Source organism: Onthophagus taurus, chromosome 11, assembly GCF_036711975.1.
Source record: "Onthophagus taurus isolate NC chromosome 11, IU_Otau_3.0, whole genome shotgun sequence".
NCBI classification, from domain to species: Eukaryota; Metazoa; Arthropoda; class Insecta; order Coleoptera; family Scarabaeidae; genus Onthophagus; species Onthophagus taurus.
Window position 1 is genome coordinate 29,269,679 of NC_091976.1, and position 72,089 is coordinate 29,341,767.

At 31.1% G+C, this 72,089-nt stretch overlaps 3 protein-coding genes and 1 long non-coding RNA gene across 4 annotated transcripts; 3 read left to right on the top strand and 1 right to left on the bottom strand.

Moving 5' to 3' along the window:
- Positions 1-11,679: 11,679 nt before the first annotated feature.
- On the top strand, positions 11,680-12,604 carry LOC139432185 (uncharacterized). The gene is made up of 4 exons (XR_011642054.1): positions 11,680-11,903; positions 11,975-12,099; positions 12,217-12,388; positions 12,516-12,604. It is a non-coding gene; the product is annotated as an uncharacterized lncRNA (long non-coding RNA).
- A 10,567-nt stretch (positions 12,605-23,171) lies between these two features.
- LOC111421015 (anionic trypsin-2-like) lies at positions 23,172-24,652 on the top strand. Its single transcript, XM_023054467.2, has one exon. It carries the CDS (start codon positions 23,557-23,559, stop codon positions 24,604-24,606), a length of 1,050 nt encoding a protein of 349 aa, XP_022910235.2. The 5' UTR covers positions 23,172-23,556; the 3' UTR covers positions 24,607-24,652.
- Positions 24,653-29,634: 4,982 nt separating this feature from the next.
- LOC111417271 (uncharacterized) lies at positions 29,635-38,372 on the top strand. The gene is made up of 5 exons (XM_023049870.2): positions 29,635-30,493; positions 30,545-30,774; positions 36,958-37,096; positions 37,150-37,553; positions 37,602-38,372. Exons 1-5 carry the CDS (start codon positions 30,323-30,325, stop codon positions 37,753-37,755), a joined length of 1,098 nt encoding a protein of 365 aa, XP_022905638.1. The 5' UTR covers positions 29,635-30,322; the 3' UTR covers positions 37,756-38,372.
- Positions 38,373-44,091: 5,719 nt separating this feature from the next.
- Positions 44,092-50,444, bottom strand: LOC111421941 (odorant receptor 45b-like). Its single transcript, XM_071200509.1, has 5 exons — positions 49,729-50,444; positions 44,966-45,070; positions 44,808-44,913; positions 44,586-44,747; positions 44,092-44,528 (listed from the first exon to the last, which is right to left on the bottom strand). Exons 1-5 carry the CDS (start codon positions 50,442-50,444, stop codon positions 44,454-44,456), a joined length of 1,164 nt encoding a protein of 387 aa, XP_071056610.1. The 3' UTR covers positions 44,092-44,453.
- Positions 50,445-72,089: the final 21,645 nt, after the last annotated feature.

Sequence of the window (72,089 nt, forward strand, 5' to 3'; positions counted from 1 at the left end):
AATGATTACGCGAATCAGTCTTCCTGAAATGGTGACTGCACATGCAGGTACTGATCATACAATGTACGGCAATTATTTACATATACCGAGAGATAAATGGACCACTCTCTTTAACGGAAAATTAATTAAAGCTTGCCCCATCGGACAAAGCAGGGGATTTTGTCCTATTGAGCATAGTATATTTCGATCGATGAGATTTCCGGGGCAATTCGATCCTTTGACAAACTGCCGTCGAATTTTGTTAAATAAACCGTTCTATAGAGACGCATTCAAATGTGTCCTCGACCATATTTCAAAGCGTTTTACATCTCCATCTGCAAAAACGATGTCTGATGCGAAGAGAAGTAGAGGAAACTCTCGCACACTGACTTATGTTTTATTCAGTACTCACCGTCAGTCTTGCCATATACGAAAACAACGGCGGTAATAGCTAGAAGCGCCGTCGTCTCTTCTTTTCGAGACGGTGTGTCGGCAAAGCTTCTCCACTTAAAACTTTTTCTTGACTTTCCGCCACACGTCAGTATCTGGCGAGATGTAAAACAACTACCTGCTAATGGCAGGTTAGTTTTACAGAACTTGCTGAAAATCAATTCTTATTCGAAAATAAAAGTAAAAACAAAGTTGAAAGCACTTTCCAACTATCTATCTTTACGAACTAAAATACCTTCTTGCGGAACAAAGTAGACTTTTAGAAATTTTTCAATAAAAGTTAAAAGATGAATAAGAAAAAGCAGAAAACGAGTATTAGCAATGAAGTTAATATGTTGAATAAACCAGACCAGATCTGGTAAGGGTTCAGATTTTTATAGAATGTTAGAAATTATTCTGACCAATTCGAAAATACAAGAAAATATCTGGAAAAATATAAACAACTCCCAGTTTTCATAAAAAAACTGTGGAATCATAAACAAGAAAAGTTTAGGATTATTCTGATCAAGCTCAAAACTACAAGAAAATATCAAAAATTATACTGGCCATGTTCCAAATGGTTCTAGTGTTAATGCAACATAACACTTTTCTATTGCACTAAAACTAGAAGTAACACTAGCACTATCACTAGAACTAACACAAGACCGACAATCAAGCTCAAAACTTCAAGAAAATATCAAAAATTATACTGGCCATGTTCCGAATTTCAAAAAAATGTCTATAATTGCATTGACAAAATTCTGGCTGCAAGCAGCGTTACCAACCTCAGAAGTTATAAATATGGTACAGTTGTCAAAAAATTATGGTACTTTAACAAAAATTGTGGTACTTATAAATTACATTTATTTCAACCCCCCCCTTTAATACCAAAAATCTAGATCGTATCTTAAGACCGAATAGAGATATAACGATGAAATAACAAACATTTTAAAGCAAATTTAATTCAGTGTGCCGAAAATAATTTCTTATTTTCCATAAACTTGGTCGTTATGATTTCTTCAACTTAACTCTGCATGTTTCATTGTGATGTTGTGTTTATTATTAAAAAATCGTATCTCAAGAACGAATTGAAATACATCGATGCTTACTTTCCATAAGTCACGTTCATACAATTTCTTAGTTTTCAACTATTCATTTTTATTTACATTGTAACAGAACAAATTTAATGCATGATACCTCAAGAACTAATTGAGATATAAAGATGTAATAAAAAGCAGTTTAAAGCAAATTTAATGAAGATTTAGTGTGCCAAAAAGAATTTCGTTAAAATATTTTAAACCTATCTCTAAATGTTTGTCGGTTACAAAGAACGAATTTAAATACAGTGTATTTCATTTAAGATGCAATACACAACAATATATGGCCATAGAAGTCAGGGTGCACCTACTTACTTACTTACTTACTTTACAACATGTTTGAATGTTTCTAGTTCTAGGTTTAATGTTAGTTGTAGTGACAGTGGTAGGTAGCGCTAGTTAACATAAGATCACTATGTTGCATATTTTTATTGAACTAAAACTAGAACTAACACTAGACCTAGAACTAGAAAGTATTGGGTTTAACCGCACGTCTCTCAAGACGGCTAAACCCGAATGTTTCTAGTTCTAGGTCTAGTGTTAGTTCTAGTTTTACACTATCACTATTACTAGAACTAACACAAGACCTACAACTAGAATCATTCGGGCTTAGCCGTCTTGAGAGACGTGCGGTTAAATCCGAATGTTTCTAGTTCTAAGTCTAGTATTAGTTTCAGTTTTACACTAGCACTATTACTAGAACTAGCACAAGACCGAGACTGATCAGATACCTTATACAGGCTGTCCGCCAGGAAGGTATACCACTTTGTTTGTTTATAATTTTTGATTAACTGAAAGAGAATGGATCTTATATTGATAAATGTTTTATTTAATGTCAGCAATTATGTATGGAATACAATATCAGATAAATGTCCGCCTCTGTTAGCCTCACAAATGCGAGCCCTTTTGAGCACTTTTTTTCATTACATTCTCATACATTTCACGCGGTATTTCATTAATTTCATCACGAATATTTTGTTTGAGTTGCTCCAACGTTTCTGGTTTGTTTGCATAAACGCTGCTTTTCAGATATCCCCACAAAAAGAAGTCCGGAGCAGTCAAATCAGGCGACCGTGGAGGCCAATCAACATCACCATTTCTTGAAATATCTTGTTGTGGAAAGAGGTCTCGCAGTAATTCCATTGTAATCCTGGCTGTATGCGATGTGGCACCGTCTTGTTGATACCACATGTTAATCAAGCCCAAAGCATGCAGTTGTGGCGTTTAAAAGTTTTCAATCATATCACGATATTCATTGCTCCCCATTGACAGTTACCGTTACGCCGTTTTCAGTTTTAAAGAAGTAAGATACAATGATTCCTCCTAACCAAATTGCACACCAGACTGTCACTTTTAATGGATGCAAAGGTGACTGATGAATAATTTGAGGGTTTTCCATTGCCCAGAACCGACTATTCTGTTTATTCACATATCCATTCAAATGAAAATGTGCCTCGTCACTCATTATGATTTTTTCATGAAAATCGGGGTTGTCATGGCCGAGCTGTAACATCCTATTGGCATATGTACGGCGGCGTAAATGGTCTTCTGGAAGAAGCTCTTGTGTCAACTAAATCTTAAATGGAAACAAATGCAAATCCTTGTGCAAAATTGTGGCCAAAGTTGTTCTTTGAAGACCAAGCTCCTGAGCACGGCATCGAATTGAGGTTGATTGATTGTTTTGAACACTTTCTTGAGCAGCAGTAATGTTTTCAGCCGATCTTGCAGTACGTTGTGGTCCATGCTTGGGCCTATCAGCTACAGTTCCTCTTTCTTCGAAATCATTCACTACACGATAAATAGTGCGTCTTGTTGGCACGTTGTTTCCCCCAAAAATTTCACGTAACTTTCTCATCGTCACAGTAATCGATGATTGATTTTGATAAAATGTTTTAACGATTAAAACACGTTGGTTTACCGAATATTTTTCCATAATAAGTTTGCCACGTCTCTACTTCACGACTGCCAAATATGAACTGTCAAGACTAATGTTTACCAAAATGGCGGCAAAACAAAGTAGTATACCTTCCCGGCGGACACCCGGTACAAGAAATCTTTAGAATTATTCTGATCAAGCCCAAAACTTCAAGAAAATATCAAAAATTGTACTGGCCATGTGCCGAATTTCAAGATAAGGTGTAGAATTACATTGGCAAAATTCTGAACTGCAAGAAAAAGTCTGTAATGATACTCCAAACTTTAGAAAAAGTCAGAAATTGTCTAAACGAAATCCAAATTAGCACAGAATGTTGCAGTTGCATTGGTTAATATCAAGAATACAAAAGCAAGTCTAAAATGACCATGAACCCTTAAACGGTGGAATCTTCATGGGATAGATGAGGTAGGAAAGATACTACAAATCCATATAAATAAGAAGTAACAAATACTTTCTTCTAGAACAAAGTAGTTTTAGAAATTTATCAATAAAAGTTAAAAATTGAATAAAAACAAAAACCAGAAAACGAGTACTAACAATGAAGTTAATATGTTGAATAAACCAGATGCGTTCGATGTAAATGCCTTTTCGGGTGTCCGCGCGGACGTAGTAAATCGTGGTTGCGACGCCAGCATTGGCCCCCCTATTGGGCGGCGGGTTAATTATATTCGGCGCTATTTTCGACATAAAATCCATTTACAAGTTTATTACACTCCACGGTGCGATAGAGGTTTAATTTACGTTATCCCGATTTTGCGCCGGTATTAATAGCGGGGTCGACCGGGACGAACTCGCAGATATCGTCTCCGGAACGCAAATACAGCCGGGTTTATCCTCCTGTCATATTCTCTGTTTGTTTTTCACTTGAGGACACTTCCATGACAATAAGTGGGGCACCGCATTATACGAATGCGGGCTCCCCATCATGATTCGAGGATTTAGAGGAAGCTTTCTGTGTTGTTAAGATTTTTCTTTTGAAAAAAAAAAGAAAATGATTCTTGGATAAATTTGATTTTACAGTTATGTAGTTTGTTTGGTATTAAGTTAATATATGCAAGTGAGGTTAGACCGAGTGCATAACTTTAACGAAACTTTCGAAAGGGTACAATACGTTGGAATTGTAGTAGTTGCTGAGTTTGTAACCATATTGGACTTGATTGTATGTTAACTAACAACACATAGGAGATAGTTTTATTATTAACGTGGCGAGTTTGAGTTGGATGCCACAAAGTTTATGATAAAGCAAAAATTTATTTCAATAGGTAACAATAATAATAGTAATTTGTAATTGTGGCAGAACTATCCGAATTTAGTCTTAGTTTGCAATCGTTATTAAACTTAGGTCGACGCGTCGCAGACTTAAACCGTACGAATCCATCCAGCTGCAGAGCTGTCTCGCAGGAAATTGCCTTTTGAAGTAATCGGATTAAACGAGCCTTCATCGTGACTTTGGTATGAGTTGCTATACCCAGATGGATTTGGAATTCATGGCTCCACGATTCTATAACACCCCACAAAGTTCATATTCCTCCAAGAACTACGCTTCAGTAACAATACCTTTTTTTGTTATAAACCTATTTATTCATACAGGTTAACTAAACTTCAATCTTCTCTTGATCTTTATTTGGATAAATTTAAAGTGTTAATAGAACTATATAAGTATGCTTCACTTTTAAGTAGGCTTAATTGCACTTATAGGATTCTTTACGCTAAGAACAAGTCTGTAAATACACTGGCAAAACTCCAGGATTTATCGAAATGTCTACAATTATGCTGTATAGATGACATAATGCAAGCAAAACTTTGGAATTACTCTGATTGGAGTCGAAAGGGATTTTGGACATATTTTCGACAAAATCCAAAATTCACCAAACGTCATGAATTAATCTGGCAGTATTTCAAACTACAAGAAAATGACTCAAATTAACAAGATTCTACATTGCGATGAAAATTGTAAAATTAAGTAAGCAGGACTCAGAATTGTTCTGGCCAAGCTCGAAATTTTGCAGAAATATTGGAAACTATTCTGTAAAGGTTAGAAAAAATAGCAAGAAAAGGTTTGGAATTACTTTCTTTACCTAAAGTCCAAACTTTAGCTAAATCTTCAAAAACAAATTCATGAAAATATAAGAAACTACGCAATCAAGACTACAGACATTATAAAAAAGTCTCTACAGTCATCGGTCAGAAATTATTCTGACCGATGCTAAAATACAAGAAAATATTTGGAAAGAATATAGAAAACTCGCCGTTTTGATAAAAATCTGTGGAATCAAAATGATCATAAATAAGAAAAGTTTAGTATTATTCTGAGCAAGCCCAAAACTTCAAGAAAATATCAAAAATTATACTGGCCATGTTCCAAATGATTCTAGTGACTAGTTTAGACGTGCGTCTGAAAAAGCACAGCTAAACCCGATACTTTCTAGTTCTCAGTCTAGTGTTAGTTCTAATTTTACACTATCACTAGAAGTAGCACAAGACCTAGAACTAGAATCATTCGGGTTTAGCCGTCTTGAGAGACGTGCGGCTAAACCCGAATGTTTCTAGTTCTAGGTCTAGTGTTAGTTCTATTTTTACAGTAGCACTATCACTAGAACTAACACAAGACCTAGAACTAGAATCATTCGGGTTTAGCCGTCTTGAGAGACGTGCGGTTAAATCCGAATGTTTCTAGTTCTAGGTCTAGTGTTAGTTCTAGTTTTACACTATCACTAAAACTAACACAAGACCTAGAACTAGAATTATTCGTGTTTAGCCGTCTTGAGAGACGTGCGGCTAAACCCGAATGTTTCTAGTTCTAGGTCTAGTGTTAGTTCTATTTTTACAGTAGCACTATCACTAGAACTAACACAAGACCTAGAACTAGAATCATTCGGGTTTAGCCGTCTTGAGAGACGTGCGGCTAAATCCGAATGTTTCTAGTTCTAGGTCTAGTGTTAGTTCTAATTTTGCACTATCACTAGAACTAACACAAGACCTACAACTGGAATCATTCGGGTTTAGCCGTCTTGAGAGACGTGCTGCTAAATCCGAATGTTTCTAGTTCTAAGTCTAGTGTTAGTTCTAGTTTTACACTATCACTAGAACTAGTACAAGACCTACAACTAGAATCATTCGGGTTTAGCCGTCTTGAGAGACGTGCGGCTAAACCCGAATGTTTCTAGTTCTAAGTCTAGTGTTAGTTCTAGTTTTACACTATCACTAGAACTAGTACAAGACCTACAACTGGAATCATTCGGGTTTAGCCGTCTTGAGAGACGTGCGGCTAAATCCGAATGTTTCTAGTTCTAAGTCTAGTGTTAGTTCTAGTTTTACACTATCACTAGAACTAGTACAAGACCTACAACTAGAATCATTCGGGTTTAGCCGTCTTGAGAGACGTGCGGCTAAACCCGAATGTTTCTAGTTCTAAGTCTAGTGTTAGTTCTAGTTTTACACTATCACTAGAACTAGTACAAGACCTACAACTGGAATCATTCGGGTTTAGCCGTCTTGAGAGACGTGCGGCTAAATCCGAATGTTTCTAGTTCTAAGTCTAGTGTTAGTTCTAGTTTTACACTATCACTAAAACTAACACAAGACCTAGAACTAGAATCATTCGGGTTTAGCCGTCTTGAGTGACGTGAGGCTAAATCCGAATGTTTGTAGTTCTAGGTCTAGTGTTAGTTCTATTTTTACAGTAGCACTATCACTAGAACTAACACAAGACCTAGAACTAGAATCATTCGGGTTTAGCCGTCTTGAGAGACGTGTGGTTAAATCCGAATGTTTCTAGTTCTAGATCTAGTGTTAGTTCTAGTTTTACACTATCACTAGAACTAACACAAGACCTAGAAGTAGAATCATTCGGGTTTAGTCGTCTTGAGAGACGTGCGGCTAAATCCGAATGTTTCTAGTTCTAGGTTTAGTGTTAGTTCTAGTTTTACACTATCACTAGAATTAACACAAGATTTAGAAGTAGAATCATTCGGGTTTAGCCGTCTTGCAGTAGAATTTATCCGATAGATAAATTTTATTTAGCCAATGAGAGCGCTTTAAGACGCTGTAACCATGGTAATTATCCCTTAAATAGTTTATCAGGAGGATGGTAAAAGTGGACCTAAATCTGGTTAAAATGTTTTGACCGTTATATCCGATGTCTTAGTGTAGTTAGAATAATTTGAGGGTTTATGAATTTCGCATGTCGAGTTTATGAATAATACACAAGGTTTAATTCAAAGTTATTTATTTTTGATGTTACCTCCTATTAAAATGATTTTAATAATTAAATAAAACGGTTTTTTTATTGAAATTTCTTTTCACGAGATTCTAATAATCTGTTGACCAAGGAAAACGTTATGGTTAAAGTAACCCTTGAGGAATAGGTAAAAGCGATTTTCAAGAACGCGATCCTTTAGCGAGATACCTCCAATTCTCATTACGAATGCGGCTTAGGTACCTCCGGAGGATTTTTCGGATTTAAAAAAGCTTTCGCAGACCATTTGCATATTAAACGACAGATTGTCCTTACGGCTTGCGCAGCAGCCCCCATTGATTCACCAAATAGGGAGGAAGGAGTCGTTTTGCTTTCTAAACACGCCGTCTCCATGTACCCACATCCCATTTTAATTTCTTAATCTCTCGGTTTCTCGCTTTGTATTCTTAGAAAATTACCCATTTTGTTTCGTACAACCACCACACAGCCCTTTCTTTATTTCCTTTTTTGTGTTATTCTTCTTTTATTTTCTTTTTTAAGATTTAAGCTTTCACGATGTAATATTTTTTGTTAAGATCGCAGCGATTCCGAGAGATATCCTGAAACTCCATTTCATCGATGTCCAGTTGCCAATGAATGGCTTTAAAATTGGAAACGCGGCTCGAATGTCGCTCCGGGCAATTTTACAACTTCCTTTTTCTCATTTCCGTTATGATGACCTCCGCCCTTTACTAAATGCCATTTTTAATTTCAAAACTGCAATTTCGTATTGAATCGAATCGAAGCTTAAGAATTTAATCCAATTAATGATATGAAATAATTTTGGTTAAATGTGTTACAGGTAAAAAGCAATTTTAAAATGAGGTGAGAACGAAGGAACTGCCAAAGTTGTGAAAGGCCAATTTCTTGTGCCCGAGGGCTCGAGTTCCACGACGCTTTAATGAGGTGCGGCTCCGACGCGAAGAATCGAAAAGCTATATTGTAATGGGGTCCCCGAGCGCGGAGAAAATGGAAAGTAAATTAGTTCGGGATCGCGCCAAGTCGCGGATAAATCAAATCAAGGCAGTGAATTTTCTTTGGGTATCCCTCGAAAAGCGGGAAAAAGGGTGATTGTATGCGTTAGGCAAACAGGAAAGTCGCCAATTTACGGCTTTTCCACCCATCCCATTCGATCGCGAGTTTAATATTCGCCGGAAGTGCACCGATCGACCACTTAACCGTGAAAGTCTTTTAACCGAGAGACGAGTTTTTAATGGAACCCAAAAGTTTACTACCGCATCACCTGCACACCACGAAGACACTAAATTTAGGAGTACGTTTGTTGTTTTAATTGCCGAACGGCTGCTCTGCGTTTTCTCTGCTTGGCTGCTCTTCGTTACCGGCGATTTACCGAGAGAGATCTAATCTGGGTACGAGTTTGGATTTCCTCGGAGCAAATCGCGCACTTTAATTCACTCAGGTGCGCGTGAAGCTTATCTGGAATTGTCCTCGCTTATCCTTTAAATCGTCGTCGCGTCAAAGCTTCCGCCGTTTCCTCTCTTCTCATTACATCATTTCAAATTAAATGGAGAGCGATTAAAACACAAGAAAATAGACTTTACTTAAATTATTTCATTGGATTGCGTTGTATACAAACAGATGATACGTTTTGTTGTAATTTAATTGTTAAAGTGGGTTAAGTATATTTTACTTAAATTGTTTACGTCGCCGCCTTAATTATAATCCTAAACCCCACCAGTCCTGACATAATTTTAATTCGTTAAGTAAATTTAGTACTTTAAACAATTCGGGTTATACGTCAGATAGAGCAAAATCGTGGTAACGCATGTTTACATATTGAAAACGTGCGTTGTGAGTATTTATTGCGAGAAGGTGATAACAGTACACAGCAAAATTGCATAACGTTTTTTTTTGTGTAAACTATAAATCGGATAAATATTATTTATGAATTTTTCATTTAAATCGGGCAAATATGATTTCACATAAAATTCTCTCTTTATCTGTGAACATATTCTAAATCCTAACATTGACTCTTCGAAAGTCATTTTCAACATAAACATTGATTAAATTTCTGCCACATTGAAAAAGGAATATGGTACTCCTTTTTCAATGTGGCAGAAAGATTGATAAACTTTTCATTCAAAAGTTTGTAGTAGTGTTTAGCTTCCCTGTACCTTTATCTATCTACACACCTCATTTACCCCATCAAGATTCCAGTGTTCATGTTCATTTTGGACTTGCTTTTGCATTCTGGATATTGACCAATGCAACTGCAACATGCTCTGCTAATTTGGATTTCGTTTAGAGTAGTTTCTGACTCGTTCTAAAGTTTGGAGTATCATTAAAAACTTTTTCTTGCAGTCCAGAATTTTATCAATGCAATTCCAGACTTTTTCTTAAAGTTTCGTGCGTCTAAACCCGAAACTTTCTAATTCTAGCTTTAGTTGTTATTTAGCGTTATATTGTTGTATAGTTTTCATTGAACTAAAACTAGACGAGACTAGCCAAGCAAATCATTAATGTATAACAGAAACAATATTGGCCCCAATACAGATCCCTGGGGTACACCATCCTTGACACAATTCCATTTTGATATTTTTCCCTTCCAATGAACTTGTTGGTATCTCTGATCAAGGTAGGAACTGAGTAATCTTTTTTTACCTCCTCTCATTCCATACGCACTTATTTTTTCTATCAAAATTTTATGATCCACCAGATCAAACGCCTTGGTCAAGTCGCAGAAAGCAATTTGTGTAAACCTTTGTTCATCAAAACCGTCAAGAATCAATTGTAGAACACTTAGAACAGCTGTAGTTGTCGATTTTTGAGGTTGGTACCCATATTGATATTTTGTTAGAATATTTTTCTCGGTTAAATGCGTCATAATCTTCCGCTTTATAATCGATTCAATAATTTTTGACATAGTTGGCAAGATAGAAATTGGCCGATATTTACTACAGTCAGTAAATAGTTCTTCTGGAAAAATTCCTTCAACCAGGCATTTATTTATAACCACCGTTAGTTGATTTATTATTAATTCGTTTATTTCTTTGAGTAGCCTTACTGACATTCCATATATATCTTTTGTATTTGTTGTTTTCAAACATCTTATTATTTTTATAATGTCTTGATCTTTGACTTGTATGATATGATCGATATTATTATTTATTTTCTTTTTTATTAAAGAGGCTGGATCGATACTTGGATTTCCAATGCTGTTTGTAATCACGGTTGATATGCTAGATAAAAAGTTGTTGATATCATCAGCATCTATTTGGCAGTCTTCCTCATTCTTACATTGTATTTTTCTCGTTTCCTTCTTTGTTATTTCCCAGGCCGCCGTTCTTTTATTATCTGAGTTATAAACATATTTACTTATAGCACTTCTCTTTGCTTGATCAACATGCTTTCTATATTCTTCTTTCAGGTGTTTGTATAACTTTTTGTGTCTTTCATCGTTCGTCACATCAATTACTGTGTACAAGGCATCCAAATAATTTTTGTACTGATCTAACTTATCAGTTTCCCATTTTATCTTTATGGTATTAGTAGATTTTCTCACACTCACCTTTGGAAAAGCTTCATTGTAGCAATTCTTAAATGTGGTGTGAAAAAATGTGTAGCTTGCCTGAGCATCTAAGTTTTTATTATTTAAAGCACCGCAGTCCCATTGTTTTAATAAATGTTTAAAGTTGCAAATGGTTTTTTCGTTTATTTTTCTGAACTGGATTATTTTTGTGAAAATACCAACAATTGCTCCAAATGTATATATGTATATATATAAATGTAATATATTTCCACGAATTTATGTGCAAAGATGTTATCAACGCATCTTTTTCCTCCTACTCTGGATGGTTTGTCGAATACGGGTCGTAACCCATATTCAGCCATTACTGCCATTAATCTATCACTCACGTTAGATTTTTCATTTATACAAACATTATAGTCCCCCATAATAAATATGGGGACTATAATGTGGGACCCATTTAAATCAAAAAGAACATGAATCTCAGGGAATAAAAATAAGTTGCAAGTTCATGGAGACATCTATTAACAAAATTTTTAAATTTTCGAACTAAACATAAAAACTAACCTAAATAAATACGTCTGTGCAAGAAAGAGGTAACTCGTTTAGAAGAGTGTTGTCGTAGACAAAGCTTATACGCGTTAATTTTATGAGTGTCTTTTAAGTTTTATTTTTAATCGCGATGGTTATAAAAATTAAAGAGTTCTGAAGAAACGGAATGGTTTAAACGAGGAACAGGTATACGATTAAGTTCAAGTTTGATTACCGATAAAAGGAAATATGTTTACTTATCTTGTTTCTTTCCGAAGGTGTGACATGTCAGTTAAAAATGGCTGGCTGACCTTGATCTTGAAGGATGGGTATTCTTCGGTATTAGAAGTTTAGGAATCTCGGATCCTTCGGGAACAGGATGGAAAATTGGACTCGAACTCAGGTATGATTTAGATTTCTTCGAAGATAATTGAGAAACACTTCTTTACTTTTACTTGTCAAACAAAATTGAGTTGTCAAAAAAAATTAGGTTAGAAAATTTAAGGTTAATTTTACGTAGATTCAACAACGCTTGGCTCTAGCCAAAATTGAACTCTCCTCGCTGTCAATTTGCGCGGCCTTATATACCCTTTTTGGACAAAGCCATCTTGGATATCCAAATTTGATCATCTCAGTTAGAATCTGGGCTCTCTGATTGGTTGATTAGGTGGCGGGAATTATAAATTACACAGGTTAGCCAAAATAATTGATTTTTTTAAACAAAATAACTATCAATTTTGAAAAAATTCGAAATTATTAATAAACTTTAAATTTGATTAAGATTTTGTAATTTTGTTGCTAATTTTCCGCTTTTTTTAGATAAACGCGCTTTCGGGTGTCAATTTCCTTCGAGAAAGTCGTAATTTGATGTTGAAATTTGGAAATGAAAAGTTGGAATTTAAACATAAAAAATGATACCGAAATGGATGAAATTGCGGCCTATGGGTTAAATCGATACAATCTATCGATCTCGCATGTTTTTAGAATCTAAAATCGTCTGAAAAGCCGCCAAAATCAATACCTGTCAAATATGTAAATGACAAGGTCAAATTTGAAGGTCATGGACTTCAATGAATTACCTTTTTCTTCCACATCGCCCTAATTTTTCTTAAATCTAAACGAAAATCATATCAAAACGTAACTACTTAGCCTAATCCATAATACTAAATTTCTTAAATTTAATTAGTCTTTTTTTGGTTTCTTCGAAAACGGATTTTATTACAATATCTAGAAAAATACGAAAATATCAAATTTAGGTGAATTTACTAGTTGCTAATGGTAGAACTTGGGATTCAGACATATTACAGTTTCACATATGCTCTCAGATTCATAGATATCGAGAAAAATACGAAAATATTAAAATTAGATAAATTTACTAGTTGCTAATGGTAGAACTAGGGATTCCGACATATTACAGAAAAACTTTTAGAACAAAAGTTGTAACAAATTTTATTCTAAACAATATTCTTCTCTTTCACTTATGCTCTCAGATGCATAGATATCTAGAAAAACACGAAAATATTAAATTTAGGTGAATTTGCTAGTTGCTAATGGTAGAACTTGGGATTCAGACATATTAGAGCAAAATTTTTCGAACAAAAAATGTAGCAAATTTTACTCTAAACAATATTCTTCTCTTTCACTTATGCTCTCAGATGCATAGAAATCGAGAAAAATACGGAAATATTAAAATTAGATGAATTTACTAGTTGCTAATGGTACAATCAGGGATTCAGACATATTACAGAAAAACTTTTAGAACAAAAGTTGTAGCAAATATTATTCTAAACAACATTCTTCTCTTTCTTTTATGCTCTCAGATTCATAGATATCGAGAAAAAGACGTAAATATTAAAATTATATAAATTTACTAGTTGCTAATGGTAGAATTAGGAATTCGGGCATATTACAGTAAAACTTTTAGAACAAAAAATGTAGCAAATTTGATTCTAAACAACATTCTTCTCTTTCACTTATGCTCTCAGATTTATAGATATCGAGAAAAAGACAAAAATATTAGAATTGGATAAATTTACTAGTTGCTAATGGTAGAATTAGGAATTCGGACATATTACAGAAAATCTTTTAGAACAAAAAATGTAGCAAATTTTATTCTAAATAACATTCTTCTCTTTCACTTATGCTGTCAGATACATAGATATCGAGTAAAATACGAAAATATTAAATTTAGATGAATTTACTAGTTACTAATGGTAGATTTATGGATTCGGACATATTACAGAAAAACTTTTAGAACGAAAGTTGTAGTAAATTTTATTCTAAACAATATTCTTCTCTTTCACTTATGATCTCAGATTTATAGATATCGAGTAAAATACGAAAATATTAAATTTAGATGAATTTACTAATTGCTAATGGTAGAATCAGAGATTCAGACATATTACAGAAAAACTTTTAGAACAAAAGTTCAGTCAGATGCATAGATGTCGAGTAAAATACGAAAATATTAAATTTAGATGAACTTACTAGTTGCTAGTGGTAGATTTAGGGATTCGGCCATATTATAGAAAAGCTTTTAGAACGAAAGTTGTAGTAAATTTTATTCTAAACAACACTCTTCTCTTTCTCTTATACTCTCAGATTCATAGATATCGAGAAAAAGACGAAAATATTAAAATTGGATAAATTTACTAGTTGCTAATGGTAGAATTAGGAATTCGGACATATTACAGAAAAACTTTTAGAACAAAAAATTTAGCAAATTTTATTCTAAACAATATTCTTCTCTTTCTCTTATGCTCTCAGATTTATAGATATCGAGTAAAATACGAAAATATTAAATTTAGATGACTTTACTAGCTGCTAATGGTAGATTTAGGGATTCGGACATATTACAGAAAAACTTTTAGAACAAAAGTTGTAGTAAATTTTATTCTAAACAATATCCTTCTCTTTCACTTATGCTCTCAGATTTATAGATATCGAGTAAAATACGAAAATATTAAATTTAGATGAATTTACTAGTTGCTAATGGTAGAATCAGGGATTCGGACACATTACAGAAAAACTTTTAGAATAAAAGTTGTAGCAAATTTTATTCTAAACAATATTCTTCTCTTTCTCTTATGCTCTCAGATTTATAGATATCGAGTAAAATACGAAAATATTAAATTTAGATGAATTTACTAGTTACTAATGGTAGATTTATGGATTCGGACATATTACAGAAAAACTTTTAGAACGAAAGTTGTAGTAAATTTTATTCTAAACAATATCCTTCTCTTTCACTTATGCTCTCAGATTTATGGATATTGAGAAAAAGACGAAAATATTGGAATTGGATAAATTTACTAGTTGCTAATGGTAAAATTAGGAATTTGGACATATTACAGAAAATCTTTTACAACAAAAAATGTAGCAAATTTTATTCTAAACAACATTCTTCTCTTTCACTTATGCTGTCAGATGCATAGATATCGAGTAAAATACGAAAATATTAAATTTAGATGAATTTACTAATTGCTAATGGTAGAATCAGGGATTCAGACATATTGCAGAAAAACTTTTAGAACAAAAGATGTAGCAAATTTTATTCTAAACAACATTCTCCTCTTTCTTTTATACTCTCAGATTCATAGATATCGAGAAAAAGACGTAAATATTAAAATTATATAAATTTACTAGTTGCTAATGGTAGAATTAGGAATTCGGACATATTACAGAAAAACTTTTACAACAAAAAATGTAGCAAATTTGATTCTAAACAACATTCTTCTCTTTCACTTATGCTCTCAGATTTATAGATATCGAGAAAAAGACGAAAATATTAGAATTGGATAAATTTACTAGTTGCTAATGGTAAAATTAGGAATTCGGACATATTACAGAAAAACTTCTACAACAAAAAATGTAGCAAATTTGATTCTAAACAACATTCTTCTCTTTCACTTATGCTCTCAGATTCATAGATATCGAGTAAAATACGAAAATATTAAATTTAGATGAATTTACTAGTTACTAATGGTAGATTTATGGATTTGGACATATTACAGAAAAACATTTAGAACGAAAGTTGTAGTAAATTTTATTCTAAACAATATCCTTCTCTTTCACTTTTGCTCTCAGATTTATGGATATCGAGAAAAAGACGAAAATATTGGAATTGGATAAATTTACTAGTTGCTAATGGTAAAATTAGGAATTTGGACATATTACAGAAAATCTTTTACAACAAAAAATGTAGCAAATTTTATTCTAAACAACATTCTTCTCTTTCACTTATGCTGTCAGATGCATAGATATCGAGTAAAATACGAAAATATTAAATTTAGATGAATTTACTAGTTACTAATGGTAGATTTATGGATTTGGACATATTACAGAAAAACTTTTAGAATGAAAGTTGTAGTAAATTTTATTCTAAACAATATCCTTCTCTTTCACTTGTGCTCTCAGATTTATAGATATCGAGAAAAAGACGAAAATATTGGAATTGGATAAATTTACTAGTTGCTTATGGTAGAATTAGGAATTCGGACATATTACAGAAAAACTTTTAGAACAAAAAATGTAGCAAATTTTATTCTAAACAACATTCTTCACTTTCACTTATGCTGTCAGATGCATAGATATCGAGTAAAATACGAAAATATTAAATTTAGATGACTTTACTAGCTGCTAATGGTAGATTTAGGGATTCGGACATATTACAGAAAAACTTTTAGAACAAAAGTTGTAGCAAATTTTATTCTAAACAATATTCTTCTCTTTCTCTTATGCTCTCAGATTTATAGATATCGAGTAAAACACGAAAATATTAAATTTAGATGAATTTGCTAGTTGCTAATGGTAGAATCAGGGATTCGGACACATTACAGAAAAACTTTTAGAATAAAAGTTGAAGCAAATTTTATTCTAAACAATATTCTTCTCTTTCTCTTATGCTCTCAGATTTATAGATATCGAGTAAAATACGAAAATATTAAATTTAGATGAATTTACTAGTTACTAATGGTAGATTTATGGATTCGGACATATTACAGAAAAACTTTTAGAACGAAAGTTGTAGTAAATTTTATTCTAAACAATATCCTTCTCTTTCACTTATGCTCTCAGATTTATGGATATTGAGAAAAAGACGAAAATATTGGAATTGGATAAATTTACTAGTTGCTAATGGTAAAATTAGGAATTTGGACATATTACAGAAAATCTTTTACAACAAAAAATGTAGCAAATTTTATTCTAAACAACATTCTTCTCTTTCACTTATGCTGTCAGATGCATAGATATCGAGTAAAATACGAAAATATTAAATTTAGATGAATTTACTAGTTACTAATGGTAGATTTATGGATTCGGACATATTACAGAAAAACTTTTAGAACAAAAGTTGTGGCAAATTTTAATCTAAACAATATTCTTCTCTTTCTCTTATGCTCTCAGATTTATAAATATCGAGTAAAATACGAAAATATTAAATTTAGATGAATTTACTAGTTGTTGCTAATGGTAGAATTAGGAATTCGGACATATTACAGAAAAACTTTTAGAACAAAAGATATAGCAAATTTTATTCTAAACAATATTCTTTTCTTTCACGTATGCTGTCAGATGCATAGATATCGAGTAAAATACGAAAATATTAAATTTAGATGAATTTACTAGTTGCTAATGGTAGAATCAGGAATTCGGACACATTACAGAAAATCTTTTAGAACAAAAGATGTACCAAATTTTATTCTAAAAAATATTTTCCACAAGAAACTTTCGAATAACATTTTATTTTATAAATAATAATCTTTTTAACACGATGTAAAGTAATACGTTCCAACTCACGAAACAAACACAATCCCTTTGTGTCTTTGTGTTTTCGTTGTAATTTAAGTAACGATATCACGAGGAACCTGATACACCCTAGAACTAATTCAGATTGTTTTGAAGTAAAGTGACGGACTGAGAGGAAATACCACTTTACTGGAAACCAGGATGTCACTCTAGCGTTTTTGCTAAGAAGAAGGAGCTCAAAGGCAACGAGCGGCTTAAATTATAAGCCGGACAAATCCGATTATATCGTTACATAAACCCATCCCGCGATATACAGGGCGTGTATCTAGCACCGCGGGATTTGCAAGCTGAAGCGGGAGATTAGAGGCGTTTTGTTTGAACGGGCTAATTACTGGACTCGCTTAATGCCCCTCCGTACATATTGCCCGTCCCTTTGAATAAATCGAGACACAAAACCCGACCCGCAATACAAATTCTCGACGGCAATAAGATGCAACATCAGCCGTGGGACGTGCACATTGTCGACTTGAAATTTAATAACAACGCGAATCCCAAGCGCAATAACGCGCCAAGCGAAGAAATAGAATACTTTGCGCTCGGCGTAGGAATCTTAAGCATCTAAAATTGTATACGAAAACGTTTCCTCCAATAATCTTGTTACTAGACAAGCAACAATTGGAACTATGAAAATTAATCACCAATAAATTTTCATTGTGGAGCGCACCGTGGGGTTTTCTTACAAGAAGGAATAAGAACAGTTGTAACGAGCGCAAACACGTACAAACATCGACCGAGTTTATTAAGTTTTAATTCGGAGAGGCGGTGGCTTTGCGGTTGGGGTGGCAGATTATACCTTTGAATCATTAAAAAGCCGGTGGGTTCTGCCCCCGGATTTGTGGGGGCGGAAAAACTCAGTTATTGATTAGTACCGAAGTACCAGAACTAACGGCTTATTGAACCGGAAAGATAAAGACCCCTGACAATGATTAACTCTAAATTGACACGACAAAAAATGGTTCAACTAAACTTGAGTCATCCGAGATGTATCTTTACTTATTTATAAATATACTTAATTCCAATTTAAATTAAAATTAAGTAATGACTAATTAACCTTCTGAATCCTTAAAAGTTCCTTTCTGTTCGGGAACCTAACGAGTACTAATTTATTAAAACACTTATTAAACGATAAATCTTTGTGGTGCCAAGAATAAGGTAGAGAGCAAAAGAAACGCCTGGTAGGAGTCAGACGAATCCTGGTTTAATATAAATTTCACCCTCGCTCCGGTCCTCAAAAATAATTGTCCCTCTCGACTTATTAAATTCATTTACTCACGTAAACGTAAAGTCGTTGACGGAATCATAAACCTGGGAAAGGCGTACGTTCTCGCTCTCTTTTGGCTAATTTGCAATTAGAATTCTCCTACAATTCCCCCCGTTAAGATTAATCTAACACATTCACTACTCATTTTTTTATTCCGCTTTTCTAATCCATCTGTAACTGGTTCGATAAAACATTAAACCTTCAATAGCAGCACATATCTATGGTGTTACATTTACATCTGTTGTTTTGTATTTAAGTATGATAATTTGCTTTACTCTATGCTCTTTTGCTTCTGTACATTCAATTTTGTTTCTACTAGTGGTGATATTAAAAATCTATTACTTAGTACTCCCCAACTCAGGAATTAGTATCTCTTTTAGGTGTTGGACACTGCAGATCATAAGATAATTAGATAATTTTCAAAATTCGCTATAAAATTAATTTTTTGAAGGATCCTTGTGGAAATATCACCAATTATTAATTTAAGTATCCTCTTTTTAATGCAACAAGCCGTTTTAAAAAATCGCTTTTAGTTTTTGAGAAATACATTTTTGAAATCGACTATTTTTTCGAATTTTACAATTTTCGCCGATTAAGTTTAAAAATTTGTAAAAAATCCACTTCTTGGAATATGAATATGAAAAATTCCCAAAGTGTTAATAAAAGTGTCCTCTTTTCAACGAACCAACACGTTTTAAAAAATAACCTTTAATTTTTGAGAAATCAATATTTGAAGTTTTGATAAAATTTTCGATGTTGCAATTTTCATCGATAATTTTTAAAATTCGCTATAAAATTAATTTCTTGAAAGATTTTTGTGGAAATATCACCAATTATTAATTAAAGTATCCTCTTTTTAATGCAACAAGCCGTTTTAAAAAATCGCTTTTAGTTTTTGAGAAATACATTTTTGAAATGATCGACTATTTTTTCGAATTTTGCAATTATCGCCGATTAAGTTTTAAAAATTTGTAAAAAATCCACTTCTTGGAATATGAATATGAAAAATTCCCAAAGTGTTAATAAAAGTGTCCTCTTTCCAATGAACCAACCCATTTTGAAAAATAGCCTTTAATTTTTGAGAAATCAATATTTGAAGTTTTGATAAAATTTTCGATGTTGCAATTTTCATCGATAATTTTCAAAATTCGCTATAAAATTAATTTTTTGAAGGATCCTTGTGGAAATATCACCAATTATTAATTAAAGTATCCTCTTTTTAATGCAACAAGCCGTTTTAAAAAATCGCTTTTAGTTTTTGAGAAATACATTTTTGAAATGATCGACTATTTTTTCGAATTTTGCAATTTTCGCCGATTAAGTTTTAAAAATGTGTATAAAATCCACTTCTTGGAATATGAATATGAAAAATTCCCAAAGTGTTAATAAAAGTGTCCTCTTTCCAATGAACCAAGCCGTTTTGAAAAATAACCTTTAATTTTTGAGAAATCAATATTTGAAGTTTTGATAAAATTTTCGATGTTGCAATTTTCATCGATAATTTTCAAAATTCGCTATAAAATTGATTTCTTGAAGGATCCTTGTAGAAATATCACCAATTATTAATTAAAGTATCCTCTTTTCAATGCAACAAGCCGTTTTAAAAAATCCCTTTTAGTTTTTGAGAAATACATTTTTGAAATGATCGACTATTTTTTCGAATTTTGCAATTTTCGCCGATTAAGTTTTAAAAATGTGTATAAAATCCACTTCTTGGAATATGAATATGAAAAATTCCCAAAGTGTTAATAAAAGTGTCCTCTTTCCAATGAACCAACCCGTTTTGAAAAATAACCTTTAATTTTTGAGAAATCAATATTTGAAGTTTTGATAAAATTTTCGATGTTGCAATTTTCATCGATAATTTTCAAAATTCGCTATAAAATTGATTTCTTGAAGGATCCTTGTAGAAATATCACCAATTATTAATTAAAGTATCCTCTTTTCAATGCAACAAGCCGTTTTAAAAAATCCCTTTTAGTTTTTGAGAAATACATTTTTGAAATGATCGACTATTTTTTCGAATTTTGCAATTTTCGCCGATTAAGTTTTAAAAATGTGTATAAAATCCACTTCTTGGAATATGAATATGAAAAATTCCCAAAGTGTTAATAAAAGTGTCCTCTTTCCAATGAACCAACCCGTTTTGAAAAATAACCTTTAATTTTTGAGAAATCAATATTTGAAGTTTTGATAAAATTTTCGATGTTGCAATTTTCATCGATAATTTTCAAAATTCGCTATAAAATTGATTTCTTGAAGGATCCTTGTAGAAATATCACCAATTATTAATTAAAGTATCCTCTTTTCAATGCAACAAGCCGTTTTAAAAAATCCCTTTTAGTTTTTGAGAAATACATTTTTGAAATGATCGACTATTTTTTCGAATTTTGCAATTTTCGCCGATTAAGTTTTAAAAATTTGTAAAAAATCCACTTCTTGGAATATGAATGTGAAAAATTCCCAAAGTGTTAATGAAAGTGTCCTCTTTCCAATGAACCAACCCGTTTTGAGAAATAACCTTTAATTTTTGAGATATCAGTATTTGACGTTTTGATAAAATTTTCGATGTTGCAATTTTCATCGATAATTTTTAAAATTCGCTATAAAATTAATTTTGTGAAGGATCCTTGTGGAAATATCACCAATTATTAATGAAAGTATCCTCTTTTTAATGCAACAAGCCGTTTTAAAAAATCGCTTTTAGTTTTTGAGAAATACATTTTTGAAATGATCGACTATTTTTTCGAATTTTGCAATTTTCGCCGATTAAATTTCAAAAATTTGTAAAAAATCCACTTCTTGGAATATGAATATGAAAAATTCCCAAAGTGTTAATAAAAGTGTCCTCTTTCCAATGAACCAACACGTTTTGAAAAATAACCATTAATTTTTGAGAAATCAGTATTTGAAGTTTTGATAAAATTTTCGATGTTGCAATGGTCATCGATAATTTTCAAAATTGGCTATAAAATTAATTTCTTAAAGGATCCTTGTGGAAATATCACCAAATATTAATTAAAGTATCCTCTTTTTAATGCAACAAGCTGTTTTAAAAAATCGCTTTTAGTTTTTGAGAAATACATTTTTGAAATGATCGACTATTTTTTCGAATTTTGCAATTTTCGCCGATTAAATTTAAAAAATTCGTATAAAATCCACTTCTTGGAATATGAGTATGAAAATTTCCCAAAGTGTTAATAAGAGTGTCCTCTTTTCAACGAACCAACACGTTTTGAAAAATAACTTTTAGTTTTTGAGAAATCAATATTTGAAGTTTGATAAAATTTTCGATGTTGCAATTTTCATCGATAATTTTTAAAATTCGCTATAAAATTAATTTATTGCAGGATCCTTGTGGAAATATCACCTATTATTAATTAAAGCATCCTCTTTTTAATGCAACAAGCCGTTTTAAAAAATCGCTTTTAGTTTTTGAGAAATACATTTTTGAAATGATCGACTATTTTTTCGAATTTTGCAATTTTCGCCGATTAAGTTTTAATAATTTGTATAAAATCTACTTCTTGGAATATGAATATGAAAAATTCCCAAAGTGTTAATAAAAGTGTCCTCTTTTCAACGAACTAACACGTTTTGAAAAATAACTTTTAGTTTTTGAGAAATCAATATTTGACGTTTTGATAAAATTTTCGATGTTACAATTTTCATCGATAATTTTCAAAATTCGCTATAAAATTAATTTCTTGAAAGATTCATATAGAAATATCATCAATTATTTATTAAAGTATCCTCTTTTTAATGCAACAAGCCGTTTTAAAAAATTCCTTTTAGTTTTTGAGAAATACATTTTTGAAATGATCGACTATTTTTTCGAATTTTGCAATTTTCGCCGATTAAGTTTTAAAAATTTGTATAAAATCCACTTCTTGGGATATGAATATGAAAAATTCCCAAAGTGTTAATAAAAGTGTCCTCTTTCCAATGAACCAGCCCGTTTTGAAAAATAACCTTTAATTTTTGAGATATCAGTATTTGACGTTTTGATAAAATTTTCGATGTTGCAATTTTCAAAATTCGCTATAAAATTAATTTCTTGAAGGATCCTTGTGGAAATATCACTAATTATTAATTAAAGTATCCTCTTTTTAATGCAACAAACCGTTTTAGAAAATTACTTTCAGTTCTGGAGAAAAAAATTTTTGAAATAATGGACAATTTTTTCGAATTTTACAATTATCGCCGATGAAGTTTTAAAAATTTGTACAATATCCATTTCTTCGAATATGAGTTTGAAAATGTCCTAAAGTGTTAATAAAAGTGTCCTCTTTTCAACGAACTAACACGTTTTGAAAAATTAGTTGTTTTGAGTTGTTTCGTTAGTTAAATCAGCATCAAAAAATTTGATTATGTATCATGGATTAATTTCATTTTTTTTCAAATATCCAATAATGTGACAATGTAGGGTATCACTTCAGAAATGTACCAGAAATTATAACCATAATGGCCAGATATCTGGCTTTTCGCAGAATCACTATCCGTTCCATCACTAATAACGACACTTGGAGTCTCCAAGACTAATACGCTTGTTCTGGTTGCTACCCAGAAACTAAAAAGGACTTATTTGATTGGATGTCGTCTCCTGGAACGTCAACTTCATGATTGTAGTGCTCCAGATACAAAAATGTCTAAAATCTAATGAAAATGAAGCCGTTATTCAGCAATTCCTAAGAAGAGTTCCGTCATTCACTTAAAAAACATAAGATTAAAATAATCAACTCATCTATATCAAACTATCATAAGATAATTGTCAAAAAAAGTGTCATAATCATGTTTTGTCATTTTATGTTACTATTATTAATCGCATGTACTATTTCGATTCAATCCACAAACATAACAGATAATTCCGATGATAATGACGAAGAAGAAGAAGAGGAAAATTCGATTCTTTCAAGCACCATATTAACCCTATCTGAACGAGTTGTTAGTGGTTCTAATTGCACAATAGATGAGTATTCTCATTTGGCATCGATATCATTTCAAAAAGATAATGTTCAATACTGCGGTGGATCTTTAATTGATCACCATTGGGTTTTAACTGCTGGGCATTGTTGCGAAGAGATGAAACCTAAATTTTTACACCTTTTTATGGTACATTTCGGGCAAAGTACTTGGTTGGAAGATGTCGAGCAATCTAGCCCGATCGATATGGTTTATAACCATCCTAATTATAACCCAGAAGATCTCGAGAACGACATTTGTTTGTTAAAATTGAAACATCCTATTAAAACGGGCAGAAAGGTATCGATATCTATGCCGGTAGGAACGAATGTGTTCGAGGATATGTTGGCAAAGAAAAAATGCTCGAGATCAACGATTGTGGGTTTTGGTCATCAACGAGTTCGCAAAGCTAAACGCAAAGTTGATCCGACGAAAGAAGCGGGGTGGAATGAACATTGTCAATGTGGAATTGTTCAACTTATTGATCGCGATGAATGCACAACATTGTTACAATCGACTAAAGTGCATATGTTGACGGTTTGTGCTCGAGATGCTTCTGGAAAAACACCAATTGCGACGGATGCTTGTCAAGGAGACTCGGGGGGGCCTCTTTTTTGTAATGGATATCAAATTGGAGTTGTATCAACGGGGGTTGGTTGTGGAATGCCCGATACACCAGGTGTGTATACAAGGGTTGATGCTTACACTGAATTCTTAAGAAAAACAATGGGAATACGACCACGTCATGGACTTGATAATAACGACATCATTCAACAAGCTTCTGGTTTATCAGCTTCGATAATAATTGCACCAAGATCATCAGCCGTTAAAATTTCTTTCATCGTACCTTTAATTTTCCTTATAATATTTATGTATTAAAATGAATATAATTTTTAATAAAGCAAAAACATTCCAAATGTTAAAAGCTCCATTACAGTAAAACCATAGTAATATTCAACTAGTCTAATGGTCCTACAAAGAAGCCATTATTTAAAACTACCTTCGCTGCATCGAGCCCAGAACCTAAATATTTAAGGTAGGAAACCGTCACAGTACTTCATGCACTCTCGGAAGTTTCCCCAAGAAATTTCAAGGCTCTTAAGTAGGTAATTATCTCAGGATTTATTATAATTGCGAGCGGTAATATGTAAGTACGTAATAAGAACGAATTACTGAACGTGTAAAGGTCGCCTTTGGAAACTTTAGACTTGAAAGATATAAATGATTCAAAAATAACTTTTTATGTGTATATAAAAAAGAAATTGATATATTTCAAAGATTGAATAAGTAAAATTGAAAAGTTCAAACAAATGTGACCAAAAGACTGAAACCAACTCATTAAATATTTATGACGTTTAGAGAGCGCTTTGAATTCACTTTAACTTTTGTAAATATTTAAAGCGGTTCGGCAACTTTACAAGGACCCTTCGACCGAAAAGCTGCCTTTATAAGAGGCCTTCTTCTGTACTTAACGTCGAAGTTAGGTACAGAATAGGTGGTTACGTATACCATCCAAAAATATGTGAAAGAGGTCATTTTAGACCCCGAGAATATAAAATATATTCGCCCACCACTAAACGAAAAGCCATGAAAAAAGGGACGCAGCTTGTAAATGTAATATTTTGCTTGTCAAATCTTGAAAAAGGAATTCATTTATCATTGAACTCAATTGCGGAAAAAAAGGAAAGGCTACGCCTGTCGATTTCTGATTAAAGATGCAATAAATGGCTGGGTTGGCGTGAAAGAGCAACCTTAATAGGCTCTTAACAACCAGAAGAAGAGAGAACTGGATAGCTGATTGGGTAATTATCCAAATTGCGGTTTCGAAGTAGAACAAGGGTAAAAGGAAGGTTCTCCAACTTGCGGGGGCCATAAATGGAAGATATCGGCACTTTGGAATTCTGCATAATCTCACTGTCGAATAGATTCATAGCGGAAATAGGAGCACAACGTGCGCTCAACAAATCGACAATGGGCAATAGATTACGCATTGTGATCGGCCGTTTAGGAACAAGGGAAACCCACCATTCTACTCCATCAAAATTTACATTCACCCCGAGTATTACAGTACTATTTCATATTAATACCAATATATCGTCAAGCTCGCTTTGTATTAGATTTTAATTCGCGTATTGGTAAAATAATTCAAGCGAAGTTTCAGGTAGTCATGTTGGAAATTACAAACCATAACATGGAATGGTGTGGTGATGGTAATAATAGGAAATTACAAGCGTGGTACACCTTGTAATATCCGGAGGGGTTCATCCAAAGATAGGAGGGTTGCGAAAAGTCAACGCCCTCGACAAATTACTTTCAATTAACGTCTGAAATGAAATGCAAAAGTCAAAACGAAATCAAAAATTATTTCTTCCATTCGAGATTAAGTACGTATTCCGAGAAAACAATATTAGTTTAGGATGACCTATTAAACCAGTCATGCTTATTTAATAGAAATTATGACGGTTTTGGGAGGAAATTTAATTGATCAATATTGGACGATCACAACTCGTTCTTGCATGAATTCTGATTATCAATGTTCGTAGACCAATTATTAATGCAATTATTATCTGTATTGAAACACCCTTATTGCTCAATGGTGATTTGTTTGTTTCTAGTTAGATGATCAAGTTATGTGAATGTAAATCATTTGAAAATTGCATTTAAAAACAAATTTAAAAACAACACCAGAAAAAAGTTTTGCGAACATTGCAAAATTCGAAAAAATGGTCGATCATTTCAAAAATTTATTTCTCAAGAACTGAAAGTGATTTTTCAAAACGGCTGGTTGCATTAAAAAGAGGATACTTTAATTAATAATTGGTGATATTTCTACAAAGATCCTTCAAGAAATTAATTTTATAGCGAAATTTGAAAATTATCGATGAAAATTGCAATATTGAAAATTTTATCAAAACTGCAAATATTGTTTTCTCAAAAACTAAAAGTTATTTTTCAAAACGTGTTGGTTCATTGGAAAGAGGACACTCTTATTAACACATTGGGAATTTTTCATATTCATATTCGAAGAACTGGATTTTATACGAATTTTTAAAACTTAATCGGGGAAAATTGCAAAATTCGAAAAAATTTTCGATCATTTCAAAAATTTATTTCTCAAGAACTGAAAGTGATTTTTCAAAACGGCTTTTTGCATTAAAAAGAGGATACTTTAATTAATAATTGGTGATATTTCCACAAGGCTCCTTCAAGAAATTAATTTTATAGCAAATTTTGAAAATTATCGATGAAATTGAAAATTTTATCAAAACTTCAAATATTGTTTTCTCAAAAACTAAAAGTTATTTTTCAAAACGTGTTGGTTCGTTGAAAAGAGGACACTCTGATTAACATTTTGGGAATTTTTCATACTCATATTCCAAGAACTGGATTTTATACGAATTTTTAAAACTTAATCGGCGAAAATTGCAAAATTCGAAAAAATTTTCGATCATTTCAAAAATTTATTTCTCAAGGACTGAAAGTGATTTTTCAAAACGGCTTTTTGCATTAAAAAGAGGATACTTTAATTAATAATTGGTGATATTTTCACAAGGCTCCTTCAAGAAATTAATTTTATAACGAATTTTGAAAATTATCGATGAAATTGGAAATTTTATCAAAACTTCAAATATTGTTTCCTCAAAAACTAAAAGTTATTTTTCAAAACGTGTAGGTTCGTTGGAAAGAGGACACTCTTATTAACACTTTGGGAAATTTTCATACTCATATTCCAAGAACTGGATTTTATATGAATTTTTAAAACTTAATCGGCGAAAATTGCAAAATCGAAAAAATTTTCGATCATTTCAAAAATTTATTTCTCAAGAACTAAAAGTGATTTTTCAAAACGGCTTGTTGCATTAAAAAGAGGATACTTTAATTAATAATTGGTGATATTTCCACAAAGATCCTTCAAGAAATTAATTTTATAGCGAATTTTGAAAATTATCGATGAAATCGAAAATTTTATCAAAACTTCAAATATTGTTTTCTCAAAAACTAAAAGTTATTTTTCAAAACGTGTTGGTTCATTAGAAAAAGGACACTCTTATTAACACTTTGGGAAATTTTCATACTCATATTTCAAGAAATGGATTTTATACGAATTTTTAAAACTTAATCGGCGAAAATTGAAAAATTCTAAAAAATTTTGGATTATTTCAAAAATTTATTTCTCAAAAACTAAAAGCGATTTTTCAAAACGGCTTGTTGCATTAAAAAGAGGATACTTTAATTAATAATTGGTGATATTTTCAAAAGGCTCCTTCAAGAAATTAATTTTATAACGAATTTTGAAAATTATCGATGAAATCGGAAATTTTATCAAAACTTCAAATATTGTTTCCTCAAAAACTAAAAGTTATTTTTCAAAACGTGTAGGTTCGTTGGAAAGAGGACACTCTTATTAACACTTTGGGAAATTTTCATACTCATATTCCAAGAACTGGATTTTATATGAATTTTTAAAACTTAATCGGCGAAAATTGCAAAATCGAAAAAATTTTCGATCATTTCAAAAATTTATTTTTCAAGAACTAAAAGTGATTTTTCAAAACGGCTTGTTGCATTAAAAAGAGGATACTTTAATTAATAATTGGTGATATTTCCACAAAGATCCTTCAAGAAATTAATTTTATAGCGAATTTTGAAAATTATCGGTGAAATCGAAAATTTTATCAAAACTTCAAATATTATTTTCTCAAAAACTAAAAGTTATTTTTCAAAACGTGTTGGTTCATTGGAAAAAGGACACTGTTATTAACACTTTGGGAAACTTTCATACTCATATTCCAAGAACTGGATTTTATACGAATTTTTAAAACTTAATCGGCGAAAATTGCAAAATTCGAAAAAATTGTCGATTATTTTAAAAGTTTATTTCTCAAGAACTAAAAGTGATTTTTCAAAACGGCTTTTTGCATTAAAAAGAGGATACTTTACATAATAAATGATGGCCAATTCCAAATCGACAGAAAAGGCGAAACAGTTTTAGGCTCCTAAAACAGAACTGTCAGGAGCAAAATTAGTACCGATTGACATTGACTGCAATGTCTGCAGTGAATAACATGTTGGTTTGCTGAACGAGTAAGTCTGCAAACCAGCCTCAAATTCAGAAACAACCTATTAATCAGAAACTGGTGCAGCGTCGAAAACCTCATTCAAGTTTTCAAAAAGGATATCAAAAGGAAGCAATCACCACTCCATACATAGAACCCAAGAAGATGAAAACTTGTTAGCTTGGTCATAGCAAGTTAATTGGAAGAAAACTATCGAGTTACTAATAACACTGTCTGAGCTGATTACTTATACCACAACTGGACAAATTCCAGAATAGCTGAAAACCGTGTTTTGGAATACCAATAATCTAAAGTATGGCGTTCTGAATTTCATGGTATATCTGACAGATCATATAACCGATCACGAAAGAGGAGTAGCAATGGTCAAGATTTCAAACAATCGCTGATTCACCAACTTATCTCTAGCCATGATCTAATCATGATTTTCGCCAACAGATGAACACTTATCCAAGCCAAAAACTTGATCAGCAAATATCCTAATTGGACTTCAGATCCTTTAGTCCATATAATGAACTAAAAAATCTTTCAACACATTTTGGCAAAAATTTTATTAGTTACTTTATTATTTAAGTCACAATTTTTAACATTCCAATTTATTGGTTTTAGACTTTACTAGTGTATCGATTAGGTAGATAAAGAGAAGTTTGTAAACATAAATTAGGTTCGTAATAGATTACGTGTAGTTTCAGGGAATCTCGTTAGCATGTTGGAATGGTGTAGAACCCACATTAATTAAAATCCATGTAGGGCGCTTCGATTTTTAAAGCCGATTACAAGCGCACGTTGCCGCTGGAGATTATTAGTGCGTCGCTACAGGTATTGACTGTACTTCTGTCTGTGTTGTACACCTCCAACGTCGGATGGGGAGAGAATTTCATTGTGAAAATCGCTGGTAAAGAGGAAGTGTCAAATAACGTAATTTTCTCGCATCCAAGCGAATTTTTCTTTCCTACATTTTTCTCCACAAAGACATTAATCCTCCAAATTACTCCCACTTTATCTTTTAAAACACTATCATCCGAAATGTAATGGAAATTGCTCTAAGTACTCGAGTAAATAAAGGGGTGTAATGGTTGATTAGGGAAAAAATGTTTAGTTGTGATGGTCCATTTGATTTGAAATATGTTTCTCGTGCTGCCCAGCGATAAATCACATCAGCAGAAACGCGATTTGCATTTCTGGCAGTACACAAATCGCCGTTCCGCTTCTATGACGACCTCTTAGCAACACGTGGCCCGGAATAACGGTATTTAGTCATGCGCTAACAAAAGACAAATCGTGACAAGGTGCCAGGAACCTACAGCAGGACGTTAATGAAGATTTATTGCTTTCATAAAAATACGGGATATAATCGTAGTAGAATCTTTTCGTTTTAAAACGTTCTTGTCATGTCAACTGACAGCAATTAATAATTGTCAAAGAAAACTGGGTTTCCTCTTATTTTTTGGTTACCAACCTGGTATTGACAAAACTTACATGGACATGCGTAATACGTTGTTTTATATTTAACTAGTAGTATGGAAAATAATCGCAACTCCTCAAATGTATCTCTCAAATCTTCATCTCCATCTGTATCTGAATCTCGTTGTTCAAGAACTATACGATCAAGCAAATATGAACATAATGATCCATCGCAACGATTATGGTGGACTAATACCTTTAAAAGATTGGAGGATGAAGTATCAATTGTAAGTAACAAAGCAAATTAATTTAATAAAATAAAAAAGATATAAAAATAGATGCCGTATGAGAGAGAAGATGTCATCGACGAAATGTTTCCCGAAATTAGCCCAAGATTAAAAAACATCTTAACATTTCAAAAAGTATCTAAAGATTTACCATGTTACTCGATAAAAGGTCCCAAAAGGAAAATTCGCCGCAAAACCTCAACGATTTTAGATACAGCTAGATATGGTTCTAAAGAATCTTTAATGACCGATTACAATGAATATCCCGAAAACACTCGAATGTAAGTAAAAAGAAATTATGGAATAATTCAAGATTAGGAGTCTCTCTTAAAAATCGATGATTTTTTTTTAATCGATAGGAAATGAGTCAAAAGAGGCGTTAATGATAAAAAAAAAGTGCGGAAAAGTGTAGTACTTACCGAAAAATCACTTTAAAGTTGCGATTTGACGTTTCTTTTTGGAAGTTCAAAGCAATGTTAAAATTGCATTTTCGTATTAAATCCTAACCTGAAATTGTTTAATTTATACCCACGCACAAAATAAAAAGTTATTTTCACTGAGCTTGTTGAGATTACAACATATTTTCGGATGAAAACCTTGTTTCTTAGGCTATCGATGCAGAACGACAATTAAATGTCGTTAGATAGAATTGTTTCTACCAAATGTGTATTAATAGACTTTGTGTTAATAGATTGCGTATCAATTGATCTGTCAAATGACTGAAAGCTGAAATATCTTTATGTTGTAAATGTAAATGATAAATAAGTATAGTAGCTTATTTAATAGTAGTTTAGTTAAATTAAAATAGTTATTAAAAAAGACATGCTTACAAAATAAAAATAAATAAATAATCCGTGTGACGATAGCAACAAACTGTGTATTTAACCAAATGACAATTATAAGTGACAACACAAACAAAGTTAACCATGTATTTTCTTGTATTAAATCCTAACCTCAAATTGTTTAATTTATACCCACGCACAAAATAAAAAGTTATTTTCACTAAACTTGTTGAGATTACAACATAATTATTCATAATGACACCTATGTGAAGTTAGTCCCCAATTAAACAGAATTTTACATGTATAGTATTTTAATTATAACATGAGAACCAGTGAACCGATTTCGATAAACAATATCTCATTCGAAAGCTTAATCCTTCGTTTGCCTTATATGTTAATATTAAAATCAATAAAAGATGAAGAACACCGCTCTGTACGTAAAATAGCTTAATATTACCAAACTTCAAGCCCTTGTGCAATTGTTATCAAACCGAATTTTAAAAAACTGTGTTCACAATCAGAAAGAACGCTCCTTCAAATATCTTAATCCGGGTTTTTGTCGGTCAATATCTATTAGCATCATGGTTAAATCACCTTTAATATACATCTCTATATACAGAAACGTTTAATTGCTCTACCTCGCAACTGTCTTATTTGATATGAGGAAAACTATAGAAGTATATCATGAAGTTATAGACTTACACAAGGACGTTTTTGGTCAAAAAATTACCAAATTCACACGTTTTAGCTACTTTTAAACATTGTTGGGACCAATAACTTACTTATATCACCAGGAAAAAACTCTATAACCAAGCAGCGATAGCCGCGTGTTATACACCATTAGAAAGACCAGAAAATTGTAGATAAAATAGATCTATACTTCTATAGTTTTCCGCCTATCAAATAAGAAATTTGTTTAAAGGAATAGTAATTAAGCGTTTTTGCGTGTAGAGATGTATATTAAGGGCGATTTAAGCATGACGCCGATAGACATTTACCAACGAAAACCCGGGTTAAGATAATTTAAAGAGTGTTCTTTCCGAGTGTGATAATAGCTTTTTAAAATTCGGTTTGATAACAATTGCACAAAGGCTTGAAGTTTGGTAATTTTAAGCTATTTAATCTAAGTACAGAGCCACCGCTTTGTAGTTTAAGTACAGATTGATCTTAGTATTAACTTATCGACAAACAAAGACCGGTTTTAGATGGAGAAAGAATCTCTAATTATTATCTCGAATTATCTCTAATAATAAGAAAGATATCAGCTAAGAAAGTAGATAAAAAATTACAGATACAAGTTTGTTGCTATCGGACAAATGTGAAGGAGGCTGAAAACTAGAATTCGTAAACATAAAACTAAAGAAAATTCCAATATTTCTAAGCACCACATAAACACTGAACATAGTATAAATTATGTTGCGTAAAAATCGTCAATCTTGCTTTTATTGATGTAATATCGCCCAAATAAGAATTTTGTGTAGAAATTAGATTTTGAGTTAGGTTAATTTACATTTAAACTTGCGAAAATTTCCCAAATGTCGGATTAGATATGGAGAAGGGTGTGAGTCAAATATAAACACCAGCTATAAAAATAAGAATAACTATTTATAGGAACTCAATCTGTTTTTACAATTGATGACTATTGTTTATTCTGTTCTTAAGGTGGTCCCACACGACTGGTGTAATTGGCAAGTACGCAAATATTTGTGTAAACATTGGCCTTACATTGTTAATTCACGTGTAACATAAAAAATACCTATAACAATGACAATGACGCTACGCAAGTGTATCCGAGTAGACGAATATATATAGACGGTTCGTTATCGGATGGATACTCATTTGCGATTTCCTCCAGGTCCCGTTGCTCAGCTGGCTTCATAGGGTCGTACTTACATAATCGCAGCTATTCGATAAAATTCCGCCGCCTTATCAAGCTTCTTCACTGTGCACGATTTGTGGAAAATATATCTGGCAAGATTCCCTGGGAGATGACTTTTAGTACGGCCAGATGTTGACATACTACTCTTCGCATGACGCCAAGTTTATTCGATGGATTTGTAACTTAAAATATGCAAAAAAGTTGCCTTTTCGAAACGATTACAATGACCCATTACACACCCACAAGTACCCATCAATTGCATTTCTACCTTAATCTTTTGAATTTCTCCAAAATAAGGTTTATTATTCTTCTCTTTCAGATTTGACCAAAGGATTTGACGAATATTTCACCCTACGTTATGACCTTTTGATGCAAAAAACTTTGTAACTACGAAAGGGATTTTCATCAATAATATGTGTTATTAAGTTCTAAAATAACGTTAAACTAACTAATAATTATCCTAATTATAATATTTAAGTGGTTTGAAGTCTTTTAATAACAAATTTTTATTTAACTCTCATGCTCTCTATTTAAATGCGATAACAGATTATAAACATTTCAAATAGATTTTTAGAATCTATTTGTATCTTATATTCTATTCAATTTCTTTTTTCGAATCTATCTTTGCTCCTATCTGGCGACGCTCTTGTACATAGTTAATAGACACACAGTCTATGTAACGACAGGCACTTAGTCATTATGACCTATGCGAGGTTAGCTCCAAATTTTTCTAGCCCCCAATTAGGATTTTACATGTATAGTATTTTGATTATAACAAGAAAACCAGTCAGTCGATTTCGATAATCAAAATCTCATTCGAAAGCTTAATCTTTGGCCAATACGAAAGTAGAAATGCCCGACTCGAAATCTCTCGCGGGGTCATTTCAATGTTTGTATGTACAGGGTGGTTCAAATTCGATGTCCGAATAGGCTAACTCGAAAACTATAAGAGTTAGAAGAAAAGTAGCTTACATGTCATGATCTCGTTTTTCGAGAAACTGCTAATGCCGAAAATCTCATACCGCTATCGTCTTTTGTTTTTCCGCTAGAGGCCAAAATTGAAAATATCGTAAAACCCGCAAATGTAACTATCTTGGTTATTATTATAGGTGGAGTATTATAACTAAGGCATTATATGGACACTTTTTTACAGAGAATTTGATGACGCAGTCAAAAAAATTTTGTCGGGTTTAGATTTTGAGATATTATCACAATTTTCGTTTTTTTAAATGGAAACAAGCACTGATTATTCGCTTAATAAATTCGTTATTTTTTTCTGATTACAAAAATATAGGGTTTGACAGGCCTATTTCTTATTGTTTTAGAATAAAACTAAAAATAAACTTTTCTTTTAGTGCCGTCGAAGAAATTAAATTTACAGTTTCCTGTAAATTACGGTTCTATAACTAAAAATTAAAAAAACATATTTCTGATATTTGAAACAAATATATTTGTTGAACTGTTTAATTTATATATGTTTTACACAAAAGTTGGAATAGATTGCATTATTTCACATTTTTTATTACGATTTAATATTATTTTTAAATGACTTAATAAATTATCGATAGATGGCGCTATGTTTTTTTTTTAATTCAAATAAACATAGCAACACTTGTTTGTATTCGAAAATTTTCTGAAGTGTCACTTTAAAAATCCTGTTTTTACGATCAATTACGAAAATTTTGAAAAGTTTGACATGTTAGAATGTTACATATTAAAAAATTATTTGTTTTTAAATACTAGAAGTTATCTTCGTATTTAATTGTTAACTTTTTAGATTTTACCTACCGCCCCGTAACTTACAGGAAACTGTAAATTTAATTTCCTCGACGACACTAGATGGAAATTTTATAAAAAAACTTTATTTTTAGCTTTATTCTAAAACAATAAGAAATAGACCTGTCGAACCCTATATTTTTGTAATCAGAAAAAAATAACGAATTTAATAAGCGAATAATCAGTGGTTGTTTCCATTTAAAAAAACGAAAATTCTCATTATATCTCAAAATCTAAAACCGAAATTTTTTTTTTGACAATTTCATGAAATTCTCTGTAAAAAAGTGTCCATATAATGTCGTAGTTATAATACTCCACCTATAATAATAACCAAGATAATTGCACTTATTAGTTTTACGATATTTTCAATTTTGGTCTCTAGGGGAAAAACAAAAGACGATAGCGCTATGAGGTTTTCGGCATTAGCAGTTTCTCGAAAAACGAGATCATGACATGTCGGCTACTTTTTTTCTAACTCTTATAGTTTTCGAGTTAGCCTATTCGGACATCGAATTTGAACCACCCTGTACATAATTAGTAAATTTTGAAATCGGGCATTTCCACCTTCGCATTCATTGCAGATCATACTTTCGACCGAGATTTTGATGACTAAAATTGGTCAATTAGTTACGGAGATAATTGATGTGTTTAATTAATTCGTTTGTTGTGTTTTAATCAAAATCCTTAAATATTTCGAATCGGGCATTTCGACTACAGCATTCAGCCAGACATAAACTTTCGATTGAGATATAAAACATTAAAATCCGTCAAACTGTTCTTTAATTATAGTCGATTTAGTTTAAATTAATTTTTTTATATTAGGGACTATACTTGTAAGCGTTCATACGTGCATAAACGAGCCGAAGACGGTGTCATTCCGAGGGCTGTATAAAGTTAACGGGAGAGAATTGAAATCTGGCATCTCGTAATTTCGATAGAAGACACTATGACGAATCGAGTGACGTATAAATCTTGATTAACGGGTACATCGTTTACGAGTTATCACCATTTAAACAAGGTCAATTTTGTGTAATTTTCGTGTATGTTCGCATTATTTTGGCGTTATAACGAAAATCGAAAGAGATTTCGAATCGGGCATTTCCACTGTCGTATTGACCAAAGATTAAGCTTTCGAATGAGACATTGTTTATCGAAATCGGTTCACTGGTTCTCATGTTATAATCAAAATACTATACATGTAAAATCCTATCTAATTGGGGGCTAACTTCACATAGGTGTCATTATGAATAGTTATGTTGTAATCTCAACAAGTTAAATGAAAATAACTTTTTATTTTGTGCGTGGGTATAAATTAAACAATTTGAGGTTAGGATTTAATACGAAAATACATGTCATGGTTAACATTACTTGTGTTGTTAGTTGTAATTGTCATTTGGTTAAATACACAGTTTGTTGCCATCGTCACACGGGTTATTTTTTTATTATTATTTTGTAACCGTGTACACGTCTTTTTTAATATTAATTTTTAATTAATTAACTATTTTAACTTAAGTAAGGTACTATTAAATAAGCTATTATACTTATTTATCATTTATATTTACAATATAAAGATATTTCAGTCGTTTGACAGATCAATTCATACACAATCTATTAACACAAAGTCTATTAACACACATTTGGTAGAAACAATTCTATCTAACGACAGGTAGTTGTCGTTATGCATTGATAGCCTAAGAAATAAGGTTTTCATCCGAAAATATGTTGTAATCTCAATAAGTTTAGTGAAAATAACTTTTTATTTTGTGCGTGAGTATAAATTAAACAATTTCAGGTTAGGATTTAATACGAAAATGCAATTTTAACATTGCTTTGAACTTCCAAAAAGAAACGTCAAATCGCAACTTTAAAGTGATTTTTCGGTAAGTACTACACTTTTCCGCACTTTTTTTTATCATTAACGCCTCTTTTGACTCATTTCCTATCGATTAAAAAAAAAATCATCGATTTTTAAGAGAGACTCCTAATCTTGATTTATCAAACAAACTAAATAAAAAACATAATCACAGAAATTCAGCCCCCGCGAATAATCCTTACCGAAAATTTTTTAAAACCAAAATTGAACGCGCAAGAATTTGGAGAGAAATACCACCTTTACGATTAGACGAAATGAATTTAATTCAAAAAGCAGATGCAATAACCGAAAGCGTAAATTAATTTCATCATTTTAACCATATATTCTAATAAAATTATGATTTTAGATAGCTCGAAATTTCCATAATTGGTTAAAATCGTTAAGCGAAGAAGGAACTTCTAGTTTAGATAAAGAAACCATTATGAGCATGTTTCAAATTGGTTTTAATTATCACGCCGCTAATTCGGTTTATATAAAAGTTAAAGAAATGCCTGCCGTTACTGATACCATTGCGATATCAAGAGATTTACCGGAAGCTTCAGTTAGAGCTAATCTCCACAAACATCTAACACGCGACTTAAAGGCGTATAACACAAAAGAGAAACAATGTGCTTTTGGAACAATGCTTCCTTTAGAATTAAGATCAATGCCACCTAAAGATGATTTCGCCGATAAATGGTTTGGTTGTAAAAGAGTCCCACCAGAACTTGCAAGCATGGAAGCAGTTTGGGGTGGAATTGAACATCTGAGGTGATTAATTTTATGTTAAATTTTTTTTTATTAACTCGTTTTTAATAGATCTACAAGAGCTTTTTGTACGTGGTTGTTAAATCATCCGGATATACCACCTCCGGAGTATCTAGAAGCTAAAGGAATGTTAAATCGGAAATTTTTAAGCAAACCACTTTCTAATGAAGATCTTATGGATGCTGATTCCGGGAAGGATTTATAAAATAAAAACTTAATTAATTTGATATATATTGCGAATAATACCAAGCTATAATCGATCAAATTATCTCAATTATCTCACCTATTATTAGATGACTATCAACATAACTCACACAATATAATATCAATACGGATCGATTATGATATCGAGAACAATAACGGTAATTATAATTAGAGTTAACCGAGTCGAATGTTAACTCGTTATTTTATCGGTAAAAAAAATTATTCACGATAAGCTCCGCTAGTTTTATATAGGGCCCAACTTTTTGGCATTATTTTGAACCCCGGGGCGCTTTGTTCTGGTTGGACAAAAACTGACATCGCGCTATTAATTACCTCCAACTACCGTACAATGTACACGACTGAATTTCACATTTGATACGTGTTTATTTCAGTTGCGTTTGCGGCTTTTTGTCCTTCACCGAGGTACGTTTTACATAAACCAACTTCACTTTTGTCAACATACTCATTCATCGATTATGCATTACTCATTTTCCAATTTCATTGTTTTCGTGAAAATTAGTTGATGTTCAGTAAAAATACATTTTCTGAATAAACAAAGAAACGTTTGTAGCGTGCTTTAACATCGGAATATAAATATAAAGTTTTCATTCGACGCAACATTTATTTGTTTAACAGGAATGCGTAATGAGTTCTGTCAAGTGCACGCTTTATTATTATGCAACTGTAATGCTTACATTCCATTTTAATTCAGCACACTAATTTGGTTTTGATAACGTTAAAGCCATTGTATACATTAATTGGTGTTATGTTTTAGTGTTTATAAACTTCTAATTTGAAACAATTTTAACAATATTAAATGCAACCCCAGAAATAAATTGGTAACTAAAAACCTTATGAAATTCCAAATCTTGCTATATCATGAACTGATTTCGCTACGTGACCTTGATATATTCAGAGATACTCTCCCCAATGCTCTCTCATTTTGTAATCCAATATAGTAAGCATCGGATTATTTAATCGAATACAATTCAATATGTTTGGTATTCGATGACCTAAGTTCTGAACTTTAGACTTAAAGTAATTAAATTCCGAATTGAATTTAGAAATATGATTAAAAAATAAGATGAATAATACGTTTTAAAAAATCATAACAGAAAAATTGCTTAAAAGAGCAGAAATTGCTTCTAGTCGAATTATTTTCTTAAAAAATAGATGCAACTTTGAATATCTACGGCATACACGTGAGTTCCTATTCATTTAAGCCTTTTTAATTATGGCTGAATATGTGAATGTGCATAAACGAAAAATATACAGTGTACGTAAAAATTGCAGAGACGATGCTTTCAAAAAGTTATATCGGTTTGATCGGGAAAATGTTGAGTGGTTAGCAAATTATTTTTTTGACTGAGCAGACAGCAGATGAAAATCTTTCTGCGACAGTTATCCGATACGGGGTTTCAAAATTCTGTAGCTGAAGAACTCGGTATTCATCAGAGTATTGTCTGTAAGACATTTACTTCCGCAAAGAATGTACTTTTGGAAAAAGGTAATATTTTGAAAGTGCTGAAGGTTTTGTAGAAGCTAAACTGTTATGGTCAGAGAGATATTGTTTTCCAATTGCCATCGGTGCGATAAACTGCTCACATGTAACCAACCCAACCCCAGTACTAACGTACAAGTTAACATGTAATGCAAAAGAAATTTTTACTAGCGTAGATTGTCAATGGCCAGGGCCATATACACATTTTCAAAAATTCTAACTTATATAGCATTCTTAAAAACAGTACAGAAAAATCTGTATTAACAGCAAAATTATAATAACATTTTTTGTCGAGAACGTCCCTCGTATAACATATGAGAGAAATCAAACTTGGATAAAACTTGCCAATAATGCAAAACTGTCTTAGGTTGGATAATAAAATTGCAGGTCGCACACCTAGCAGCTCCATCAAGTCACAGTGTTGTGACATATTAAAAATTTCTTTACATTGCTGCACTAACACGTTTAAAACGGCCTCCTTTTCGATTAATTTGAGGAGCCTGTGATTTGTTAAGATTTGCTTATCAATTTCTTCATCACTGTTAAATTCCTCACTTCCACTAGAATCTGCCATGGCACGGAATGTTGTTTAATTAGCGATGTTTAACCCACGGTGTTGTATTAACGTCAACACAGTAGTAAAAGTTGAACTATCTAAATTTGCAGATTGAGACCTATTCGAATAAGCAATTGCTATAGAGATGTAGGAACGGCAGCATTTGCTTAAAAATCTTATTCATGTGATGATTTAGCCATTGCTTTTACTGCTAGCTTTCACTTGTGAAGCAATTGCTTTTCCTAAAAAGCGATTGCTTAAAGCAAAGGGCCAATATCTCAATTTGTTCTTGAGATACAATGTTTTAAATTGTATTTTTATGAACTCAACCTCAAAAAGTTGAATTTAAAAAATCGTATCATTGTTATTTATAGAAACGAAATAATGATTTTTGGCATGCTAAAACTAGATTAAATTTGCTATAAAATAGTTCTTAAATCATCTCGATATCTCAATTAGTTTTTAAGATATGATTCTCTTAAATTTGATATTTATGAACTTAACATGTCAAAATTGAATATGCAGAGATTAACTTAAATAATCTTAACATCGAAATTTATTGGAATGAAGATATGGTTTTTATCTCATTAAATATTAATTAAATTTGCTTTAAAATGGTTTTTATTTCATGATGATATCTCAATTCGTTCTTGAGATAAATATGTTTAAATTTTAGTTTTATCAAGTTAACCTCAAAAATTAGAGTTGAATTAAAAAAATCATATCATTGTGGTTTATAGAAACGAAATAATTATTTTTGGTATGCTAAAACAACATTAAATTTGCGATAAGATAGTTCTTAAATCATCTTGATATCTCAATTAGTTTTTGAGATATGATTCTTTTAAATTTGGTATTTATGAACTCAAAATGTCAAAATTGAATTTGCAGAAATTAACTTAAATTATCATAACATCGAAATTTATAGGAACGAAGATATGATTTTAACCTCATTAAATATTAATTAAATTTGCTTTAAAATGGTTTTTATTTCATGATGATATCTCAATTCGTTCTTGAGATAAATATGTTTAAATTTTAGTTTTATCAAGATAACCCCAAAAATTGAGTTGAATTAAAAAAATCGTATCATTGTGGTTTATTAAAACGAAATAATTATTTTTGGTATGCTAAAACTAGATTAAATTTGCGATAAGATAGTTCTTAAATCATCTTGATATCTCAATTAGTTTATGAGATATGATTCTTTTAAATTTGGTATTTATGAACTCAATATGTCAAAATTGAATATGCAGAAATTAATTTAAATAATCATAATATCGAAATTTATAGGAACGGAGATATGATTTTTATATCATTAATTATTAATTAAATTTGCTTTAAAATGGTTTTTATTTCATGGTAATATCTCAATTCGTTCTTGAGATAAAAATGTTTAAATTTTAGTTTTATCGAGATAACCTCAAAAATTAGGGTTGAATTAAAAAAATCGTATCATTGTGGTTTATTGAAACGAAATAATTATTTTTGGTATGCCAAAACTAGATTAAATTTGCTATAAAATAATTCTTAAATCATCTTGATATCTCAATTAGTTTGTGAGATATAATCCTTTTAAATTTGGTTTTTATGAACTCGACATTTCAAAATTGAATATGCAGAAATTAAATTATCATAACATCGAAATTTATAGGAATGAAGATATGATTTTTATCTCATTAAATATTAATTAAATTTGCTTTAAAATGGTTTTTATTTCATGATGATATCTCAATTCGTTCTTGAGATAAAAATGTTTAAATTTTAGTTTTATCAAGATAACCTTAAAAATTGAGTTGAATTAAAAAAATCGTATCATTGTGGTTAATTGCAACGAAATAATTATTTTTGGCATGCTAAAACTAGATTAAATTTGCGATAGGATAGTTCTTAAATCATCTTGATATCTCAATTAGTTTGTGAGATATAATCCTTTTAAATTTGGTTTTTATGAACTCGACATTTCAAAATTGAATATGCAGAAATTAAATTATCATAACATCGAAATTTATAGGAATGAAGATATGATTTTTATCTCATTAAATATTAATTAAATTTGCTTTAAAATGGTTTTTATTTCATGATGATATCTCAATTCGTTCTTGAGATAAAAATGTTTAAATTTTAGTTTTATCAAGATAACCTTAAAAATTGAGTTGAATTAAAAAAATCGTATCATTGTGGTTAATTGCAACGAAATAATTATTTTTGGCATGCTAAAACTAGATTAAATTTGCGATAGGATAGTTCTTAAATTATCTTGATATCTCAATTAGTTTGTGAGATATAATCCTTTTAAATTTGGTTTTTATGAACTCGACATTTCAAAATTGAATATGCAGAAATTAAATTATCATAACATCGAAATTTATAGGAATGAAGATATAATTTTTATCTCATTAAATATTAATTAAATTTGCTTTAAAACGGTTTTTATTTCATGATAATATCTCAATTCGTTTTTGAGATAAAAACGTTTAAATCTTAGTTTTATCAAGTTAACCTCAAAAGTTAGAGTTGAATTAAAAAAATCGTATCATTGTGGTTTATTGAAACGAAATAATTATTTTTGGCATGCTAAAACTAGATTAAATTTGCGATGAGATAGTTCTTAAATCATCTTGATATCTCAATTAGTTTTTGAGATATGATTCTTTCAAATTTGGTATTTATGAACTCAATATGTCAAAATTGAATATGCAGAAATTAATTTAAATAATCATAATATCGAAATTTCTAGGAACGAAGATATGATTTTTTGTCATTAATTATTAATTAAATTTGCTTTAAAATGGTTTTTATTTCATGGTAATATCTCAATTCGCTCTTGAGATAAAAATGTTTAAATTTTAGTTTTATCAAGATAACCTCAAAAATTGAGTTGAATTAAAAAGATCATATCATTGTGGTTTATAGAAACGAAATAATTATTTTTGGTATGCTAAAACTAGATTAAATTTGCTATAAAATAGTTCTTAAATCATCTCGATATCTCAATTAGTTTTTGAGATATGATTGTTTTAATTTGGTATTTATAAAGATTTTAAACTAGTTTTGGAAGAATTTAATTAATCTTAAATAGTTGTACTAAAATTTAATTTGCATCACTTTAATGTTAACTAAATATAACTACATCAGTGTGATTGTTTAACAAACAAGCGGGACGATGACAAATCCTTGGGAGTTTGTATTCGTTGTTCTTGGACTTTTCGAAAGTTTCTCGTTTAAGTTGAAAGTCTGAGAGAAAAGTAACTTTACAATCCGTGGTCTGTAACGTTCAGGAAGTTAGTACATCGACGTAGCTTTTCTCTTGGTCTTAAGGAAATTTGTCCACGTCAGCCTATAGACAATGTTGGCTCGGAGCCTGCATCGTCTCGGTGCTAACAAATTCCCGATGGGATGGGATAAAGGCCAGAAATCCATCCGGAGCCAGGAACGGAAAAGGGCAATCGGCCCTCGGTCCAAAAATCCGTTTTGATATTTTATGAGGGCCGCGTCTCCCGGCGTAGATTATTTATCGTGCGGGTTCTTTTCAGACAAAATGCCCTAGGTTATAACACGTCCGGTGGTAACACCGCGTGATCGATAGCGTTGCGTTCGTGTGTCTTTCCATTCACGGAGATGAAAGGACCCCTTTTCCGAAATTTACGTCTCGACCTGTTAGAGAAGATCGACGATTTACTACCTCGAAAGTGAAACAGATAACAATTGAAACGGTTCGACTTCGTATAATATCATAAAATAAAGTTTAAATCTATTTATAGGTATCTAATATTTGTTTGAATAGAACGAGGATTCTTGAAGAGAAGTGCAAGCTTAAGGTTCTAATCCAGTACCACACCCGCATTTCATCCTGCCTCAATTTCCTCGCGTCCAAAAGTTTATTGCTGACTCCGTTGCGGCGCCTCGTTATGCCTCGGTTGCGCTTGTTGGCTCAAAAGAACCTGAAGACCTGATGGAAATAGTTCCGCGAACTCAGTTTCGAAGGCAGCGCGCAATCGGTTCCCATAAAAAGAGGGTTATCAGCGGCGGAGTAGGTGTTTTCGGGCGAGTTTTAAATTAGACCGAAGCCTCGTCATTGTTTTGTGGGTACCTGAGTCTGGGGAAAGCAATTTTACCCTCGAATCCCGGAAAATTTGCCTCGAGAAGCAACGTTGTATCGTGTCGGTAACGAATTTTCTATTTCTAACCGACCCTTTTCCAACCCAACACGGAAATTTAATCCGTTTTGCTAAATTAAAGGTTTAATGAAGTTAAATTAAGAGACTAGAATTTATAGGGAGTTTATTTTCTTTAATTTCGTCAATTTTCGACAAGTAACACGTCCCTGCTGTGATTCTAAACGTGAATAACATTAGGTACAATTCAGTCGACACGTGTACTGAATTATTCACCGCATCCCGAGAGTAACAGCGGCTTCTTGTATCACATCCCTTGGGAATGCGGGTCGCTTGTCTCCAAGCTCGTAATTCCCGCTTTCCAGTCTTGCAAGGGATTTTATGCGATTCCTCCAGTTATAAAGATGTCCATCGCTCGATAACATCGACACCTTATTGCTGGATCCTTTTCCCCGGGATACATTGAAAACTATTTACTCTAAATCAATGTGGGACTAAATCAACTAAATAATTAACAGGTAGCATTATTTAGTCCCTTGTAAATTTTCGTTGTAAATGGTTTGCATAAAAGCATGAACCGAAACCGATGTTTTTATGACCTAAAAGTATCATAATAAAATCACCTAATAATAAATAAAATTCAAACATTTTCTAACCGACATAAATATTCGCAAATTTAAATCCCAAATTCCTCCGATGCTTAATTTATTCTCTTGCTGTTGTGAAATTTGAATTACCATTATCATTCCTTTTCTCAATTTCGGTTGATTACTCAAATACCAAGTTGATTCATAAAGTGATTTACCAACGTTTTCAGCCTAAAACACTCAATTTTATTATATGCTCATTTTTATATTAATTGTTATTAATGTTGTTACCTGATACGACATTTCTTGCCCAATTACGCAATAAATGTATAATTGAAAATTATAAGATATCAAATACGGGATGTATCGATATAATTTATCTCCAGAAGGGGGAAAACTAAATGAATCGATTAAATTAATTAATTAATTGAAAATAAATAAATATTTACCCATCCATATTCATAAAAAATATTCCAAAAACTATCGTTGCTGAAATTGTTGAAACGTGATTAAGTACTTGAAGGGAATAAACGTTGTTTAAATCTTTGATGCATCTAAAAAATTATTATACTATTAATATTAATAATATATAATATATTATATTTACTTTTGACATGTTAAGATTAAAATACCAAATTTAAAAGAATCATATCTCAAAAACTAATTGAGATATCAAGATGATTTAAGAACTATTTTATAGCAAATTTAATCTAGTTTTAGCATACCAAAGATAATTATTTCGTTTCAATAAACCACAATGATACGATTTTTTTAATTCAACCCTAATTTTTGAGGTTATCTTGATAAAACTAAAATTTAAACATTTTTATCTCAAGAACGAATTCAGATATTATCATGAAATAAAAACCATTTTAAAGCAAATTTAATTAATAATTAATGATATAAAAATCATATCTTCGTTCCTAGAAATTTCGATATTATGATTATTGAAATTAATTCCTCCATATTCAATTTTGACATATTGAGTTCATAAATACCAAATTTAAAAGAATCATATCTCATAAACTAATTGAGATATCAAGATGATTTAAGAACTAGCTTATAGCAAATTTAATCTAGTTGTAGCATACCAAAAATAATTATTTCGTTTCAATAAATCACAATGATACGATTTTTTTAATTCAACCCTAATTTTTGAGGTTATCTCGATAAAACTAAAATTTAAACATTTTTATCTCAAAAACGAATTGAGATATTATCATGAAATAAAAACCATTTTAAAGCAAATTTAATTAATAATTAATGATATAAAAATAATATCTTCGTTCCTAGAAATTTTGATATTATGATTATTTAAATTAATTCCTCCATGTTCAATTTTGACATATTGAGTTCATAAATACCAAATTTAAAAGAATCATATCTCAAAAACTAACTGAGATATCAAGATGATTTAAAAACTAGCTTATAGAAAATTTAATCTAGTTTTAGCATACCAAAAATAATTATTTCGTTTCAATAAACCACAATGATACGATTTTTTTAATTCAACCCTAATTTTTGAGGTTATCTCGATAAAACTAAAATTTAAACATTTTTATCTCAAAAACGAATTGAGATATTATCATGAAATAAAAACCATTTTAAAGCAAATTTAATTAATAATTAATGATATAAAAATCATATCTTTATTCTTAGAAATTTCGATATTATGATTATTTAAGTTAATTTCTGCAAATTCAATTTTGACATATTGAGTTCATAAATACCAAATTTAAAAGAGTCATATCTGCTAAACTAATTGAGATATCAAGATGATTTAAGAACTATTTTATAGCAAATTTAATCTAGTTTTAACATACCGAAAATAAATATTTCGTTTCAATAAACCACAATGATACGATTTTTTTAATTCAACCCTAATTTTTGAGGTTATCTCGATAAAACTAAAATTTAAACATTTTTATCTCATGAACGAATTAAAATATTATCATGAAATAAAAACCATTTTAAAGCAAATTTAATTAATATTTAATGAGCTAAAAATCATATCTTCATTCCTATAAATTTCGATGGTATGATTATTTAAATTAATGCACTTTTGACATGTTGAGTTCATAAATACCTAATTTAAAAGAATCATATCTCATAAACTAATTGAGATATCAAGATGATTTAAGAACTATTTTATAGCAAATTTAATCTAGTTTTAGCACACCAAAGATAATTATTTCGTTTCAATAAACCACAATGATACGATTTTTTTAATTCAACCCTAATTTTTGAGGTTATCTCGATAAAACTAAAATTTAAACGTTTTTATCTCGAGAACGAATTGAGATATTACCATGAAATAAAAACCATTTTAAAGCAAATTTAATTAATAATTAATGATATAAAAATCATATCTTCGTTCCTATAAATTTTGATGTTATGATTATTTAAGTTAATTTCTGCATATTCAATTTTGACATATTGAGTTCATAAATACCAAATTTAAAAGTCATATCTGCTAAACTAATTGAGATATCAAGATGATTTAAAAACTAGCTTATAGCAAATTTAATCTAGTTTTAGCATACCAAAAATAATTATTTCCTTTCAATAAACCACAATGATACGATTTTTTTAATTCAACCCTAATTTTTGAGGTTATCTCGATAAAACTAAAATTTAAACATTTTTATCTCAAAAACGAATTGAGATATTATCATGAAATAAAAACCATTTTAAAGCAAATTTAATTAATAATTAATGATATAAAAATCATATCTTTATTCTTAGAAATTTCGATATTATGATTATTTAAGTTAATTTCTGCAAATTCAATTTTGACATATTGAGTTCATAAATACCAAATTTAAAAGAGTCATATCTGCTAAACTAATTGAGATATCAAGATGATTTAAGAACTATTTTATAGCAAATTTAATCTAGTTTTAACATACCAAAAATAAATATTTCGTTTCAATAAACCACAATGATACGATTTTTTTAATTCAACCCTAATTTTTGAGGTTATCTCGATAAAACTAAAATTTAAACATTTTTATCTCATGAACGAATTAAAATATTATCATGAAATAAAAACCATTTTAAAGCAAATTTAATTAATATTTAATGAGCTAAAAATCATATCTTCATTCCTATAAATTTCGATGGTATGATTATTTAAATTAATGCACTTTTGACATGTTGAGTTCATAAATACCAAATTTAAAAGAGTCATATCTGCTAAACTAATTGAGATATCAAGATGATTTAAAAACTAGCTTATAGCAAATTTAATCTAGTTTTAGCATACCAAAAATAATTATTTCGTTTCAATAAACCACAATGATACGATTTTTTTAATTCAACCCTAATTTTTGAGGTTATCTCGATAAAACTAAAATTTAAACATTTTTATCTCAAAAACGAATTGAGATATTATCAGGAAATAAAAACCATTTTAAAGCAAATTTAATTAATAATTAATGATATAAAAATCATATCTTCATTCTTAGAAATTTCGATATTATGATTATTTAAATTAATTTCTGCATATTCAATTTTGATATATTGAGTTCATAAATACCAAATTTAAAAGAATCATATCTCAAAAACTAACTGAGATATCAAGATGATTTAAGAACTAGCTTATAGCAAATTTAATCTAGTTTTAGTATGCCAAAGATAATTATTTCGTTTCAATAAACCGCAATGATACGATTTTTTTAATTCAACCCTAATTTTTGAGGTTATCTCGATAAAACTAAAATTTAAACATATTTATCTCAAGAACGAATTGAGATATTACCATGAAATAAAAACCATTTTAAAGCAAATTTAATTAATATTTAATGATATAAAAATCATATCTTCGTTCCTAGAAATTTCGATATTATGATTATTGAAATTAATTCCTCCATATTCAATTTTGACATATTGAGTTCATAAATACCAAATTAAAAAGAATCATATCTCAAAAACTAATTGAGATATCAAGATGATTTAAAAACTAGCTTATAGCAAATTTAATCTAGTTTTAGCATACCAAAAATAATTATTTCGTTTCAATAAACCACAATGATACGATTTTTTTAATTCAACCCTAATTTTTGAGGTTATCTCGATAAAACTAAAATTTAAACATTTTTATCTCAAAAACGAATTGAGATATTATCAGGAAATAAAAACCATTTTAAAGCAAATTTAATTAATAATTAATGATATAAAAATCATATCTTCATTCTTAGAAATTTCGATATTATGATTATTTAAATTAATTTCTGCATATTCAATTTTGACATATTGAGTTAATAAATACCAAATTTAAAAGAGTCATATCTGCTAAACTAATTGAGATATCAAGATGATTTAACAACTATCTTATAGCAAATTTAATCCAGTTTTAGCATGCCAAAAATAATTATTTCATTTCAATAAACCACAATGATACGATTTTTTTAATTCAACCCTAATTTTTGAGGTTATCTCGATAAAACTAAAATTTAAACATTTTTATCTCAAAAACGAATTGAGATATTATCATGAAATAAAAACCATTTTAAAGCAAATTTAACTAATAATTAATGATATAAAAATTATATCTTCGTTCCTAGAAATTTCGATATTATGATTATTTAAATTAATTTTTGCATATTCAATTTTGACATATTGAGTTCATAAATACTAAATTTAAAAGAATCATATCTCAAAAACTAATTGAGATATCAAGATGGTTTAAGAACTATCTTATAGCAAATTTTATCTAGTTTTAGTATACCAAAAATAATTATTTTGTTTCAATAAACCACAATGATACGATTTTTTTAATTCAACCCTAATTTTTGAGGTTGTCTCGATAAAACTAAAATTTAAACATTTTTATCTCAAAAACGAATTGAGATATTATCATGAAATAAAAACCATTTTAAAGCAAATTTAACTAATAATTAATGATATAAAAATTATATCTTCGCTCCTAGAAATTTCAATATTATGATTATTTAAATTAATTTCTGCATATTCAACATATTGAGTTCATAAATTCTAAATTTAAAAGAATCATATCTCACAATCTAATTGAGATATCAAGATGATTTAAGAACTATTTTATAGCAAATTTAATCTAGTTTTAGCATGCCAAAAATTATTATTTTGTTTCTATAAACCACAATAATACGATTTTTTTAATTCAACTTTAACCGTTATTATTAAATCCGGTATATCGAGATTTTACTGAAAAAAAGAATTTGTATCAACTTACCGTAACAAAAAATTGTGGTGTTTAACAAGTTTAAAAAATTCTGTTAAAATATTAGGATCGTCTTGATTACTATCTTCCAAAACTCGAAGATTATTAAATCCAAATTTGATTTTTTCCAACTCGCAATAAATGTTAAACAAAAATGAGAAAAAAATGAAATCAAAAACGACCACGGCAAAAGCAAGAATGGCGATGTACAAAGATTGAGCAACAATGATAGAAACGTAACAAAAATTTTCGTGGTAATCACAAGGAATATACCAAGCCGTTGCAAAGCTCCTAGATAATGTTAATAAAGGTTTGCTTATGTATGTAATTGTTGTTATCCAAATAGTAGCTCGATACGCAATAAAGGTTCTTTTAAAACTTGCTTGATAAGTTTGTATTTTCAATTCAAGTTCGCTTCCGTAGATGTTATTTGGCCACATTTGATCCATTTTGGCAAAAAGTTTTTGGAACCGATCGTGGATGAGTATAACGGCAAATACCTTTACAAGGACCTGTTGTCCGGCCGGAATCGCGTCTACGGAATCGGCCAAGGACTTGATTCCTTCGTACCTTACTATTACTCCGGCTACGTTCAGAATGTACATTACGAGAAAGGTTGAGGAAAATACGAAAGCTCTGACGTAACCGAATCCACTTTTCCTAAAAGGATGCAACCCGATTAAATCGAGAGCGTAAAGCCCGGATTCCATAACAAAATCGTGAGGCATTGCGAACTAATTTACTTCTAACCCCCGCTTCAATAAAATTCCCACTTTTATATCCTTCATTATAACGTAAAATTATAATGCAATTTCAAGTTAAATTTTAATCACTTCACCTAAAACGTCAAGTACCACAAACGGGTACGTATAATTAAAATTTTTCCTCAAACGCGTTTTGCATATTAGGTAGTAAAAGTTTTCAATATTTGATGTCGAAGTCGACTTGTGTTCACGACAGGTTTCAACTTTTCAACAATCAGCTACACGAGCTAATGCAAAACGGTTACCTATATTGGATATTGCACGGATCGATTTGAAACGAGCAAATTTTGAAACTAACACAACACCAGCTGTATATTTTAATTTCGTAGTTTAATTTAAACTCAACTAAACAAAATTGTAAATACGCACAAAAAAAGCAACGTGGTTCTGTATTATTTTATATATTCTTTTTTATAGTTTAGTTGTGATTTTAGCTATATTGCAAATATTTGTTAGTAATTTAGAGATTCATCGATCGTATGCAAATATACACGGTATTAGGCGGTATACATGTATTATTAGGAATGTATGCTTATACTATTAGGAACTTGTTTGTTTACTTAATTAATTTGTTAATATGAAAGATTTATGCAAAATATGTGAGAACAGGTTGTAACAGTAGCAATAACCTTAGAACACGTAAGGTGTTGCGTACATAACACTAGATATAGAACTAGAAACATTCGGGTTTAGCCATGCGTCTCTCAAGTGACTGCTACATCCATTGTTGTTTTGTAGCCCACTACGGGTTGGTTGCCCGCTCTCTACGTCACACTATTTGCCACGCCCAGTTAACTGTCATTGCGTTCTATGCGTTTGCTGTGTGTTTTTAGAGGTTTTATGATACACATTTGATTTACTTTTGAAATTAATATGAATACATCTAGGATAGAACTTCTAAAAATACACAGCAAACGCATAGAACACAATAACAGCTGATTGGGCGTGGAAAATGCTGTTAGATTCTACTATCCTTGCGACAAAGTAATTAGGTACGCTCTGGTTTCTATGGAAATATATTTTTGTATATTGCATGTTAAGGAAGTTCACTGTAAATCTTCTGACAACGTTATGACAACATTATTTCAACGTCAGATGATAGCTGAATAACTTTCGAGATTAAGAACATTAAGATTGGAACTCCAACGTGCATTTTGTACTGATACTCATCATCTACTGCCCTCCGTAGATTAGATAAACCTGATTCCTGATTCAGTAGAAGCATCTTATCAATTTCTAGGTCTGACCATTTCTCGTCTGACCATTTCTAGGTCCAGAAAAGGAAGCTCTAGCCGACACCTGGGCTTCCGAACGTCTTGAACAGTTTCTGATTGATACAGAATTCTTAATTCTAACCGACCACAAACCACTGATTGTATTATTGGCAACAAAGGAGATCAGCAAGTTATCAAATCGACTTCAAAGATTCCGAATGCGGTTACTTAAATTTAATTATCGAATTGAGTATGGTCCAGGAAAATCATTCCATGTACCAGATGCCTTATCCAGAGCCCCACTTCAACAAGGAACAACAGACCTGGATGCTCTGTTAATGGATGAAGTATATATCAGCTCAGTAATAAAAGAGGTTGATGGGTTTGTCCTGAAAGAACGATCGGAGAAGAATAAGATAAGGAGATGGAAAAAGAAAACATTAAAACCTATTGATAAAGAAATATTAATCTATAAAGACCGATTGGTAATACCAAAAACCCTAAGAAAGAGATGCTTAAACCTATTAGATGACAGACATTTTGAGATGGGTAAATGCAAAGTCAGAGTGAAACAAAGTTTATGGTGGCCTGGAGTTTATGGTGACCTTGTTGGAGTAGAATTGGCCGATTACAAAAATCGCACATATGTAGTAATTCAGGATTATTATTCAAAATACCCTGAGGTGAGAAAACTAATCATCTACAAAGAGTAGAGACATAATTGAAGTAATGAAAGATGTATTTGCCCGACATGACATACCGGATGTTGTAAGATCCGATAATGGTCCACAAGTCAACTGGCAATTTGCAGAAAAGTATGGATTCAAGTGGACATCATCCAAACATTAAAGACAATTTTAAAAGGAACCCAGAAGATCCCTATTTAGGTTTTTTGGCGTATCGCAACTCAACATTGACTTCTCTAGAACAGCTGTTGTTTGGACGACCGTGTCGCAGCCGTGTCGCAAGCATGTTGTTTACCCAATCATGACCAAATAAGAAAAAACCTGGAAGAAGAGAAAAGAAAACAAAAATATAATTATGATCGACGACATAGAATAATGGAAAGGGAAGATTATAAGATCGGCGACAGAGTGTGGATTATAGACAGGAAAAGAGAAGATAAACCAAGATCTTATACGGTAGAGCCTGATGGTGAAAAAGAAATAAGACGTAACCCAAAACATTTAACGAAACTACCCAAAGCAAGAGAAGACGATAAACAAGAGGAAGTTTTTAAGATAAGCCTTTAACCGAAAATACAAGAAGTACAAGAAACAGTAGATGTAGTGTAGTTAGTATTATGGGTTGGCAACATTGGGGGTTGACAGTTATAAGGTTATGAAAAAGAAGACTTGTAACGGTTTTATGCAGTGTAAAAACGATTCGGGTGGAAAATTTCAACCTCGCATTTATGCGAGACATTATCTGGTGCAACGAGCATCACTCAGACAACCCAGATGCAGTTGAAAAGTTTTCCTGCATTCATCGCAGCGGTGCAAGTCTCCATACTTTTTATGGTCCTCCATAGCGAACCCAGCATTATGATCTTTTATCTATAAAGTAGACTGTTAGACCATAATCAACGTATTTATACCCAGAAAAAGTTTGTGATGAAAACTTCAATTTAGTCATTCATCAGTTTCACGATACGTGAAACACATCTTGTGCCTTTCTTTGATCAACCATGAAATGAAATTATCTTATATGGTAATGTAATGATTTTCTACTACTTTACAGATTAATATTCATGAATATTAATTAATTGTACACTGTGTTAATTAATTATCGTACCCGACGTCATCATTGCGAGTATGCAACCAATATTACAGAATTGGTATTGCAATAATCAAATCGCGTATTGTGTTGCATACTATATATACAGGGTGCCCATTATGTATGGAATATTGTATATATCTTGGCAAGTATCAACTTTATAAAAAAACATTTTATACAAAAGTTGGTAAATATTTTATTTGCCATAATAAGACACCATTCAATTGTTTTTATTTCAGAAAACAAATGAGCAACGAATAACATTTAATTTTTTTAAAATGGCAATGTACCCTTTTATTAGGCTTATTTGATAGAGATTTCTTTTCTCTTTATGATGACGTAAAATTTTTGTACCCTTACATCAGAAAATTTTTGCATAAAATGTAAAAATTGTTTAAGAAAATTTAACCAATAACATTAATCTAGATATCCGAGATCGTCAACTACCTCGAATTATTACCGTAAATTAAATCTACATACAAAATAAAACGAATAAACTAAAAATTAGTGTAAATGAAAATTATTAAACTTTGAAGACAAAACGAAATTAGCACTAAAATGGTTTTCACGACAATAAATGTTCAAAATGTTCACCATTAACTGCAAGGCAGTGGCCCAATCTATCATAAAAGGCTTGAAAAGAATTTCTTAGCGATCTGGGAGAAATAGCTGCAGCTTCATCTTTTATTCGTTGCACTAATTCTGTCAGATTTTGAGGTCGGTTTACATAAACTTTAGATTTTAAATATCCCCAGAAGAAGAAATCGCAAGGTGTAAGATCCGGAGATCGGGGTGGCCACTCTACAGACCCTCTTCTGCCTATCCAACGGGCCGGAAATACCGTATCTAAATATCGGCGTGCATCTAAATGATAGTGGGGCGGTGCCCCATCTTGTTGAAACCAAAGATCATCAAGATTTTCTTGGCAAGCTGGGATAATTTGCTGTTGCAATAATTGTAAATAACGGTGACCAGTTAGAGTACCTCGAATAAAGAAAGGTCCAATTATGTGATCTGCACAAATTCCCACCCATACGTTTAATTTCTGTGGTGTTTGAGTATGATTTTGAATCATCCAATGGGGATTTTTAGCGGCCCAATATCGAGAATTTTGCTTATTTACATTACCATTTAAACAAAACGTAGCCTCGTCAGAGAAAACCATATTATTGAGAAAATTTGGATTGCTGTTGATTCGCTCCATCATAAATTCACAAAATTCAACACGTCGACCGTAGTCATCTTCGGATAATTCTTGCAATAAAGTCGGTTTGTACGGATGTAAATTTTCTGCATGTAATATTTTGTGTATTGAACCTTTACTTAGAGCATGGTTTAAACATAACTGACGAGTTGCAATGTTTGGATTTTCTTCGATTTCTATGAGAATATCGATCTTTTTATCTTCATCTGTTGCAGATCTCTGCGGACCAATCTTTGGCAGATCTTTAACGTTACCAGTTTCCCTAAAACGTTTCGAAGTTTTGCTAACTACTGATTGAGCGATTGGTTCTCGATGTGGATAACGCTCATTGAAAATTTCACATACTTCTAATTGTGTTAGTTTGCGATCCCCATAACCGACCATAATTAAAATTTCTATGCGTTCAGTTTCTGTTAAATGAACCATTTTTCTTTTTTGATCTACCAACTTATTTAAATAAACAAGATTCTGTCACATTCAATAGCTTACATTCAATTGTTAGGACAAATAAGATTTCGGATATCTAGATTCATGTTATTGGCAAAATTAACTTAATAAACTGTTCTTACATTTTTTTCAAAAATTTTCTAGTATAAGGGTACTAAAATTTTACGTCATCGTAAAGAGAAAAAAAATCTCTATCAAATGAGCCTAACGAAAGGGTACATTGCCATTTAAAAAAAATTAAATGTTATTCGTTGCTCATTTGTTTTCTGAAATAAAAAAATTGAATGGCGTCTTATTATGGCAAATCAAATATTAAACAACTTTTGTATAAAATGTTTTTTTGTAAAGTTGCTACTTACCACGATATATGCTATATTCCATACATAATGGGCACCCTGTATATTAAATCCATGATATAAAAGATTTCTGTAATATTTCTTTTACTATTTGATGAATAGTGGACATTTGTAGTTTAGAAAGTCTTTTTAAGAAAATGCGATTTATATCTTGCAAATGGCATTTTAAAACTTCCAATCCAGAAGGATTTATAGCTCGTCAGTTCGCCTGCTGCGGAAACATGTCACTGGAGGCGGTAAAAACGTTAGGTCAACGTAGTACGTTGTATATGTATATGTTACTGTTGGTACAACCGTTCGCGTTTAATACATATGTATTGGATGGCGTGTCAACGCTGAGGTTTTAATTGCGACGTTGTACCGGAAGTGTATCGATTCTAAACGAAGAGTGGGATGGGAAAATGGGTCGGGTAAAAGGTGAAAAGCGATAATTCAAAAAGGGGGCGGAGGTCACTTTATATTTCTTGACTGTACAGCCCTAACGCAATATAACGGGCACGGTCTGGTCTGGTTTCGCGGTGCCGAAGAGGTTCGGATAACATTTCCCGGGGACGTTTATTCCGGAACGTCCTCACGTGCAGGCGGTTTGGCTAACTTTGGAGTCACGTCATAAATTCAATACGTCGCGTCCGGCCTTTCCAGACGATCCGAGACGAGTCTCGATTGTTTAAGAACAAAAATATAGGGATTAAAATAACCCAATTTAACTTTTTATGCCAAAGTCGAAGAAGGGCTCAAATATTATATAACTCAGAGATTCAATTTGCTACGGCATTGAGTTATAAAAATTAAATGGATAGCGGCTATTAGCAAGCGCGAACGCTATTGCCATAACGGCCCTAAAATATGTTAGCAACCGAGGGTCCCCGAACGCGAAATCCCTATATTAGCGTCAGAATTTAACGCGGCATAATTTAATTTGCATACGGAACGCGGCCTCGCGAAAGTAAGAACTCACCCCCCGCGCACTAAACTGAAATTAGCCTTCTGAATAGTGCCTACGTTGAAAAACCTTGAAAAGTCTGAAAGAAGGAGATTACGTTTAATTTGGCGGGGGCGGCACCCTCCGAACGGCGAAAATCGCCGATGTTAACCCTGAAGGGGGTTTTATTAAATTTTCTTCGCTCTAATATTTATTCTCTACCCATGCTACCGATGGATTTCTTGAGGGTTATTACTTTAGACCTTCGAGGGCGCACTTCAATTATGTTTAGTCCGGTTTAAAAATTAAATTATAACGAAATGACAGTGATTTGAATGAATTTTTTTTAAACATAAAAAAGATTAAATCAATTTAGGTTTGAAAATTAAAGTAAAAGCCTCGGCTGCGTGTTTCAAAGATAGCGGGATACAGGAAAAGGTTATTGGTGTGTCTCAAAATGGCACTAAGTCATTAGAAATATCTTAAAATTATATGATAAAAGCAAAGCAGGTAAATACTATTAAATATATAGCTTTCCAGAAAAATCAAAGATTTTTCACTTCGGGAAAAAGTGATTGCGAAAAGCCGGATATCTAGTGCATTTCTGAAGTGATGAAGAAAGCTGATAAGATATGATTCAAGATACAAAATGAACTTTTTTGATGTTGATTTAACTAACGAAGCAACTCTAAAAAGAGGATAATTTAAATTTTCTCAAAACTTCAAATATTGTTTTCTCAAAAACGAAGTTATTTTTCAAAACGTGTTGGTTCATTGGAAAGAGGACACTTTTATTAACATTTTGACAAACTTTCAAAGTCATATTCCAAGAAATGAATTTTATACGAATTTTTAAAACTTAATTGGCGAAAATTGCAAAATTGGAAAAAATTGTTGATTATTTAAAAAATTTATTTCTCAAGAACTAAAAGTGATTTTTCAAAACGGCTTTTTGCATTAAAAAGAGGATACTTTAATTAATAATTGGTGATATTTCCACAAGGATCCTTCAAGCAATTAATTTTATAGCGAATTTTGAAGATCATCGATGAAAATTGCAACATCGATAATTTTATCAAAACTTCAAATATTGTTTTCTCAAAAACTAAAAGTTATTTCTCAAAACGGGTTGGTTCATTGGAAAGAGGACATTCTTCTTAACACTTTGGGAAATTTTCATACTCATATTCCAAGAAATGGATTTTATACAAATTTTTAAAACTTAATCGACTAAAATTGCAAAATTCGAATAAATTGTCGATTATTTCAAAAATTTATTTCTCAAGAAGTAAAAGTAATTTTTCAAAACGGCTTGTTGCATTAAAAAGAGGATACTTTAATTAATAATTGGTGATATTTCTACAAGGATCCTTCAGGAAATTAATTTTATAGCGAATTTTGCATGTTATCGATGAAAATTGCAACATAAAAAGTTTTATTAAAACTTCAAATATTGTTTTCTCAAAAACTAAAAGTTATTTTTCAAAACGGATTGGTTCATTGAAAAGAGGACACTTTTATTAACACTTTGGGAAATTTTCATCCTCATATTCCAAGAAATTGATTTTTTACGAATTTTTGAAGCTAAATCGGCGAAAATTGCAAAATTCGAAAAAATTATGGATTATTTCAAAAATTTATTTCTCAAGAACTAAAAGTGATTTTTCAAAACGGCTTTTTGCATTAAAAAGAGGATACTTTAATTAATAATTGGTGATATTTTCATAAGGATCCTTCAAGAAATGAATTTTATAGCAAATTTTGAAAATCATCGATGAAAATTACAACATCGAAAATTTTATCAAAACTTCAAATATTGTTTTCTCAAAAACTGAAAGTTATTTTTCAAAACGGATTGGTTCAATGGAAAAAGCACACTTTTATTAACACTTTGAGATATTTTTATACTCCTATTCCAAGAACTGGATTTTATACGAATTTTTAAAACTTAAACGGCGAAAATTGCAAAATTCGAAAAAATTGTCGATCTTCAGGACACCTCTAAGCCATCTCCTACAGAACCTATCCACGGCTACCAATCCTCGATTCCGCAAGATCAACAATGACCAGCATAAAATTATTGTACGCAAACATTAACAGCTACCACCCGAAATCACACCTGATCGGAAACTACATCATTGACAATCATATCCGTTGCGCAATGTTTGTGGAAACAAAATCGAAGTCTTCCATCACATTTAGAAACTGGACGTCAATCCAAAATCACGGCAATATTATAAATAGAGGAGTCAGAGGAGGAGCGGTGGCTATGGGCCACCCCGCGATACAATTGAGAAAATCCAACCCCCCCGCAATCAACTCTCCATTAAATAACGCACTTCATTTTTGTATCACTATCGGGACAGACTTAATACATGTTTTCTTAATTTATATCCACCCGTTTAGTAAAATTGAAGAATCCATATTTAACATGGCCTCACTGCACGACAAATGTCTCATAATTGGTGACTTCAATCCGAATCCAACCAAAAGGAAACACATAAGACATTTCCTGAATATGTCCAATTTCGTACAAATCACGACTCCTCCCACGTACGTTATGGAAAACAATCCGAACTCTACTCCTGATCTACTATTCTGCACAAGAAACATCCGCAGTTTAATTACACAGGTAGAAGTTGTTCCGGATTTATGCTCCGATCACTTGGGCATTTTAGTTTATGTCAACGTCACAACCAACGTACCTAAACCTGTTCCGACTTTAATTAAAAACTATAAGCTTTGCGACATGGAGACAGTTAACTCAATAATGAAAGACTTCATAGAAGCACATCAGACAATCACAGTTGACACGATCTCAAGGTTACACAGAACGGAAAAGTACATGGAAGCCTGTGACAAAATAAAAATGTGTAAAGGAAAAAACTATTGGCACGAAATTCGAAAACTATCAAGATACCAAAAGACACCTGGAACGGAGGAGCTCATTGATCCTACCGATGGCGGTGTGCACTCCAACCCTGAAGAGATTGCCAACATACACGCTGACTACCTAGAAGGTGTATTCACCTTTACCGAGGATGTTTCGTTTTGTTCCCACAATAAAAGCATTATAGATAATTGGTACGAATCCGCATTTTTGACACCGTTCGAGACACCCGTAGATGCTCTCATGTTGGAAGACGAATATTTTACTCTTCTTGGACAGGGAAAAGATACCGCTCCCGGTTATGATAACATCACAAGGAAACTGCTTAGAAGTCTAGATCTTAACATCCATGGCTTTATCAGAAAAATAATTAACTTTTGCCTTACGACTCAGCATTTCCCGCGCGACTGGAAGACGTCAATTATTACTTGTATTCCCAAGAAGGATCCTTCTCTATCTGATCCAGCCAACTATCGCGCCATCTCACTGCTCCCCGTAATTGGAAAACTCTTCGAGACGCACTTGAAAAACAAGCTCCTGGCTGCGGTATCAAAGAAAATTCCGCCTTACCAATTTGGCTTCCAATCCGGCAAATCAACGTCCCAGCCACTAACTATTCTGGTTTCCAACTTCCAGGCGGCACGTTTTATAAAACTGAAATCTGCAGCAGTTTTTCTGGACGTCCGAAAGGCCTTTGACTCCGTGTGGCACAAAGGATTGCTATTTAAACTGGATAAGCTAAAAACGCCATACTATCTTCTAACCCTGATAAACCAATTCCTGTCGAATCGCTCCTCCATCGTGAAGTTGAAAAATCATTTCTCCCACAGCTTCTCCGCTAAGCAAGGCCTTCCTCAGGGTTCGCCTATCTCTCCCTCTCTATACAATCTTTTCTGCCACGATCTTTACAACGACAACCCAGACGCCTTTAACCTCACTGCATACGCACTACTTTATGCCGACGACACAGCATTGGTCTCGCACAGTAGGGATATCACTTTCTCGGTCCGTAAGCTGCAGACGCTCATAAACGAAACGGAAAATTGGTACCGAAAATGGCGCATCCTACTCAATCCCACAAAAACACAATTTTTTGTCCCATTCCTCTCACCCCGCGCTCCCTCTCCCACAATTACAATCCAATCAACGGCAATCTCCGTCTCACCAACCTGCAAGTATCTTGGCATAATACTTGACAGAACGCTTAAGTTTTCCACTCATGCAACCAAGGTGAAGATGAAAGTAAAGACACGCGCCAAACACTTTAAATCTCTCTCGTTCAGCGGTCGCGGAATCTCTACCTCATGTGCCTCGCACATCTACAAGACCATATGCAGGCCCATCATAGAATATGGATCAATACTGCTAAGCAACGCACCAAGAAGAACGAAGTACCACCTGGAAGTAGCGGAAAGATCTGCACTGAGATCCATCACCCGAATTAGGAACCCCCGTAATCCCCTCTTTAACCCTAGCAATGATCTGCTATACCAATTTACCGATATACCCCCTATCCATACCCGTCTTCAATCTTTGTCCGATAAATCCATTCTAAATTTTCCTACCAACGCCTTGCAACACACGCTTATATCGACTCCATTACTCCACCCTCGCAACAACCCACCTCTTCTCTTCCAAAAACTCCTGGCCGTCAGAGAAGACTGAAGCAAGCCGCCGACTACAAAAATCACGGGCAGAAAGACCTTGGTCGGTAGCCCTATTCTCACCCCTTAACTTTTTTATTTTTGTTTTATACACATATAGATATTTTTATTGTTATTCTTATTTTTTTTATGTAGTGGGTACAGAATAAAATTTGTTTTTCTTCTTCTTGTCGATCATTTCAACAATTTATTTCTTAAGAACTGAAAGTGATTTTTCAAAATGGCTTTTTGCATTAAAAAGAGAATACTTTAGTTAATAATTGGTGATATTTCCATAAGGATCCTTCAAGAAATTTATTTTATAGCGAATTTTGCAAGTTATCGATGAAAATTGCAACATCGAAAATTTTGTCAAAACTTCAAATATTGTTTTGTCAAAAACTAAAAGTTATTTTTCAAAACGGGTTTGTTCATTGGAAAGAGGACACTTTTATTAACACTTTGGGATATTTTCATACTCCTATTCTAAGAACTGGATTTTATAGGAATTTTTAAAACTTAATCGGCGAAAATTGCAAAATTCAAAAGAATTGTCGATCATTTCAAAAATTTATTTCTCAAGAACTGAAAGTGATTTTTCAAAATGGCTTTTTACATTAAAAAGAGGATACTTTAATTAATAATTGGTGATATTTTCACACGGATTTTTCAAGAAATTAATTTTATAGCGAATTTTGCAAGTTATCGATGAAAATTGCAACATCGAAAATATTATCAAAACTACAAATATTGTTTTCTCAAAAACTAAAAGCTATTTTTCAAAACGGGTTAGTTCATTGGAAAGAGGACACTTTTATTAACACTTTGGGATATTTTTATACTCCTATTCCAAGAACTGGATTTTATACAAATTTTTAAAACTTAAACGGCGAAAATTGCAAAATTCGAAAAAATTGTCGATCATTTCAACAATTTATTTCTTAAGAACTGAAAATGATTTTTCAAAATGGCTTTTTGCATTAAAAAGAGAATACTTTAGTTAATAATTGGTGATATTTCCACAAGGATCCTTCAAGAAATGTATTTTATAGCGAATTTTGCAAGTTATCGATGAAAATTGCAACATCAAAAATTTTGTCAAAACTTCAAATATTGTTTTCTCAAAAATTAAAAGTTATTTTTCAAAACGGGCTTGTTCATTGGAAAGAGGACACTTTTATTAACACTTTGGGATATTTTCATACTCCTATTCTAAGAACTGGATTTTATAGGAATTTTTAAAACTTAATCGGCGAAAATTGCAAAATTCAAAAGAATTGTCGATCATTTCAAAAATTTATTTCTCAAGAACTGAATGTGATTTTTCAAAACGGATTTTTGCATTAAAAAGAGGATACTTTAATTAATAATTGGTGATATTTCCACAAGGATCCTTCAAGAAATTAATTTTATAGCGAATTTTGAAAGTTATCGATAAAAATTGCAACATTGAAAATTTTCTCAAAACTTCAAATATTGTTTTCTCAAAAACTAAAAGTTATTTTTCAAAACGGGTTAGTTCATTGGAAAGAGGACACTTTTATTAACACTTTGGGATATTTTTATACTCCTATTCCAAGAACTGGATTTTATACGAATTTTTAAAACTTAAACGGCGAAAATTGCAAAATTCGAAAAAATTGTCGATCATTTCAACAATTTATTTCTTAAGAACTGAAAATGATTTTTCAAAATGGCTTTTTGCATTAAAAAGAGAATACTTTAGTTAATAATTGGTGATATTTCCACAAGGATCCTTCAAGAAATGTATTTTATAGCGAATTTTGCAAGTTATCGATGAAAATTGCAACATCAAAAATTTTGTCAAAACTTCAAATATTGTTTTCTCAAAAACTAAAAGTTATTTTTCAAAACGGGCTTCTTCATTGGAAAGAGGACACTTTTATTAACACTTTGGGATATTTTCATACTCCTATTCTAAGAACTGGATTTTATACAAATTTTTACAACTTAATCGGCGAAAATTGCAAAATTCGAAAAAATTGTTGATTATTTAAAAATTAATTTCTCAAGAACTAAAAGTGATTTTTCAAAACGGCTTTTTGCATTAAAAAGAGGATACTTTAATTAACAATTGGTGATATTTCCACAAGGATCCTTCAAGAAATTAATTTTATAGCCAATTTTAAAAATTATCGATGAAAATTGCAACATCGAAAATGTTATCAAAACTACAAATATTGTTTTCGCAAAAACTAAAAGTTATTTTTCAAAACGCGTTTGTTTATTGGAAAGAGGACACTTTTATTAACACTTTGGGAAATTTTCATACTCATATTCCAAGAACTTGATTTTATACGAATTTTTAAAACCTAATCGGCGAAAATTACAAAATTCGAAAAAAATTTCGGTCATTTCAAAAATTTATTTCTTAAGAACTGAAAGTGATTTGTCAAAACGGTTTTTTGTATTAAAAAGAGGATACTTTAATTAATAATTGGTGATATTTCCACAAGGATCCTTCAAGAAATTAATTTTATAGCGAATTTTGAAAATTATCGATTAAAATTGCAACATCGAAAATTTTATCAAAACTTCAAATATTGTTTTCTCAAAAACTAACAGTTATTTTTCAAAATGGGTTGGTTCATTGGAAAGAAGACACTCTTATTAACACTTTGGGAAATTTTCATACTCATATTCCAAGAAATGGATTTTATACGAATTTTTAAAACTTAATCGACTAAAATTGCAAAATTCGAAAAAATTGTCGATCATTTCAAAAATTTATTTCTCAAGAACTAAAAGTGATTTTTCAAAACGGCTTGTTGCATTAAAAAGAGGATACTTTAATTAATAATTGGTGATATTTCCACAAGGATCCTTCAAGAAATTAATTTTATAGCGAATTTTTAAAGTTATCGATGAAAATTGCAACATCGGAAATTTTATCAAAACTTCAAATATTGGTTTTTCAAAAACTAAAAGTTATTTTTCAAAATGGGTTGGTTCATTGGAAAGAGGACACTTTTATTAACACTTTGGGAAATTTTCATACTCATGTTCCAAGAACTGGATTTTATACGAATTTTTAAAACTTAATCGGCGAAAATTGTAAAATTCGAAAAAATTGTTGATTATTTACAAAATTTACTTCTCAAGAACTAAAAGTGATTTTTCATAACGGCTTTTTGCATTAAAAAGGAGATACTTTAATTAATAATTGGTGATATTTCCACAATCATCCTCCAAGAAATTAATTTTATAGCGAATTTTGCAAGTTATCGAAATTGCAACATCGAATATTTTATCAAAACTTCAAATATTGATTTCTCAATAATTAAAGGTTATTTTTCAAAACGGGTTGGTTCGTTGGAAAGAGGACACTCTTACTAACACTTTGAGAATTTTTCATATTCATATTCCAAGGACTGGATTTTATACGAATTTTTAAATCTTAATCGGCGAAAATTGCAAAATTCGAAAAAATTTTCAATTATTTCAAAAATTTATTTTTCAAGAACTGAAAGTGATTTTTCAAAACGGCTTTTTGCATTAAAAAGAGGACACTTTAATTAATAATTGGTGATATTTCCACAAGGATCCTTCAATCAATGAAAATTGCAACATCGGTATCCGGTCGGATATTAAAAAATCGCCGGATAGGATATTCGTTCCACCACTAGTGTATGTCAAAATGGTACTAATTGATTCAAAATACATGTAGATTATTTAATATAGTTAATAGAGGTCAATAATATTAAAGGAGATATTTTGCAAAAAATTCAAAGACTTTAGAATATGATAAAACCTGATTGGTGTGAATCAAAATAATTCTGGTTGATTTAAAACATTTCTAATATACTTAAGAATGATGTAAAAACGAAATGATTTAATTTAAATCAATTTAGTTGAATAAATTTGAGTCACAAATAAATAAAGTTTTATTTCTAAATGAATTTAAGGTTTGTACGTTGAAATGGTTCCGCCATAATTCGTCGTAATTAACGCGGGGAATTTGGGAGCTGGCTAGAAAAGTTTAATTTTAAAAACTCGTTAAAACATAGTTATACGGTTAATTATAAATCCGGTTGTGCACACACGAGACGGAACTAAAAAATTGTGAAATATCCGACGTTAAGTTGTCTGGAGAACAGTCGGTCTCGGTGAATTTTAAATTAACTTGAACGTTTTTGTACTATTTTTTTTCCCCCGCGGAAACTTGTAATCTCGTTTGAACCCTCAAACAAAGAGAGGTTTTCTTAGATATAAACGAAATTGTATCATGTAATTAATATTAAACGATAATAAATATCCGTCACGGTGGAAGCGGTTTTAATTAAATCTTAAGCGATGACGTGCCCAATAATGGCCGAAATTATCCTTCTAAGACATGAGGAAGCGTCCTTTCAATAACACGTTTAATTGGAACCATAAAGCGAACCGGGACTGGCTCGGAATTAGTGTCGATATATTTTCCCTGTTTGTCACTTTCGAAGTAAAGAACGGGCCATTAAGTATCTGCAGCCATTACAGCCCGAAGAGACAGCCTGAATTTACCGTCGAATTTCTCTAACATAATTACCAGGCGATGTTTTCTCGCTATCTTTTTTCTTTATTTTTTCTTCTTCATTTTCTTTTTAAGCGTCGCGAAGCCATTCTTTCTGGACGGTTTCAGTAACGAGCAAGTAAGTATTTAAGCGGCTTGTAAATTAAACGTGACGGATTACGCGATATTTTATATCTGATTTTATCAAATTCTTTATTGAATAAAAAAACCAACAATGTTTTTAATTTCGTTCCAACTCCACCAGTCGATAACGTATTTTTTAAAACATCCCCGGTTTTAATCCTATATTGTCAACGATGTTACATGTAATTTTCAACGCAAAATAATAATAAAAAAAGGGATTTCGTTATAATTCCACAAAGCTCGAATTACCTACAATTACCAAAAAACACCGAGCTTTTATTATTGTATCAAAAATATTTATTATTTCTTTTTTTACATAGTAGTCTAATTTAAATGAATAAACCCGGATCGTTTGAAATGGGATAAATTGGTTCCCTCACCTTTCGCCGGAGAAGTAGTTAAGGGAGATGTAAGGGAGTAGAGTAGATTTGAATTTATTGCCTCGTCTAAGCCGACCTGATCAGAGGGACGCCAAGTCTTTGCGGGTCCTTTAACGTGAAACCCAGGAATAAAATCCCCCGGGATCAAACTCACTGTTCACTTCACACCTCACTTGGCCTTAATTATAAATTATTACGTCGTAAGAAGGTGCGGGGTGGCACTAACACGGTCGGAAAGTTACCCCGTTTCCGCGAAATGGGCCCCATTTCTTAATCATTCCGAGAAGTTAGGAGTTAATTTAAAATTCCTCTATAACTAAAACCTTATCTCAAAATGTAACGCGTAAGGCGGCGTCAAATAACTAATTGAATTAGTTTGCCGGAGAGCGACTGGTAAACGTGCTCCACACCAATTATAGCTTACCGACTTATCCCATAATCGCTCTCACTTAAAATTATAATAAGTGTAATTGAATTTCTTTTTAGTAAATTCCGTTTAAAATTAGATTTTTAACACTCCCGTTGCAAATAGGTCTGCGTCTGGCGCACTCGGAATTTAATTAATTAAAATTTTACAAGACCTTTGAGCGTTTAATGTTTCTCATCAAAAAAATTTTACCGTACTCGACCTTCTTTTAAATTCACGAACTAAATACACTTGAGAGTCACATTAAAAGATTAACAAATACTTATTTAAAGTGTTTTTTATTTTTTAAATACTTATTTGTAATATCAATTTGGAACCCTAACACTTTGGAAAGATCTTGCTTTGTTTTTGAAAGTGTTTCAAACATAACGAAATACAGAAAACGGTTATTGGTGTGTGTCAAAATGGTTCTAATTGATTCAAAACACATGTAGATTTTTTAATATAGTCAATAGAGATCAATAATATCAATGAAGATAAATCGTAGGTGAGGTTACAAATAATAATTATAAAAATTTGTTTTTGTATTCATTATGTATTGTTGCCCGTTTACGTTATTACCACATTATTGCCATATTTGAATAAAAATTAAATTCCAAGATACAAAATGAACTTTTTTTCACAAGAATCCTTCAAGAAATGAATTTTTTAGTTTTGAAAATTTTTTCAAAACTTAAAATATTGTTTTCTCAAAAACTAAAAGATATTTTTCAAAACGGATTGGTTCATTGGAAAGAGGACACTTTTATTAACACTTTGGGAAATTTTCATACTCATATTCCAAGAAATTGATTTTTTACGAATTTTTAAAGCTAAATCGGCGAAAATTGCAAAATTCGAAAAAATTATCGATTATTTCAAAAATTTATTTCTCAAGAACTAAAACTGATTTTTCAAAACGGCTTGTTGCATTAAAAAGAGGATACTTTAATTAATAATTGGTGATATTTCCACAAGGATCCTTCATGAAATTAATTTTATAGCGAATTTTGAAAATTATCGATGAAAATTACAACATCGAAAATTTTATCAAAACTTCAAATATTGTTTTCTCAAAAACGAATAGTTATTTTTTAAAACAGATTGGTTCATTGGAAAGAGGACGCCGTTATTAACACTTCGGGATATTTTCATACTCATATTCCAAGAAATTGATTTTATACGAATTTTTAAAACTTAATCGACTAAAATTGCAAAATTCGAATAAATTGTCGATTATTTCAAAAATGTATTTCTCAAGAACTAAAAGTGTTTTTTCAAAACGGCTTGATGCATTAAGAAGAGAACACTTTGATTAATAATTGGTGATATTTCCACAAGGATCCTTCAAGAAATTAATTTTATAGCGAATTTTGAAAATTATCGATGAAAATTACAACCTCGAAAATGTTATCAAAACTTCAAATATTGTTTTCTCAAAAACTAAAAGTTATTCTTCAAAACGGGTTGGTTCATTGGAAAGAGGACACTTTTATTAACACTTTGGGAAATTTTCAACCTCATATTCCAAGAAATTGATTTTTTACGAATTTTTAAAGCTAAATCGGCAAAAATTGCAAAATTCGAAAAAATTATGGATTATTTCAAAAATGTATTTCTCAAGAACTAAAAGTGATTTTTCAAAACGGCTTGTTGCATTAAAAAGATGATACTTTAATTAATAATTGGTGATATTTCCATAAAAATCCCTCAAGAAATTAATTTTATAGCGAATTTTGCAAGTTATCGTTGAAAATTGCAACATTGAAAATTTTATCAAAACTTCAAATATTGTTTTCTCAATAACTCAAAATTATTTTTCAAAACGTGTTGGTTCATTGAAAAGAGGACACTTTTATTAACATTTTGGGAAATTTTCATACTCATATTCCAAGAAATTGATTTTATACGAATTTTTAAAACTTAATCGGTGAAAATTGCACAATTCGAAATTTGTCGATTATTTCAAAAATTTATTTCTCAAGAACTAAAAGTGATTTTTCAAAACGGTTTGTTGCATTAAAAAGAGGATACTTTAATTAATAATTGGTGATATTTCCACAAGGATCCTTCAAGAAATTAATTTTATAGCGAATTATGAAAGTTATGGATGAAAATTGCAACATCGAACATTTTATCAAAACTTCAAATATTCTTTTCTCAAAAACTAAAAGTTATTTTTCAAAACGGATTGGTTCATTGAAAAGAGGACATTCTTATTAACACTTTGGGAAATTTTCAACCTCATATTCCAAGAAATTGATTTTTTACGAATTTTTAAAGCTAAATCGGCAAAAATTGCAAAATTCGAAAAAATTAGGGATTATTTCAAAAATGTATTTCTCAAGAACTAAAAGTGATTTTTCAAAACGGCTTGTTGCATTAAAAAGAGGATACTTTAATTAATAATTGGTGATATTTCCATAAAAATCCCTCAAGAAATTAATTGTATAGCGAATTTTGCAAGTTATCGATGAAAATTGTAACATCGAAAATTTTATCAAAACTTCAAATATTGTTTTCTCAAAAACTAAAAGTAATTTTTCAAAACGGATTGGTTCGTTGAAAAGAGGACACTTTTATTAACACTTTGGGAAATTTTCATACTCATATTCCAAGAAATTGATTTTATACGAATTTTTAAAATTTAATCGACAAAAATTGCAAAATTTGAATAAATTGTCGATTATTTCAAAAATTTATTTCTCAAGAACTAAAACTGATTTATCAAAACGGCTTTTTGCATTAAAAAGAGGATACTTTAATTAATAATTGGTGATATTTCCACAAGGTTCCTTCAAGAAATTAATTTTATAGCGAATTTTCAAAATTATCGTTGAAAATTGCAACATCGAAAATTTTATCAAAACTTCAAATATTGTTTTCTCAAAAACTAAAAGTTATTCTTCAAAACGGGTTGGTTCATTGGAAAGAGGACACTTTTATTAACACTTTGGGAAATTTTCAACCTCATATTCCAAGAAATTGATTTTTTACGAATTTTTAAAGCTAAATCGGCAAAAATTGCAAAATTCGAAAAAATTATGGATTATTTCAAAAATGTATTTCTCAAGAACTAAAAGTGATTTTTCAAAACGGCTTGTTGCATTAAAAAGAGGATACTTTAATTAATAATTGGTGATATTTCCATAAAAATCCCTCAAGAAATTAATTTTATAGCGAATTTTGCAAGTTATCGTTGAAAATTGCAACATTGAAAATTTTATCAAAACTTCAAATATTGTTTTCTCAATAATTCAAAATTATTTTTCAAAACGTGTTGGTTCATTGAAAAGAGGACACTTTTATTAACATTTTGGGAAATTTTCATACTCATATTCCAAGAAATTGATTTTATACGAATTTTTAAAACTTAATCGGTGAAAATTGCACAATTCGAAATTTGTCGATTATTTCAAAAATTTATTTCTCAAGAACTAAAAGTGATTTTTCAAAACGGTTTGTTGCATTAAAAAGAGGATACTTTAATTAATAATTGGTGATATTTCCACAAGGATCCTTCAAGAAATTAATTTTATAGCGAATTATGAAAGTTATGGATGAAAATTGCAACATCGAACATTTTATCAAAACTTCAAATATTCTTTTCTCAAAAACTAAAAGTTATTTTTCAAAACGGATTGGTTCATTGAAAAGAGGACATTCTTATTAACACTTTGGGAAATTTTCAACCTCATATTCCAAGAAATTGATTTTTTACGAATTTTTAAAGCTAAATCGGCAAAAATTGCAAAATTCGAAAAAATTATGGATTATTTCAAAAATGTATTTCTCAAGAACTAAAAGTGATTTTTCAAAACGGCTTGTTGCATTAAAAAGAGGATACTTTAATTAATAATTGGTGATATTTCCATAAAAATCCCTCAAGAAATTAATTTTATAGCGAATTTTGCAAGTTATCGTTGAAAATTGCAACATTGAAAATTTTATCAAAACTTCAAATATTGTTTTCTCAATAATTCAAAATTATTTTTCAAAACGTGTTGGTTCATTGAAAAGAGGACACTTTTATTAACATTTTGGGAAATTTTCATACTCATATTCCAAGAAATTGATTTTATACGAATTTTTAAAACTTAATCGGTGAAAATTGCACAATTCGAAATTTGTCGATTATTTCAAAAATTTATTTCTCAAGAACTAAAAGTGATTTTTCAAAACGGTTTGTTGCATTAAAAAGAGGATACTTTAATTAATAATTGGTGATATTTCCACAAGGATCCTTCAAGAAATTAATTTTATAGCGAATTATGAAAGTTATGGATGAAAATTGCAACATCGAACATTTTATCAAAACTTCAAATATTCTTTTCTCAAAAACTAAAAGTTATTTTTCAAAACGGATTGGTTCATTGAAAAGAGGACATTCTTATTAACACTTTGGGAAATTTTCAACCTCATATTCCAAGAAATTGATTTTTTACGAATTTTTAAAGCTAAATCGGCAAAAATTGCAAAATTCGAAAAAATTAGGGATTATTTCAAAAATGTATTTCTCAAGAACTAAAAGTGATTTTTCAAAACGGCTTGTTGCATTAAAAAGAGGATACTTTAATTAATAATTGGTGATATTTCCATAAAAATCCCTCAAGAAATTAATTGTATAGCGAATTTTGCAAGTTATCGATGAAAATTGTAACATCGAAAATTTTATCAAAACTTCAAATATTGTTTTCTCAAAAACTAAAAGTAATTTTTCAAAACGGATTGGTTCGTTGAAAAGAGGACACTTTTATTAACACTTTGGGAAATTTTCATACTCATATTCCAAGAAATTGATTTTATACGAATTTTTAAAATTTAATCGGGGGTAAATACACAAGAGCTTGACTTTTAATCGGATAATTTTATTTTTACACGAAAGTTTTGTTACCATGGAAATAACTCGAAATCAAAAGCATGATAAAATCGCGACAGCTTTAGCTGGAGCGATTTTATCTTCTGATTTTGATTGAGAGTTATTTCCAAAGGGTAACAAAACTTGAGTGAATTAAAAATAAAATTATCCTGATTTAAAATCAAGCTCGAGCGTATTTTAGGGAGATTAATACACGACAGTTGCACGATTTATCAACAATTTTTAATTATTTATTAACTATTTTTGACTTAATTGTAGTTGTCAAAAATGTGACGTAAACAAAAGTATATATATGGTAGTCGCGTTTTAATCAGTTATAAAATATCACGTGTGATTTATTCAGTTGAAAAACCTAGGTAACTTTTATCCACTTAGAAATTCACGTTATTGGTCGAAATTTTAAACGATCGTTACTCTGATTGGTTGTATATTATTGGAGTGCATTAATCGGGGGTAAATACACAAGAGCTTGACTTTTAATCGGATAATTTTATTTTTACACGAAAGTTTTGTTACCATGGAAATAACTCGAAATCAAAAGCATGATAAAATCGCGACAGCTTTAGCTGGAGCGATTTTATCTTTTGATTTTGATTGAGAGTTATTTCCAAAGGGTAACAAAACTTGAGTGAATTAAAAATAAAATTATCCTGATTTAAAATCAAGCTCGAGCGTATTTTAGGGAGATTAATACACGACAATTGCACGATTTATCAACAATTTTTAATTATTTATTAACTATTTTTGACTTAATTATAGTTGTCAAAAATGTGACGTAAACAAAAGTATATATATGGTAGTCGCGTTTTAATCAGTTATAAAATATCACGTGTGATTT

Excerpts from the sequence above, each read along its gene's own strand:
- LOC111421015 (XM_023054467.2), top strand. The coding sequence starts at position 23,557 with ATGTTTTGTCATTTTATGTTACTATTATTAATCGCATGTACTATTTCG.
- LOC111417271 (XM_023049870.2), top strand. The coding sequence starts at position 30,323 with ATGGAAAATAATCGCAACTCCTCAAATGTATCTCTCAAATCTTCATCT. Across the intron at positions 30,494-30,544 it reads TGGAGGATGAAGTATCAATT|ATGCCGTATGAGAGAGAAGA; the intron begins GTAAGTAACAAA and ends ATATAAAAATAG. Across the intron at positions 37,554-37,601 it reads GGTGGAATTGAACATCTGAG|ATCTACAAGAGCTTTTTGTA; the intron begins GTGATTAATTTT and ends CGTTTTTAATAG.
- LOC111421941 (XM_071200509.1), bottom strand. The coding sequence starts at position 50,444 with ATGCCTCACGATTTTGTTATGGAATCCGGGCTTTACGCTCTCGATTTA. Across the intron at positions 44,914-44,965 it reads TTTTTTATGAATATGGATGG|TTTTCCCCCTTCTGGAGATA; the intron begins GTAAATATTTAT and ends CGATTCATTTAG. Across the intron at positions 44,529-44,585 it reads ATTTGCGAATATTTATGTCG|GTCATAAAAACATCGGTTTC; the intron begins GTTAGAAAATGT and ends TGATACTTTTAG.